At 42.9% G+C, this 71,656-nt stretch overlaps 2 protein-coding genes across 3 annotated transcripts; both read left to right on the top strand.

The window, feature by feature from the left end:
* The first annotated feature begins 23,350 nt into the window (after positions 1-23,350).
* Positions 23,351-33,607, top strand: Tmem225b (transmembrane protein 225B). The gene is made up of 4 exons (XM_046453623.2): positions 23,351-23,709; positions 25,007-25,153; positions 26,183-26,320; positions 33,289-33,607. The coding sequence occupies exons 1-4, from the start codon at positions 23,391-23,393 to the stop codon at positions 33,459-33,461; spliced, it is 777 nt and encodes a 258-aa protein (XP_046309579.2). The 5' UTR covers positions 23,351-23,390; the 3' UTR covers positions 33,462-33,607.
* Positions 33,608-42,569: 8,962 nt separating this feature from the next.
* Zscan25 (zinc finger and SCAN domain containing 25) lies at positions 42,570-60,214 on the top strand. Of its 2 annotated transcripts, none has more exons than XM_046453748.2 (6): positions 42,570-42,713; positions 45,100-45,508; positions 46,566-46,767; positions 47,347-47,438; positions 48,589-48,712; positions 53,453-60,214. In XM_046453748.2, exons 2-6 carry the CDS (start codon positions 45,122-45,124, stop codon positions 54,280-54,282), a joined length of 1,635 nt encoding a protein of 544 aa, XP_046309704.1. In that variant the 5' UTR covers positions 42,570-42,713; positions 45,100-45,121; the 3' UTR covers positions 54,283-60,214. The 2 variants fall into 2 exon arrangements, with proteins under 2 accessions (XP_046309704.1, XP_046309703.1); XM_046453747.2 differs by lacking the exon at positions 42,570-42,713 and adding an exon at positions 42,720-43,070.
* Positions 60,215-71,656: the final 11,442 nt, after the last annotated feature.

The following is a 71,656-nucleotide window of genomic DNA, read 5'->3' as shown; positions in this document are numbered from 1 at the left end:
ACAGACATTTAGCAATGTAAGACCAGCATTGTCTGAGGAGGGATACCTTGGATTTGGATAACTGGAGAAAGGATTGGGCATTTTGGGTTTCATAGGAACTGCCTCCTGTCACTCCCTCCCTGCTGGAACTAGCAAACCGACACCTGTCCCTAACATTTGTAGTACAGTATCAAGTCAGAACTCCCTTACAATATGACTGTGTGAAGGAATCAATGTTTAATCCAAGACTAAATGATTTCAGATAATGCAATTTACATATCAGCAAGAAAATAAGTACTGTAATTTTTTATTTGCTGACATTTCTCATTCACTCTGCTTTTAGAAAAGTTTAGCCTATATATATTTTTAGCTTGTATTTGTATTTCATTCATGTTATAAAATTACACCTTGGATATAATTTCCAGCTTGTGTCTTTTTTTTTTTTTAAAGCCTCCAGTTTTGTTCCATTGTCCTTCATGGGGGTAGTTAGCGGCCCTGGCTCTGGTTGGAGTAGTTCAAACATGCTGTTTTTGGTGCTTATTCTATGTAGCTGCTGGCATGGCAAAAATAGGGAAACAATACCTGCTTTCTAGGTTTGTGGGGATAATGACCTAACATCAGCCCAAGTGTACCATAACCGGTAGCTGCTGTTTCTGAGTTTAACAGAACTGTTTATCTCAATCTCAAATAGCTTCAATATGTCAAATAGGCCTCTGGCAAACCCGTACTTCTGGCAGGGTAGGCCGATTGGTGGCCTTTTCTCCAAGGCTTCCTATTCCGGCCTGCTGGTGGAGGCTGGTCGTCTTATTTATTTATATACTCCAGCAGCTGAGGTGAAAAGGGCTCGCTGGACGGCGACAGAGCTCTGTTACCGCAGGTTAGCCTGGCCTTGGCATGATAAAGGAGGTGGAGATGGCGAGGAGTCATCGACGGAGTGCACACGGGGCAGTGGCAAAGGAAGCCAACAACCAAACCAGACTGGGTCCGCTTGGCAAAGAAGGGGAGGTAAAGGGATCGGTCCCACCCCCAACCCCTCTTCTGGGACAGACGGAGGTCCTTCTCCATCCAGCTCTGGCCTGCCTTCCCCACTTGCTCCTCGAGAACTTGCATCGAGTTACACCTCCGAGCCGCCTAGAGGGGACCCGGAAGTGCAGGCGGAGGACGCTGAGACCCCTTTGGGGATGAGCGAATGAGTTTCGGGGCTCCGCGGCGATGCGCGGCAGAGACCCCGGGCCCAGAGGCTGCTGTTGTGGCTGCGGGACCCCATTTGGGGTCCGGGTCTGGGTCCAGGCGGTGGGGGGTACCTTCTGTTTCTGCAGGGCTGGCTGCACCCCGCCCAGGAATAGTTGCTTTCGCTCATCCTGCTTGGACAAAGAATGGGGCTCTGACATCTCCTCCTGCGTTGGGAGCCCCCCCCTCGGGAAAAACGTCACCGTTTCCCGAAATGACTGTGTATCCCTAGTATTCTTTTTTTTTTTTGAGTGGGGGGAGAGAGAAAATTTTTTTTTAAATATTTATTTTTTAGTTTTCGGCGGACACAACATCTTTGTTTGTATGTGGTGCTGAGGATCGAACCCGGGCCTCACGCATGCCAGGCAAGCGCGCCACCGCTCGAGCCACATCCCCAGCCCCAAGCATCCCTTGTATTCTATTCTGAAGAATTTTTCAGAGAAGATCTTGTCCTTGGGCAACATCAGACGTTGGACCCAGCCGGTGGAAAGGCCACGTTCTTAGTCTGTGAAAGCACTGTTGGGAGGATCTGCCCTTCCAGCATCAGTTTAACTTGCACCAGTTAACTTGCTTGGCGCTTGGAGAGAAGCTCAATAAATGTGTGAATAAATAAATGCGTGAACTCGGGCTGGGGTTGTGGCTCAGTGGTAGAGTGCTCGCCTAGCATGCATGAGGCACTTGGTTCGATACCACCACATAAATGTAAAAATAAAGATATTGTGTCCACCTAAAACTTAAGAATAAACATTAAAAAAATAATTGCATTAACTCATATCAACTTCCTGGAAAAGATTGGATACCTGACACTCCTGCCCCCTTTACCTGAGGTATAAACTCCAAGGGGGTGCCTCATCCATGGAGTACAATAGGTCAGCCCACCTGCTACTGAAAATGAGGTTGAACTACTATTTTTTAAAATTTTTTTTTTAGTTGTAGATGGACACAATACCTTTATTTTTATGTGGTACTGAGGTTCTAACCCAGTGCCTCACAGCACAAGTTTTGTGCTCTACCACTGAGCCACAACCCCAGCCCCAAGGTTGAACTACTTTTATCAGTATTTCTATTTCAATCTGCCAGTTAATCTGGTGCATGGCCATTAAAAAAAAATGGAGTTGATTATTTAATTGGGGCACAAAGGTTTAGATAATCCACATCATGGCTTATGTTTGGGAATTTTTCTTGCACAAATTTAGTCTTCTAATTATATTCAGTTTAACTTAATTTAAACTTTCATGGATAATTACTACCAGGTGCTGGTGTTACCCATGTTAATTGTAGGCAAGAGGCCTGACATGGGTGGGTGGGGGGTTTTTAAACAAACCAGGTTGGGCCACTTGCCCCCAAAACCAAACAGTAAAGATAATGGTGAAAAATTGGAAAATAACTTTAGTCAGTATGTCCATATTGGGAAGACAAAGTGAGATCGGGCATCTCAGTCCTGTCTTCAGGGTCCTGAGAGGATCTTTAGGTTTAAGGACCTTAGATGAGCACTCCTCTGGTGATTAACATGCCCGTGTGCAGGGCTAAGCGGGGTCAAGGAGACAGATACAGAATGAAGGTAGAGATGCCAAGCTTTATTCTGCTTTTTGTTACCTACAGGACATCTGCAGGCCTAAATGAAAAGCCACTACTTTTAGAAAAAGCAGCATCTCTAAGTCCCTGTTATGTGGGGACTAAGAGAAAAACCTAATCCCTGTTTATCCATGAATGTGGAGTTGAGGTGGGAATAGTCAGTGATGAAGGTCTGTGGGACAACAAGCAATGATGAAGTTCTCAAAAGGAGCTCAGGGCCAACTGGACATTGGATCAGGAAGCATTAAGAAACTCAAGGGCTTGGCTGTGAAAGAATGTATAGTAAAAAAAGAGTCAGATTTTAATTGAGGGGGGATAAGACTTGAGGAGCCAAGTGTCCTTGTTAGCCTGCTTAAAGGACTCAGTTATTCCTGATAGTTCACAGGACTTATGCATTCAGTACATGCTCCATAACCTGATTCTGGATACTCTGCCATGTGGCCTCAACCCAACTTCAAGGTCTTACTTCACTGTTCTCCAGACAGACCCAGGAAGATTGTTGTGTCTGCGCAAGGAAATGCACTACCCGCACTGTGCCTTTGTGTCCTTTTTCTCACGAAACTTGCTGTCCCTATACTACCCTAGCCCTACACATCCCATGACTCAGAGCAGGGCAGTCTTCTCTATGAAGCTTCTGAAGCTAAGTAGACAAACAGATGCAAGACATTTACAGGGAAACCTTGAACCTGGTGGCTGATTAAGCAGTAGGGGAAGTTGATACACTTGCCAGTGTTCCCAGTTGTACTGCTCAAACAAACAAAAACAAAACAAAACCTTCAAAACTTTGCTGTTCCCCCCCGACCCCTAGAGAATTCACATTATAGAATAACTGGTGTGACACAACCTGGAATTTCTGAATTCCAGATAAATAAATTTCATTTTTTGAATATTTGATCTATTATTTTTTTTAGCACCAGCAAACTTGGTAACAGCCTGATGCTAACCTGACAGTGGATTGACAACTTTCCCCCACAGGCACTTCAGTCTGCTTAATAACGAGTTTTTGGCTGCTTTTATCATTCTCCCAGGGGATAACCCCCTTTCTGTACAATCTGGAGTACAAACCACCAACTGACAGCAAGAGTAGTGTCACTGAAGTGGTCCACACACAGCAAGAGTCTAGGCAATTCCTTGGCTTCTCCACACGTGGATCCCAACACAGCTCCATAAAGTGATGCACCTGTGCAGTGAACTGTGCCTTCTGCTCTTGGTGGCCACCAGACACCTCAGCCCCCCTCAATCTGCCTCATCCAGTTCTGCTCTTGTCAGATCGCAATATTCTTAATCCTTATTCATTTTTCAAAGCAGGGCACAGCTTCTGCTCCTTTAGAACTGTGTTGGGGATGTAGCTCAATGGCAAAACACTTGTCTAGTATGCATGGATTTCATTTCCAGTACCTACAGAAACAAAGCAAGATTTTTTTTTTTTCCAAGTTACCAGTGGCTTAACACACAGATCAGGGCCTTGTGCATGGTAGACAAGCACACTAACACTGAGCCCCACCCCCAGCCACACCCCAATACTGGGCACATTTTTCAACCCTTAGTATTTTCTGTTGATGTGATTACTCTTTGTTACTCTTGTTCCTTGGTTTTAGAAGTGAGGGTTTCTCCTGGTCTACCTCCTGCCTTCTCAGGGCCTCTACTGACTCCTGTTTACAGGTGTGTGTGTGTGTGTGTGTGTGTGTTCTTTCTCCAAATGGTACTGGAAATAGAACCCAAGAACACTCTACCATTGAGCTACATCCCCAGATTTTTATTTATTTATTTATATTTTATTTTTAAAATTTTTTCTTTTCTCCTTTTCCTCCTCTTCCTCTTCCTCCTCCTCTTTTTCTTCTTCATCAGGGACTGAACCCAGGGGCGCTTTACCTGGGTAAAGCCGCATCTACAGCTCCCCCCGCCTTTTTAAAAAAATGTTTATTTTTTAGTTTTAGGTGGACACAATATTTTTATTTTATTTTTATGTGGTGCTGAGGATCAAACCAGTGCCTCACACATTGCCAGGCCAGCGCGCTACCACTTGAGCCACATCCTGAGCCCCCCCATCCCCTTTTTAAAAATATTTTTTTAGTTGTAGTTGGAAACAATACCTTTATTTTATTTATTTATTTTTATGTGGTGCTGAGGATCGAACCCAGCGCCTCACAAATGCTAAGTGAGTGCTCTACTGCTGAGCCACAACCCCAGACTTATCCAGCCCTTTTTAATGTTTTATTTAGAGACAGGGGCTTGTTGAGTTGCTTAGGGCCTCACTAAGTTGCTGAGGCTGGTTTTGAACTTGTAATCCTCCTGCCTCAGCCTCCTGAGCCACTGGGATTATAGGCATGCGCCACGACGCCTGGCCTCATGCCTTTTTTTTTTAAAAAAATTGAGATAGGGTCTGGTTAAGTTGGCAATGGCTGGCCCTGAACTTGCGGTCCTCGTGCCCCGGCCTCCTGAATTGCTGGTGTATGCCACACACTTGGCTCTAGCTGTTTCTTAAATATCGATTTCCACCAGTAGCATCCCCAGCCCTTTCACTTGTCACTTCTGTGGTTGAGCTACCTTCTTCCATGACTTTGGCTGCTCTTTTAGCTGACTCATGAACATATGTGATGTTGACTGGCATTCACAGGTGCATTTCTGAATTCATTCTTTCCCATCACCTCTCTACCTCCCAAGGTTAATTTTAGTAACTGTTTTTCCCAGATTCACAGAGCCGTGGAGTTATTCTCCTTCCCTGCATATCCAATCAATCACCAAACCTTCAAAGATTTTTCAGGAATATTTTATTCTGTTTTTGCCTGTCACTGCCAATTCCTATTTTTTAGATGATGTTATAGTTTTCCTGCATTGTTAACTTATCCTGTGCTTTCTGACACTATGGCGAATACCTGAGCTAATCAACTTGGAAAGAAAAGGTTTATATTGGCTCATAGTCTTGGAGGCTTCAGTCTGTGATTGGTTGGCCCTGTTGCTTTTGTGCCTGTGACAAAGCAACGCATCACGATGGAAGCTTGTGGCAAAGCAAAATCACTCATCTCATGGCTGGAAGATGAAAATGAGGAAGAGGGTTGGGGTTCCACTATCCCTTTCAAGGGCACATACTCAGTGACCAGAAGACATCCCACTAGGTCTTACCCCTAAGGGGTAAGTTTCCATCATCTTCCACTAGTGCCTCCCTGGGGACTAATCTTTAACCCAGGGGCCTGTGAGGGACATTCTTGATCCAAACAATAGCATATCCCTCTCCCACCCAGACTGTCCCCCACACTGCTGTCAGAATGAACTTCCCTGGACATTAATTTTGATAATATTATTCTCTACCTGTAGGATAAAGTCTAAAATTCTGAGTGTGGCTTGTAAGTTTTTTTTTTCCTGATACCAGGGATTGAATCCAAGGGTGCTTAACCACTCAGCCACATCCCCAGCCTATTTTTATATTTTATTTAGAGACAGGGTCTCACTAAGTTGCTTAGGGCCTCTCAAAGTTGCTGAGGCTGGCTTTGAACTCTCAATCCTCCTGCATTAGCCTCCCAAGTCGCTGGGGTTACGGGCACCACGGTGCCAGGTGTAAGTCTCTTCTTTATCTGTTTTTTCCTTATTTTTCTGCCATAACTCTTGCTTCCTTACCACATGGAGCATACATTTTAGTCACATTGAATTTTTTCCTCACTACTCCTTAAACTTAGTATTTCATTTCATGTTTTGGAGGCTTAACATATGCTATTATTTTTGTTAACCTTCTTGAGCATAGTTCAGCTTCCAGCTTACTGTCATTCTTGCTGCCACCCCCAACTCACCTAGGTGGAGGTGGTTATTCCTAATTTTGTGTCTTGAAACACCTGGGTCATATGTGTCCATTATAATCCATCTACCTGTATCTGTGTTATAGTAGTTGGTTCATAGATCTTTATGGATTGAACGAACAGGAAGTGTCTAGGATTGCTGTCACAAATTACCACAACTGCATGGCTTCAAAGAAATGTATGCTCACAATTCTGGAGGTTAGAAGTTAAAAATTTAAGGTGTGGCCAGGCCCATGCTCCAAAGCTCTAGGGAAGGACCCTTCTTTGCCTCTTCCTGTCTGGGGTTCCCAGAAGTCCTTGGGGGCTCCTTGGCTTATAGCTGCAGAACCCCAGTCTCTGCCTCCCATTTCACAGAACTGTCTTCCCTCTGTGTCTATGTATTTGAATCTCCATGTTTTATCTTATAAAGATGCCAACCACTGAATTCAGGACCTCCTAATGTATTTTGATCTCATCTTAACTAATTACCTCTGCAAAAGACCCTCATGTCCAGGTAGACCTGAGTTTTGGTGGGGCTGAGAGGTCCATGTGCCCTAGTACAAGAAGCATTGCTCTTTTTTTTTCTGTTGTGTGCTTGGATCACATAGCTCTGTAGTTAAACTACTGAAAGAACTTATAGGTTCCTCCTTCCTTTGGCAGATCAGTCAAAGCCACGTGCGGTGGGTGGTGCATGCCTGTAATTCCAGTGGCTTGGGAGGCTGAGGCAGGAGGATCTCAAGTTCAAAGCCAGCCTCAGCAAAAGCGAGGTACTAAGCAACTCAGTGAGACTCTGTCTCTAAATAAAATACAAAATAGAGCTGGGGATGTGGCTCAGTGGTTGAGTGCCCCTGAGTTCAATCTCTAATACCCGCCCCCACCCAAAGAAAAGATCAGTCAAAATACTTTTAAAATCACCTTCACCCATAAGGACATACTTGATTTGCCTCTTATTTCAGAGGGCAGCTCCTTTTTTTCTGTGCTTCTCTAGCTCTGTCCCACATTGGCTAGGTATTCTAGGGTTCCAGCCATCTACCAGAATTTGAATCCAAGTTTTTGACATTTTTTTTCACAAGTAGTTCAGACCCCTGAGGAGATGTATCTCTCTGAATTTAGAGTCTCTGTCCTAAAGATTTTTTAAAGAGATATGTTTTTAGTTGTTGATGGAACTTTATTTATTTATTAATTTATATATGGTGCTGAATCAAACCCAGTGAGTCACACATGCTAGGCAAGCGCTCTACCACTGAGTCACAACCCCAGCCCAGTCCTAAATATTTTTTGAAAATAAATGGTATATTTGGAACCCTCAGTGATTTATACATTTGATTATTTTATTTTTTTCTCTTTCTTTCTTTTATGGTTCAAGATATTGAACCCAGGAGCACTTTACCACTGAGCCACATCCCCAGCACATTTTTTTTTTAAATTTTGAATTAAATTGCTTAGGGCCTCACCAATTTGCTGAGACTAGCCTCGAACTTGTGATCTTCCTGCCTCAGCCTCCTGAGTTGCTGGAATTTTAGGTATGTGCCACCATGCCCACTTGGCATAGATTCTTTTCTTGTGGAGTCAAATTTCCTTTTTTAAAAAATATTTTTTTAGTGTTGATGGACCTTTATTTTATTCATTTATTTATATATGGTGCTGAGAATTGAACCCAGAGCCTCACACATATGAGGCAAGCATTTTACCACTGAGCCAAATGGGTTGTTGGGAAATCATTGGGAGCACTTTAAAGTATCTAATGTGTGTAGAGGTCTTTACCCTATACTGGGATTGGAGAAAAAGAAACAGAGGAGAGATGGAAGCATCTAGAGGTAGATGACAGTAAGGGAGTAAGTTGCTTGACACTGAGATTATGGGCTGTGATTTTTGGTCAATACTATGATCATAGAGTGAGGGGTTGAAGTAAAGAGGAGGAATTGAGGCTGAGAGGCCAGGATATGAGAAATATCATTTATACAGATAATGGAAATATTACTAAGAGTTGTGAGAAAGGTGTTGGCAAGGCTAATGAGGTAGGAGATAAATCTGCAAGGAATTGAGAAAGATAACTGAGAGGTCTCTAGATGTCTACAACAGGACAAGCTCTAGCTGCTGGATGGCCAGGAAACAACTGAATTCAGTTTGTTACCATTGAAAACTTGATATCATTACACCAATTTAAACAACCTTTTTAGTGCTGGGCATACAGACTAAAGTTTTGAGCATGCTAACCAAGCATTTTACCATTGAACTACACCCCAAGCCCTTTTATTTATTTTAAAATTTTGGAGACTAGGTCTTGCCAAGTTGCCCAGGCTGGCCTCAAACTTGTGACTCTCCTGCCACAGCCTCCTGAATAGCTGGGTGTGCCATTCCACTCAGCAGGATTTACATTCTTTGACTATGTCAGATTGGCTGTTAGGTCTTTGGCAATGGACCAACTAAAAGGCAGTTCCTCTAGAACATGTGATCCTTAGCATGCTGTGGGAGAGAATGACTGAGTGTTTCATAGTGGAAGAGTCTTTATGTGGGGAAGAACAGAATGAGTCTGGAAAGACAGGGAGAGGCTTGGTGTGGAGATGGAGAAGAAATCCTGTTTTCTGAGCTGGGCCTGGTGGTACAGGCCTGGAATCCCAGAGGCACGGGAAGCCCTTTCTTTCTTTCTTTCTATGGTGATGAAGTTCCTGTTTTCTTTGGCATTTCATTTTTAAAATGAATCCAGTTTTGCAGGATTTCTAAGTTTTGGTGATCTGGTCCTGTAGGATAGATTTGGCAGATTTAGAATGCAACAGAATTTTACTGTCCAGTAGGGTGGCTACTAGCCACAAGTGGCCATCTAAATTTAATTAAATTTAAATTTTAATTAAAAATTTAAAAATCAGCTGCCCAGTCATCACTAGCCACATTTCGGTATGGCTCTTGGTTATCTGTTGAGAGCCACAGCCAAAGGGGCCCCAGCAAACTTCCAGCTGCCAGCAAACTTCCAGCTGCTGGCTGATGATTGGCTCACAGCGGCCCCAGCAACATCTAGCTGATTGGCTCCTCGGCCCCAGCAACATCTAGCTGATTGGCTCCTCTGCGGTGATGCTCATTGGACTGTTTCCCTGCCCTTTCAGACCACGGAGCTGCTCATTGGGGGACTTTTTTGGCTCCGCCCACGTGACCCAGCCAATCGGCCTCAAGAGCAGGAGGATTGTGGGAGGTGGAGAGAAGCTTGAGGGGGAGAGAGAGGCTTGGAAAAAGCCGGCGGTGGCAGTTGAGGCTCTGAGGGTTTTTCCTGAGAGACTATTTTGTTTGTCGTGTGTGGTTCTAAAAATAAAGTTAGTTTCTTTTGACAAGTGGCTCCTGATTGTGCCCAGCCAGACTGCGGCATTTGGTGGCTCGCACGGGGAGCGACTGAGGGTAAGTGAACTGCTCGCCCCTGAGGGCAGGGCGAGAGGATGGGTAGCCATTTTAAGATTCTTCTTTTGTTATTTTGTTTCACTTTTGTTTTAAGTTGCCTGTCCCTGGAGATGTGTAAGATGGAAGAAAAACCGCTCACATCTGAGGAACAGATAGGGAGAAAGGACGGATGGCCATGTCAGGAGGATAGAAAGGCTATAATGACTTTTTGTTGTTCCCATTTTGTTTCATTCTAGTCTCGTTTTGTTAGGCGTCATCTTGTTGGGTTGTATTATAGTAGAAATACGGGATCAGAAATTAGTAAAAAACAAACTGAAAGAGTGTTAAGTAAATTGTTAGAGGAAGGAGGCATCTCAGTAAAATCAAGAACAATCAGGGCATACGTTGATACAATACAAAAATGTAGCCCATGGCTTTTTAAGGAGGAGTTGTTAAATATATCACAATGGAACCATCATGGTGAAGATTTAAAAAGAATAGAAAAGAAAAGCCCAGGGACTCTGCCAGTTGGCACATTGCCATTGTGGACATTCGTATCTTGTTTGCTTAGTCCAAAGCCTTCAGTTCAGACAATGGTAGAGGAAGGAGAAGACATAATGATTCAAGTAAAAGAGAAGGTCTCTCAAGTTAGTCAGACAGAGGAAAAGATTCAAGTAAAAGAGAAGGCCTCTCAAGCTAGTCAGACAGAGAAAGAAAGTGTAAAACAGAAAAAGCCATCAGGGGGAAAGTTACAACAGGAGACTGCTACTAACACCTTTCTATCACCAGAGGGTGTAAGTGTCCAACCAACAGCACCACCTCTACAGGAGACTGCTACTAACACCTTTCTATCACCAGAGGGCGTAAGTGTCCAACTAACAGCGCCACCTCCATATGCTGGGAGGCCCCCAACCCCCGCAGTTGATAGTTGGGATCCTGAGACAAGGTCTCAAATATTAACATGCCCTGTATTTGAGGCAGGAGGGCAGCGATTTTACCAAGTTTTAAATTTCAAAACAGTGAAGCAGCTAAAAGAGGCTGTAACAACCTATGGTCCTCAAGCACCCTTCACTGTAAGCTTGGTCGAATCCATTAACAACTTGAACATGACGCCAGCAGATTGGGCTAATATGTGTAAAGCTGTGCTAAATGGAGGACAATACCTGTTATGGAAGGTTGCCAATGAGGAATTTTGCAAGGAGACGGCTAGGCGAAATGCAGCAGCTGGTTATCCTCAGAGAAATCTAGATATGTTGTTAGGAAAGGGACCTTATGAGGATCAGCAGCAACAAATTGCATATGATCCTGGCGTATACGCACAAATTGCTGCAGATGCAATTAAGGCATGGAAGACTTTACAAGGACATGGAGGTTTACAAGGTCAATTATCTAAGGTAATACAAGGAGCTAATGAACCTTATGCTGAATTTGTAGATAGGCTTATTCAAACAGCTACCAGAGTTTTTGGGAATACAGAACAAGCAATGCCATTACTAAAACACCTGGCTTATGAGCAAGCGAATCGTTGGTGCAGAGATATCATTAGACCATGGAAACATGAAGATTTAAACACATATATTAAATTATGTAGAGACATTAATGAACAAGAGCAAGTCGTGGCAGCTGCAGTAAAACAGGCTTTAGATGCCAGAGACATTAATGAACAAGGGCAAATTGTGGCAGCTGCAGTAAAACAGGCTTTAGATGCCAGGCCAAGAACATGCTACAATTGTGAACAAACAGGACATTTTAAAAGGAATTGCCCCATTGGAGGAGGGTTTAACAAAACTAGGTATCAAAGGAGTAGAATACCAGGTATTTGCCCACGATGCCGTAGAGGGAGACATTGGGCTAATGAATGCCGTTCTCAAACCACCATAGAGGGTACTCCATTATCAAAAAACGAACAAGGACCAGGTGTTTATCCACGATATCGTGGAGAAAGGCATCGGGCTCCATTGCCAAAAAACGGACAGGGGGGCCCAATGCTCCGGGGCCCAAAACCACAAATATACGGAGCACTGGAGGAACCCAGCAACCCCATCAGGGTAGTGCCCAGGACACATTGTCCATCAGATCCCTCATCAGACAAACCAGAGGGAGCGCAGGGTTGGACATCTGCGCCTCCGCCAGAGCAGTACTAACTCCAGAGATGGGAGTTCAAATCATTCCCACAGGGGTGAAAGGACCTCTTCCCAAAGGAACAGTAGGCTTATTATTGGGACGCAGCTCTTCTACTCTAAAAGGACTTATGATAAGTCCTGGGGTAATTGATCCCGATTATGAAGGTGAAATAAAAATTATAGCCAGTTCTCCAAAGGGTATATCAGTAATTTCACCAGGAGATAGAATAGCACAGTTACTAATAATACCCAGCCTACATGATAAATTTTCCAGTCGTACTGTAGAAAGAGGTTCCAAGGGATTAGGCTCCACAGGTGTAGATTGGGCTATGCTTTCTTTAAATTTAGATTCTCGCCCCATGCTAAAACTAAATATTCAAGGACATGAATTTAATGGGCTACTGGATACAGGTGCAGACCTTAGCATCATCTCTCGTCAAGAATGGCCAAAACATTGGCCATTACAACAAGCCACTCAAACGCTTCGAGGCCTAGGAGTGGCGACTAATCCCCATAGAAGTGCAATGGTATTAGATTGGAAGGATCCTGAAGGATGTGAAGGAACTATACAGCCATATGTATTGGATCATCTTCCCGTAAATTTATGGGGACGAGATGTCCTAGATCAATTAGGTTTGACATTAACAAATAACATCAACCAAAATGCACCCACTATTATGACTAGACAAGGTTTTAGGAAAGGAAAAAGATTAGAAAAACAAGAACAAGGTATAGCAGCACCAATACAAATAGATCAAGGAACAGACAGACATGGGTTGGATTTTCAGAAAGGGCCACTGAGACAATAAAAATTACTTGGAAATCAGAAAGACCAGTATGGGTTCCTCAGTGGCCCCTGACTAAAGAAAAGATACAAGCAGCCCATGACCTGGTCAAACAACAATTAGCAGAAGGACATATACAACCTTCTGTATCTCCCCATAATACTCCCATTTTTGTCATCAAAAAGAAATCTGGTAAATGGAGATTATTGCAAGATTTAAGAGCCATTAATAATGAGATGGTTATTATGGGACCTGCTCAATCAGGGATTCCTCAGTTGTCTGCTTTGCCAAAAACCTGGTATGTTTTAGTTATAGATATTAAAGATTGTTTTTTTTCAATTCCAATTCATCCTGAGGATAGTCCACGTTTTGCATTTACTATCCCTGCACTGAATCATGAAGGTCCTGATCAGAGATATGAATGGAAAGTACTCCCTCAAGGGATGGCTAACAGCCCAACTATGTGTCAAATTTATGTTAACAAAGTAATCCAGCCACTTAGAAATCAAAATCCTGAACTACAAATATTTCACTATATGGATGATGTATTATTAGCACACAAAGATAAAAACACATTGCTAGAATGTTATGCCACACTAACAAACTTATTAAAAAATTATAATCTAGAGATAGCAATAGATAAAGTACAATTAAATTTTCCAATTAATTATTTAGGAGTTCTATTATCCTCAACCATGGTCCGTCCACCAAAAATTCAAATACGAGTAGATCAACTCAAATCACTTAATGACTTTCAAAAGTTATTAGGAGACATAAATTGGATAAGGCCTTATTTAGGTATACCAACAGGAGAGTTGGGACCTTTATTTGATATCCTAAAAGGTCCATCAGATCCAAATTCACCCCGAATGTTAACGCCTGAAGCAAGAAAGGCATTAAAAATCATTGAAACATATATGGAAAATATGCATTTGGATAGAATTGATATAAGTTTGCCTTTATTATTTATTGTACTACCAACAAAAAATATTCCTACAGGAGTATTTTGGCAAGAAGGTCCATTATTATGGATACATTTATCTTATTCTCCTAACACTATTCTTACTAGGTATCCTGAGGCTGTAGGACAATTAATACTCAAAGGAATAAAAGCAGCAAAGGGAGTGTTTGGAATTTCTCCCAATAAAATTATTACTCCATATACTATGAATCAAATTGATGAGTTAGCTAATGAGTTAAATACTTGGGCAATAATCATGTGTAAATCTAATGTTTCATTTGATAACCACTTACCATCTAATCCTTTATTGTCTTTTTGGTCATTGCATCCTGTAATTTTTCCAAAAATGACAAGAAAAACACCTATCATAAATGCTCCAAATATATTCACTGATGGGTCAAATAATGGTACAGCAGCAGTAGTTACCCCTGATCAAACTTTTACATTTTTAGTACCCAAACAATCAGCTCAAAAGGTAGAGCTTAATGCAGTTTTACAAGCTTTTGTGATGTTTAAAGATTCTGTATTTAATTTATTTTCTGATAGTCAGTATGTAGTTAATGCTATAGTATCTCTTGAAGATGCTGGTAGGATTTCCCCTTCTTCTACTGTTTTCTCTTTGCTTTCCACTATACAAAGTCTAATCTGGGACAGAAAAGATCCATTCTTTATAGGACATATCAGGGCACATACAGGATTGCCTGGAGCCCTTAGTTTGGGCAATGATTTAGCAGATAAAACTACACATGACATACATATTTTCTCTACACTAGAAGAAGCTATAAATTTTCATAAAAAGTTCCATGTCAATGCTAATACTTTACAAAAGCATTTTAAAATAACTAAGGAACAAGCTAGACAAATAATAAAACAATGTCAAAATTGTGTGACCTTTTTACCACAAGTTAATCTTGGAGTCAATCCTAGAGGATTGATACCTAACCATATTTGGCAGATGGACGTCACACACTTGCCAGAATTTGGAAAATTAAAATATTTGCATGTTACAGTTGATACTTCTTCTGGATTTTTGATGGGCTCCCTTCATGCCGGAGAAAAAACTAAAGATGTTATAGCTCATTGCTTACAAAATTTTGCCACTGTGGGTGTTCCAAAACAGTTAAAAACAGATAATGCCCCTGGTTATACTTCTACCTCTTTTAAACAATTTTGCTCAACATTTGGCATTACTCATATAACAGGAATCCCATACAATCCACAGGGACAAGGCATAGTTGAAAGAGCTCATCAAACTATTAAAATGTACTTATTAAAGCAAAAAGAAGGAATTGGGAAGGGGTATATATTCCCCAAAGATAAACTTAAAATAACCCTTTTTACTCTAAACTTTTTAAATTTGGATTCATCAGGACTTAGTGCTGCGGAAAGGCATATGTGTCCAAAAAATGTACATAAGCCCAAGGTACTTTGGAAGGATATTCTAACAGGACAATGGAAAGGTCCTGACCCAGTAATTGTCTGGAGTCGGGGGTCTGTTTGTGTGTTTCCACAGGGAGAACAGCAGCCAATTTGGATTCCAGAGAGATTAACTAAGGTCCTGACCCAGTGATTGTCTGGAGTCGGGGGTCTGTTTATGTGTTTCCACAGGGAGAACAGCAGCCGATTTGGATTCCAGAAAGATTAACTAAATCGATTTCTACAGACCAAAAAGAAGATTATTTGGCTCAAATCCATAACAACTGATATCCAAAACTCCAGTTTGGCTATTCTTACATCTGCAACAGAACCAGGATGCTTTTTTCAATATCTATTTTATTATTGCCCTTTGCCATATCATGAAGTTCTATTTTGTTTTTTGAGCTCATACAGACCTAGGTTAATGTTTTGCTGATCAGTTCTATTTTTTGACTATAGAGTTTTTAAACATTGCAATGGAGATTTCACCTGTAAAAAGTTATAAGGCCTTTACTATAATGTTATGTGTTGTATGTATTATATTATGTGTGCACACTTGTGTTTTGTGTTATATGTTTGAATGTACGTATGTCCATATATCATATATGATGAGCGCTCATGATAAAATGGATCCAAATATTTTTTTTTCACGTGATTTATATGGTTTAATTTAAATTGGGTAAACAACTGTTGAGGATTGTTTTAATATGTAAACAAAAAAGAAAGTTAACAGATCTGTTTGTTTACTTTTACCTTTCCTTTTCATTATATTTAATAATTCTCTTAAAGATAATGTAAATTGTTAAGAAAATTGTTTTCTTTTAGTGCCTTCTGTAATGTTACATAATTTTTTCTTTAGCCATTATTGCCAGAATTCCTATCTTCATCCCAGTGCCGGTGAAGACAATGTAAATTGTTAAGAAAATTGTTTTCTTTTAGTGCCTTCTGTAATGTTACATAATTTTTTCTTTAGCCATTATTGCCAGAATTCCTATCTTCATCCCAGTGCCGGTGAAGACAATGTAAATTGTTAAGAAAATTGTTTTCTTTTAGTGCCTTCTGTAATGTTACATAATTTTTTCTTTAGCCATTATTGCCAGAATTCCTATCTTCATCCCAGTGCTGGTGAAGTGAAAGATAAAACCAATCTACAGCTTCTACAATAGCCATCACTGAACTGCTTGCAGAACTTGCCTGGACACATTGTGAGCTCACCTGTATGCATTGTGAACTATCTGTTGGTACAGCGAATTGTGGTAGTGCTGGAGTATTTTTGCTGATGGTGTCACCGGTGGTACAATTTAGGAGCCCTCAATTGGCTTAATGTCATGGCATTTTGCATCCTCCTCTACTAGTGATGGTCTAAAATTTGGGGGCCAACAGAGGTGAGGCAAAGAACCTCACCCCCCCACAGGTGCAAAGGCCTATCCACAAGTATGGCTGTATGCTGGACCGGTAGTCAGTGACGGGTATGATCCAATTGCAGTGGTACCAACCTAAGACAGGAGGCTGACGCCTAGAGGTCAGTTCATCCGATGACGGGTAAGGACCATATGTTGAATTGGACTGCCTAACAGGCACGGTCCCTAAGCCACATGCTTGTTGTTTAAACAGAGAGGGGGAGATGTTGAGAGCCACAGCCAAAGGGGCCCCAGCAAACTTCCAGCTGCCAGCAAACTTCCAGCTGCTGGCTGATGATTGGCTCACAGCGGCCCCAGCAACATCTAGCTGATTGGCTCCTCGGCCCCAGCAACATCTAGCTGATTGGCTCCTCTGCGGTGATGCTCATTGGACTGTTTCCCTGCCCTTTCAGACCACGGAGCTGCTCATTGGGGGACTTTTTTGGCTCCGCCCACGTGACCCAGCCAATCGGCCTCAAGAGCAGGAGGATTGTGGGAGGTGGAGAGAAGCTTGAGGGGGAGAGAGAGGCTTGGAAAAAGCCGGTGGTGGCAGTTGAGGCTCTGAGGGTTTTTCCTGAGAGACTATTTTGTTTGTCGTGTGTGGTTCTAAAAATAAAGTTAGTTTCTTTTGACAAGTGCTCCCTGATTGTGCCCAGCCAGACTGCGGCAGTTATCATATTAGAAAATGCATGTATAGAACATTTTCATAACTGTGGAAAGTTCTGGTAGACTGAGCCTTTCTAGGCATTAGTGAATTATTTGAGTTTATTATGGTGTCTTGCTAAAAAGAATTGGCCTTTATAGCTAGTGTTTAGAACCTTGATGCCCTTATTCATATTCTTAAGAGCCTTTTCCCTACCAAGGATGACTCATGCTTGTAATCCCAGTGATATGGGAGGCTGAGGCAGATGGATTGAAAGTTCAAAGCCAGCCATGGTTCCACCATGCGGCCTGCGCATTGGTTTCATTAATGAGGTTCTTGGCATAAAAGTTAGCTAGCAGAGATCGAAATAAACACACAGACTCAGTTACCTTTTCCTATGACCAGGTCCGAGATGGCTCCCCTCTCTGGCTCCAACCTCGAACCACCCGTAGGGCAGCAAGGATTACTCAGGGCTAGCAGGAGAGAGAGCGAGCATGCCAGGGAGTAGCCTTTTATTGGGGAACAAGAAATTCAGGGGAGAATTCCATCCAATGAAGGTTGAGGGGGGGCCACACTCCAAGGTCAGGGTCAGTGATTGGGCCCCCGGGATCAGTGGTCAGTCACACCCCCACACGGACGGGTTCTCTCATCAGGAGAGGGCCGGGAAAATTCCGACACAGCCAGAAGCCTCAGGCCCAAACCGGGAGTCACCCAGTCACGCGTGAGAATGGCTCTCCACACATGGTGACTTGGCAAAATCCTGTCAAAACAAAAACAATAACAAAACAAAATATCTTATCCCTGCATTTCAGGGCTTGCCATCTGTTTGGCACACAAGGTGAATACATGTGCAAGGAATATAAAAATGTTAGACCCAGCATCCAAACTGAACATGCAGAAGAGAAGGATGGATCTGGAGTTAGGGAAATGAGTGTGCATATTGTTCCATGATACAGTATCACAGCTAATTTTGAAATAATTTGAAGGCCATGACCATTATCTAATAAAATCGGGGTTGTCCATGTTTTAGGCTTTCAATGATGATGGAAATACTGCATTGAGTATTCCTCAGCACCCATTTTTCTGGAAAGATCCCTCTAAGCAGAGGACCAACTCTCTATTATTATTATAAAACAACTTCTCTAGCTTCAGTAAGCATTTTTTTTTTTTTTTTTTTTTTTACCAGAGATTGAACCCAGGGGCACTTAACCACTGAGCCATATCACCAGCCCTTTTATTTTTCATTTTGAGACAGGGTCTCACTAAGTTACTTAGGGCCTCACTAAGTTACTTAGGGCCTTGAGAAGTTGCTGAGGCTGGCCTCAAACCTGCAATCATCCTACCTCAGCATCTGAATCACTGGGATTATAGGCATGTGCCACTGGGCCTAGTTAGAAAGCCTTTTTTTTAAAAAGTATTTTTTAGTTATAGATGGACATAATACCTTTATTTTATTTATTTTTATATGGTGCTGAGGATTGAACCCAGTGCCTCACATGTGCTAGGCAAGCGCTCTACCACTGAGCTACAACCCAAGCCCGTAGTAAGCCATGTTTAACAATTAAAATTTGAGAGGAGGATTTTTTTCCCCTCAGGACACAGGACAGGACTCAGGGCCTTGCATATTCTAGGCAAGTGCTTTGCTATGGAGTTAAATCCCCAACCCCAGGAGAAATTTTAAAAAGTAAGTTGAAAATGTTTTTCTTTTATCTCCCTTAGATACAGCAAAAAGTACATTTTTTTTTTTTTTAAGATGCCAAGTCTCACTATGTTGCTCAGGCTGGCCCTGAAATCCTGGGCTCAAGTGAATCTCCTTCCTCAGTCTCAGCTGGGACTATAGGAGTGTGCCATCACACCCTGTGGAATTTGTTTTAGTATATATATATATATATATATACACACACACACACACACACACACACATACACACATATTTAATCTTTAATTTTTATTTTTTTAAATATTTATTTTTTAGTTGTAGTTGGACACATACCTTTATTTCATTTATTAATTTTTACGTGGTGCTGAGGATGGAACCCAGGACCTCACACATGCTAGGCGAGTGCTCTACCACTGAGCTACAACCCCAGCCCTAGAATATATATTCTTTTAGAATAAATATATTTTAGAATTCTTTTAGAATATATATTAATTTTTTTTTTTTTTTGCTACTGGAGATGGAACCCAGGGTGCTTTACCGCTGAGCTATATCCTCAGTCCTTTTTTTTTTTTTTAATATTTATTTATTTTAGTTCTCGGCGGACACAACATCTTTGTTTGTATGTGGTGCTGAGGATCGAACCCGGGCCGCACACATGCCAAGCGAGCGCGCTACCGCTTGAGCCACATCCCCAGCCCCCTCAGTCCTTTTTATTACATTTTGATACATGGTTTCGTTAAAAGTTGCTGAGGCTGGCCTCCAGTTTGTGATACTCCTGCCTCAACCTCCCAAGTCTCTGAGTCAGTGTGAGCTCTTGCCACAAGATCCCCGCCCCTGTCTCTGGCCTGGAAGCTCTCGCCTCCAGCCACCTTTTTTGAAGAGTCTTCCGCAGGTTAAAACCAGCGGTGAGAGGGGCAGATGGCCTTCTGCGAAGGCAGAGAGGAAGATGACTACGAGAGGCTGCAGGGGACCCAGGGATGAAAGTAGGAGTCAGGTGAGAGCACGGGTCGCGTGGAGTCAGAGACTCCCGGCTTCCTTCCCGCTCTAGATAATAGCTGTTGCTTATTGGGCGCTGTTTGCTGGCGTCTTTTCCAGGGTCATCCTTGGACCCTTCCAGCCATCCAACAGGAGGAGTTACTATTGCCATTCTACTTTGAGAAAACTGAGACCTAAAGTCTGCCTGCCAGTGATGGTAGAGCTGGAATTAGAATTCAGATCTGGCTGCTCTCGATGACTCCGATCCCCACCCATCTGTGAGCGAGGCCAGTACCGGGAACAAATGTGAGGCCGGGACCCACCGAGGGAGGTGAGCAGACCGCGGGGAGGGCGGGCCGACGCCCTAGTTTCTGCAGCGCAGGGGGCTGGACCGCGAGGCTCGGCGCCAGGGGGCCTGCTGAGCGGTCTCTGCCAAGAGGGGGCGCGCGGGACGCCCCAACGGAAGCTCCGGGACGCGATCGCTGTCCAGGACTGAAAGGGTTGACCACTGGCCAAGGGACCCGCCTGGAGGGAGACCCTGCCCGGAGGGAGACCCTGCTCAGGACAGGAGGAGACCTCTCAAGTGCCCCAGGTAGGGGCGGAGGTGGGCCTCTCAGGGTGGGAGAGTGGGAGGGTGGAGGGCGTGGAGACATCCCCCTGCCCAAACCCGGATCCCCAGACTCAGCACCACCTGACCCACCCTGGTGCAGGGCAGGGTCCGTAGCCGGGTAGCTAGGTTAGGGTCCATCTTGGGTTCTGTAAAACATCCCTGTGGCTTTTGGGCCCTGGAAGGGTCGAGTTCTGGCATTGAGGGACTATAGGGTTGTCAAGGAAGGAACTTCTGAGACCCCCTAGTCAGTGGGAACCAGGCCTCAACCCCAGGCCTACCTGGGAGGCGCTTTAAATCTCCCCTTTTCAACGTCCAGAGTATTTGGAAATCACTCAATCCAACTGAGGCCAATGGTGGTTGGTGAGGTGAGTGGGCAGCCATGCAGAATTCTGGTTCCCACTCTGATACTGACTGTGACTCCTCTATCCGTCATTCCCTCTCTCTGGCTCTCTTTTTCTTTTTCAATTAAAATTCCTAGGATCCTAGAGTATGGCCTATATCCATGCATATCTTAGATTGCATGTCCTTGGGGCACAGTTATCCAGTACTTGTACTAAGGGCAGTTTTCTGCAGGGTCCTGGACTAGGGCCTGGGGAGGAGGACAAGGGCTTCATCACTGGACAGCTGCCTGGCTAGGGAGGGAGCACAGTGTAGGTAGTGCCTTGGGTAGCTCCAGGCTGGGGAGCAAAGCACTGTGCCATGTGACATGTTGATGTGTCTCTCCCCCAGTAGCTTCCAAGAGCCACTGAGTCCTGTGTGTTTTCATCCCTGAGCCCCACCATTGGCCCAAGCTGGACAAGGAGCAACCAGTAAGTGCATAGTTGGTTTTTGTTAATGGAACAGAGGATGGCTGTTGCCTGGGAGGGCTGCGTGGAGTGGACCAAGTGGCACTCTTCAGGGGAAGTGGAATCTGAAGGGCTCCGGAGAGCAGAGAGGGCACCCTGGGAAGGAACCCAGGCAAGGAGGCTGCGGTGCTCCCGAATGACTGGTGTTCCCCATCAGGGTGGGGACAGGAAGGATGGGTGCTCAGAAATTTTATGAAAGGAACATAGTGTGTGAGGCAGGGTGATAAGATGGAAGCATCGTGGGCTGGGGATGTGGCTCAAGCGGTAGCGTGCTCACCTGGCGTGCGTGCGGCCCGGGTTTGATCCTCAGCACCACATACAAACAAAGATGTTGTGTCCGTTGAAAACTAAAAAATAAATATTAAAATTCTCTCTCTCTCTCTCTCTAAAAAAAAAAAAAGATGGAAGCATCGTGGGGGGAGGAGAAAGCAGTATAACCTCAAGGCTGGAGCTGGGATGAGGGAGGGAATGTTGGAAATAAAGAAAGACAGAGGTCACTTCTAGACAGGTTGAGGTTGGAGGGTGGATAGCTGTCAATGAGATACCCAGTGTACACCGTCCCATGCAGTGGCTGTGACTCCTTCCTGTTGAGTTTTAGAGCTAGAAGGGCTTGGCCCTGAAATTGACATGACTCATCAGTGTGGCCTGGAGAGTGGAAGATCAAAAGGGGAGACTTAGAGAGAGGGGAGAGTACAATTCTTCAGGTGAAAAGAGGAACTGGTGATTGACAGAAAGAAGGAGAAAGTACATTCAAACATTTCCAGGTCACCTTGACAGCACTGAGGAGGAATACCTGTTTATGCATTAGTATTGGTCAGCATGTTTGGGTGTGGGGATGCAGGAGGGACCCACACCTCTACCCTCTATCATCAGGCTTGTTGGGCTACAGTGATCAGCAGCTCTCAAAGACACCCGTCCCCTTGGCTGAAGCAAAAGAGTCTGCATCTGGACTGTGAAGGGGTCTCAGGGCTGGCACTGGGCATGAGCCTGCACACCCTGCACAGGGTACAGGGACCCAGGGAGGTTTGAATTTTAGATGTCTGCCCTCCACCCTGCCCTTGCCCCTGAGCACATCTTTAACTGAGCACTTGAGCACAAAGCACTGAGTTTGGCACTTTGCTATGTATTGCTTCATTTGGTCCTCCCACTGGTCTCGTTGGGCCCGTGATATATATATATATATATATATATATATATATATATATATATATATATAATGTCTATATACACATTATGCATACATCTATGTAGTATACACACACACACACACACACACCACACACACACACACACACACATTTTTGCTTTTTCCCCAAATGAGGAAGCCAGGGCATAGGGAGTTTGAGTTTGAGCAAGTTCCCAGGATGACACAGTTAGGGACAGGGGAGGCTGTGGCAACAGTCAAGGGCTCCTGATCAAGACTTGCCCAGTATGGCCTAGCTGCTCTTTTAGAAGAAAATGTACTGACTGATGATAGCAAAAGAGAAATTATTTTGGGATGAGAGACTCCATGGAAGAGGGCTCCTTGGATGAGGGCCTTGACTTCCAGGATTAGAGGGAACCTGGGACTTCAGGAGGCTCTCTGTGAACACTGAAATTATGAGTAAATCTTTTTTTAGTAAATCTGCTCATTTTTCAGCAGAGGCCTCCTCCTGGCCCAATGGACCCCATCCCCAGTTTCCTGTGGTCAGAAGGCTTGTCATTGAGCAAGGGCACTTGGGGTTCTGGCCTCACGGCCTCCCCCAGGCCCTCATTCTGCAATCTAAAGAAAAACAGCTGACACAAAAGAGGCTGATGGAGGTGTGTTTTGTTGGCAGTGGCATGGGGGTTAACAGAATTGAAAAATTGAAACTGTAGAGGTGAATGACCTTGGGAAGGGCTGGGCTGATCTCCTCATTATGCCTGAGGAGGAAATTGGGGCTCCCACCATGCCCAAGGCCACCCAGTGAATTAGTGCAGACAACATTTCCTGCATGTTTTAGGTCAACCTCAGAGGCCTGGAGGCTGTAAAGTTAAGCAAGACAAAGAAATCCCCATGGACAAGCCTCACCTATGTGCCATGCGCAGTGCCTGCATTTCCACGGTCATCATTTCCTTCACCCTGAGCCACGGGAGGATGTGGAGAAGTCCCACCTCTGCCATCACTTTTCCCTTGCACAGGTGATGCTGACTTTAGAGGACAAGAACATGAAGGGACTCACCTGGGCCATAGTCCTGGTCTTGACCTCCCTGGGCTACCTGCTCATACTGCTGGTCTCCATCTTTCCCTTCTGGGTGCGGCTCATGGACGAGGAGACCCAGGATGTGTTTTTCAGTGGCCTGTTTGAGAACTGCTTCCATATCAAATGCTGGAAGCCTCGACCCTTATCCAGTAAGGAGGGTTGGGGGTAAGGATGAAGAAAGGGGAGATGGGACCAGTTTGATGGCTGGGTGGAGATAGATAGGGCAGGTTGGGGGCAGAGGACCAAATTTAATAAGGCCATAAGGGCATTTTCTCTGAATCTTCACTCTTTTGGGGTGAGAGGAATGTAGGGCACTGTGAAAGGGTGATCATGTCATGTTGACCACTGAAGTAGGGGCATATGTGTTAGGAACCAAGTTTATTTCCAAGCCATGATTCTACTTTCCTAGCCCCTTTAAGGAAAAATCTGAAGGCCCCAAGGATGTCTGTCTTGGAAAAGACGTGACCCAGGGAAACCCAGGGACTACTTTCTTGGGAATAGGAGAGGCCTCCTTAGGGGAAGATGACCTGACTATGTGAGCTCTTTGACCCAACGTTCCTCAATCTTGGTGCTACTGATATTTTGGGATGGGTAATCTTTGAATGGGGGCTCTCCTGTTTCTTGCAGGATGGGAAATAGAACCCCTGCCCTCTTCTACCCATGAGATGCCTGTAGTACCACTCCCCACTTAGTTTGACAACCCAAATTGTCTCCAGGTATTGTCAAATACTTAAGGGACAAGTAAAGGAGGACCATCACTGATTTAACCCAAGGGTAGATTCTGGAATGTCTGGGTGTTCAGAAACACCTTTGCCTTTTGTCCTCCTCCAAGATGTCCATCTCTGTTTGCTCAGAAGGGCATTCAAACTAAATTTCGCATGGTGGAAATCATCAGCGGGAGAGCAAATCACCCCGTATCCAGACTCTATTATTTTTGGTCTATTTCACTTCTCCTATTAAGAGGAAAATTAAATAAGGCTTAGGGGATTCACTGTGAAGTTGAACATTTCGACCTCATGGAGTTCTGATTTTCCACTGGTAGTTATTTTAGCATAACCAACATAGATGTGAGTTTTCACGATTGCACACACAACCAATTCTTATCAGGAGAGTTTGCTTTTATGTGTTTTATGAAAACCATTGTTTTTCCCAAATGGAAGATGATTTCCTCATACATCATCATATATGTTAAGAACTGATGAATGACTTTTGTGTCTGACATTGTCAATCTAATTTTCTCCCCATATGCTTCCATGTTTTTGGGAAAAAAAAATGGTGAGGCTGGAGCATTCTTGGGGGGCAAAGTGGCAGGGTCACAGCTTTGGTCCCAGGTTGTGATCTGAGGGTGGTGGAGGCTCTGGGGCCCCCTGTGCCAGTCTCTGAGGGTCTCTTGCCTTTTGGAGGGCAGGGTCTCCAGCTCCAGCCCTGGCTCTTCCTCTCCTGCAGTCTACATCCTCCTGGGCCGGTTCTTCCTGATCTCTGCAGTTATCTTGGCTTTCCTCACCATCTTCCTCACGGTGTCCTCTGCGTCTGAACTCTTCCCAAGGACTTGGAAGCACAATGTTGTGTCAGCCACTGTCAGCTTCCTCACAGGTGTGCAACAGCCAGGCAGTCCCTGACCTCTGAGGGCCCTTGAAGGGATGCAAAGGGAGTGGGTGGGTGGTTTCTGTGATATGAAGAGACATGTGATTTTTAAGGTTCCTCCTCTATGAATTAATTGACCCCCACACCTGACCTATTAGAATTTATGATGCCTCTTCCTTGGGGCTTCTTAACACTCTACATTTTCCTGTATGACCCTGTTGCGGGGTCATATGTCTGGTAGGTCACCTGGATAGCCAGGGACTGTCATAGAATCTGGCAAAGAATTGTAATTGAGCTGGGTGCAGTGGCACTTGCCTGTAATCCCAGCATGTCAGGAGGCTGAGGCAGGAGGATCGTGAGTTCAAAGCCAGCCTCAGCAACTTGGTGAGGCACTAAGCTACTCAGTGAGACCTTGTCTCTAAATAGAATACAAAATAAGGCTGGGGATGTGGCTCAATGGTTGAGTGCCCCTGAGTTAAATTCCTGGTACACACACACACACACAAAAAAAAAAAAAAAAAAAAAAAGAAAGAAAGAAAGAAAGAAAAATAATTGTAATTGAAATATATAAGTGAACTATCAATGTTTCTTGAATGAATGAATGGAAGAGACCTTCTTTGCCCTTTTGAACCTTTTGACATTTGAAAAGAGTGACCAGGCCCCACGCTGGGAAGCTCCCAGGACTATGGAGAAGTAGAATACATGCAGGGGGTGGGGAATCTGGTTGAGTTTCATCCAAAGTGTTTTACCTAGAGGGCCCAGCCTGAACTGAACCAAGGGCATATACACCAGGGGTCCCCAGAAAGGGGTTTCTGTTGGCGGGGCCCCTGGGTGGTGAGGCACATGTCTTTGAGATGAGCTGGGAATGATTGATAGTGTGCTGAGCGGGTGGTTGTTGGCTCAGAGTGGGCAAGGGGGTAGATAGGAAGGAGCCACTAAGCAGGAGCCACATGGGCTCTGTCTGATTGAGTGTGAGGAAGGTTGGGTGAAGACAGGTAGCCCAGGAAGAGAGCAATCATGCCTCCCATGATCCTACAGGGATCTGTGCCTTCCTGGCCATGTTGCTGCATGCCCTGGAGATCCGGGATCTGAGGATGAAGCCCAGTCCACCACAGTTCTCCATGCAGTGGCCTTACTACATCCTGGGCTTTGACATCCTTCTGTTCCTGGTGGCTGGTGAGTGTCCTGTGGCTGTTACCCACTCCTTGCCCTCTTGTCTGCAGTTAGGAGCTTCTCTGGAGGAGCTGCACTGTTCCAAACTATAGCCACTAGCTTCAAATAGCTATTTAACTTTAATTAAAATAAAATACAGTTAAAAATTCACTTCCTCAGCCATACTAGCCCCATTTCAGATTTTCAACAACCACACATATCTGGTGGCTACCACATTGGACAGTGTAGTGTGATTTCCATCTCTGCAGAAAGTTCTGCTGGACAGCACGACCTCAAACCTATCCCCAAACTTGGCCTTCTGGTTCTTACCCTTCTTGGTACTAGAAAGAAAACTTCCACATGTCTGTGCTGTCCCTTACACCATCCTGATTTCTAAGGCTCTCTATTCCTGTCCATCTTTATCTTGAAATCTATCAATCTTGTTCCTCACTTTAACCTATTATCTTGAAACATTATCATCACCTTCTAGATTCTTAATCCTGTCTGATTTTGTCCCTACTCCTAATCCTTCCTCTGCTATGTTAACCTGACCCACGATCATGTTCTATTTCAAATTTAAAATATACCAAAAATATATAAAGGAATATTATTTATAGCCAGCCATGGTGGTATACACCTATAATCCCAGCAACTTGGGAGCCTGGGCAGGAGGAATACAAGTACAGGACTGCAGCAAAATAAAAAAAATAAAAAGGGTGGGAGATGTAGTGGAGCATTCCTGTGTTCAATCCCGTGTATAACACACACACACACACACACACACACACATTTATGAGATATCCGTAAGATACAAGTAATTAAAAATAGAGACACCCAGTTCCCACCATAGATAAGAACTAGCCATATTTCAGTGACTCTGTTGTTCATAAGTTAAACCATTATTTTATGTACCAATGAGAAAGAGAAACTGGTGTAATTCTGAGATTCTTTAACTTGTAAAACATTCTCATTTCAGAGATGTTAAAATAAGAAAAAAATGAATTTGGAATTGGCTTCTCAAAATTAATGAAATGCGGTGGAACAGTCAGTATCTTTGAAGGTCTCTCCCCCTAGCTCTTCTTGACATCATCATCTTCTCTCCATTCCAGAACCAGTGATTCTGAGATTTATGCTAATCACATTTCCTACTCACTTGTATCCTTAACGAGCATATTGTTTAGTTTTCCATGTTTTAAAACGTTATATAAATACATTTTACTGTGTTTATTTTTCTGGAACTTATTATGTTTGATCAATATTATACCCCTTAGAATCCTCTATGTTAATTAAGAGTAACTGAGATTCATTAATTTTTATTACCTTAAATATTGTATAAATATTCTACAATTTGCCCATTTTCTTTCAATGGACATTGAGGGTTTCCAGTTTTGTTTCCTACTGTCACTGACTGACCTTTGAACTTTTTGTACTTATGCCCTATTGCATTTGTGCTGGATGCTCTTGAGGACATATGCCTAGGACTGAAATTCTTGTATTGAGATGATGCATATTTTCAGGTTTTCCAGATGATGCCAAATAGATTTCCCTAGAGATGATAACAATTTGCATTCTTACAGGCAGGACAAGAGAATTCCTGTTGCCCCATCTCCTTGTCAATATTTGAAATTATCAGGTTTTTTTAAACCTTTGCCAGTTTAATTGGTGTAAACTATTATGTTATTAATGTGTGTTTCCTTGATTATTAATCACGTTGAACATCTTTGAATAGCTTTATTGACCATTTTTCCTTTTCAAATTGATTTGTCAGAGGTGTTTATATATTTTATTTATTTATTTTTAATTTTTTTTTGTAGTTGTAGACAGACAGCATGTCTTTATTTTATTTGTTTATTTTTATGTGGTGCTGAGGATCGAACTCAGTGCCTCACATGTGCTAGGCAAGTGCTCTATCATGAACTACATCCCCAGCCCCAGCCATTTTTATATTTTAAATATTAATCTATTATTATTGTTATTGGTACCAGAGATTGAACCCAGGGGAGCTTAACCACTGAGCCACACCCCAGCCCCTCTTTTAAAAAATATGTTTTATATATTTTATTTAGAGACAGGGTCTTGCTAACTTGCTTAGGGCCTCACTAAGTTGCTAAGGCTGGCTTTGAACTTTCGATCCTCCTTCCTCAGCCTCCAGAGCTGCTGAGATTACAGGCCTGTGCCACTACACCCAGCTGGTACTTTTGCCATCTTTATTTAAGTCTTCAATCCATCTTGAATTGACTTATGGTGTGAAGTCGGGCTGCTTTCATTTTTCAAATGAACAGTCGGTTGCCATAGTACTATGTGTCGACTACTCTGTCCTTTAGCTCTGACCTGCGGTGCCATTTTTGTTAGTAATCCAGTTCTCGTGTTCCACTCATCTATCTATCTTGGTGGACAAACCACGCTTTCACTGTTGCTCTAACTTTATACTATTCCTGACATTGTATATCTTGATATCTTGTCGGAAAAACCCTTGCACTTGTTTTCCAAATGTATTTGGTGTTTCTTGGCATTGTTTCCTTACATAGAAATTCAATAATCAGCTTGTGACATTTCACAAAAAATATGATATTTTCTTTGAATTATACTGAATGGTCAATTTAGGGAGCATTGATTTTTTTAACTCTTTTCAATAGTATTGAATCATCCTACCATAAACATGATATTTTCTTCCTATTTCCTTGGGTGTTCTTTAGTGAGTTTTGAAAAATCTCATAATTTTTCTTTTTGTTTGTATTTTACCCCTTAGATATTTGTGCTTCCAGTATGATGATAATAGAAGTGGCAATAATTAAGGGGATTTTTTTTGGGGGGGTAACAGGGATTGAACTTAGGGGTACTCAACCACTGAGCCACATCCCCAGCCCTATTTTGTATTTTATTTAGAGACAGGGTCTCACTGAGTTTCTCAGTGCCTCGCTGTTGCTGAGGCTGGCTTTGAACTCTGTCCTCCTGCCTCAGGCTCCAGGGCTGCTGGGATTACAGGTGTGTGCCACTGTGCCTGGCTAATATTTGCTCTTATTTTGAATTCTCCTCCCTCCTACTGTCATTGTGTCTATTCTGCTATTCTTTTTTCCAACTTATTTTTTTTCCCCTGGACTCAATTTACTCACAGCATCCAGGCATTGGTCAAAACTAATTTAATATATGCAAAGTCCTGAGAAGGGTGTGTTTTGTCAACTTTTTCACTACTACAATCTTTTTTCCCAACTTCTTAAAATCAGGTCTATGTTCATTGATTATTTCTTCTTTTTCTATTTAGGTAGCTAAGGCTTTAATTTCTCTCTAAAAATTACTTTTGTCTACATCTCCCATTCTGATGTGTAATATTTCAGTTATTGTTCTATTTGAAATATTTTCTAGTTCCCCCTTTTTTTGGAGGGGGGGCAGGGGTACCAAGGATTAAACTCAGGGGCATTTGACCACTGAGCCATTTCTCCAGCCCTATTTTGTATTTTATTTAGAGACAGGGTCTCACTGAGTTGTTTAGTGCTTTGCTGTTGCCGAGGCTAGTTTTGAACTCACAATCCAGAGCTGGGGATATAGCTCAGTTGGTAGAGTGCTTGCCTCCTGTACACAAAGCCCTGGGTTCAATCCCTAGCACTGCAAAAAAGAAAAAAAATTATATATATATATATATATATATATATATATATATATATATATATATATATTGACCTCGCTATCCTCCTGTCTCAACCTCCCTAGCCACTCTGATTACAGACCTGTGCCACCATGCTTAGCTATATTTTCTAGTTCCCTTTATGATATATTCTTTTTAAAAATATTTTTTTAGTTGTTGATAGATTTTTATTTTATTTATTAATATGTGGTGCTGAGAATAGAACCCAGTGCCTCACACATGCCAGGCAAGTGCGCTACTGCTGAGCCACAGCCTAGCCCATGATATATTCTTTGATTCATGATCATTTTATATTTTCTAAATATAAAAAATTTGCATCTTTGTGTTGGCTATTCTTTTTTTAAAATTAGAGCTTGAGGGCTGGGGATGTGGCTCAAGCCGTAGCACGCTCGCCTGGCATGCCTGCGGCCCGGGTTCGATCCTCAGCACCACATACAAACAAAGATGTTGTGTCTGCCGAAAACTAAAAAGTAAATGTTAAAAAAAATTAGAGCTTGATAGTTATGCATAGTAGTTGGGTTCATCCTGACAAAATTATACACGTGTGGAATTAGATTTCAGTTCAAGAGCCCCCCCTTTCTGTCACCCTCCCATCCCATCTCTTCCTCCACTCTGCTAGACTTTCTTTTGCTCGTCTATTTATTTATATTTGATTGGTTCTCCTTACTTATACACAAAGGTGAAATTCCCTGGGGTATATTTATATATGCACATGACATGATTTTTAAAGGATTCGTTCTGCATTGCTTTCCCATTCTCATCCCCCCCCACCGCTCTCCCTGTTGATCTCGAAGCTTCTTCTACACCACTGATCTGCCCTGTATGTTTATGGTATCCTTTCCTTCCCTCCAGTTTACTCTAGCTTCTGTATATGAGAGAAAATATTTGGCCTTTGAGTTTCCAAGTCTCACTTATTTCCCGTGGCGTTATGCTCTCCATTCCCACACATTTACCAGCAAATGCCACACTTTCATGTGTTGGTTATTCTTAATTCCAGTTTGGTGAAACAACATGAACTGTGTAATCCTGTACCTTTAAATTTTTGAAACTTGTTTTATAGCCTATTTTGAGGTCCCTTTCCACAAATGTTAAATGTAAGCTTTTGCTGGGCATGGTTGTGCATGCCTGTGATTTCAGCAACTTGGGAGGCTGAGGCAGGAGGGTCACAAATTGGAGGCCAGCCTCAGTAACTTAGTGAAGCCCTAACCAACTTAGTGATAGCAAGACCCTGTCTCAAAATGAAAAATAACAAGGGCAGGGGAGGTGGGTCAGAGATAAAGCACCTCTGGTTCAATTTTCCCATAAATCTTGTCATTTTATACCCTCTTTTTCCTTACGTATATAAATATGTTATAAACATGTTACATTTTGTAAATGTATTTTTATTAGAAATGTAAAACATACCTATTTTACATTCTGTGTCTCATAAATTTACTAACTGAATTCATTTGCAGGACTTTTCTACCATGTCTGCAGGCTCTTGTGGTGGTGTCTGGTTTCCAGGTGTCTGTGTCTGTGTGTATGTGAGTTTCTTCCCACTGTGAAGTCATTTCCCTTGGAATTTTACCAGTGGAGTCTTTGAGACCTGAATTTAAAGTGTTTCCTCCCCAAGGATCTATAGTTGCTTCTGCCTGGTGCAGAATGGAAACTCGGGGTCACCTAAGTTGAGTGTGTATCTCCAAGATGCAGCTGAATGTGTGCTAAACTATCTTTTACTTTGGTTTTGGCTTCTAAGAATACCTTACATTGGTGCCAGCTTGGTGGTTAATTTTAAAAAAATATTTTTTAATTGTAATTGGACACAATGCCTTTATTTATTTATTTTTATGCGATGCTGAGGGTCGAATCGAGGGCCTTGCATGTGCTAAGCGAGCGCTCTACCACCTAGCCACAACCCCAGCACTAAAAATAATTTTTTAAAGTAATAATTTATTCAGAATTTTTTGCTGTTTTAAATGGGAGCGTATCAGGTCTGCTTTAATGCTGAAAATAAAATGTCTGTTATCTTTGTCTTAATAATACATCATTCATTACTTGCTTAAGAGATCTCCATTCCTCCTCTTCCTCCACCCCCTTCTCCCGATCTTCTCCCCTCTCTTTTTCCTCCCCCTTCTTCCCTGCTCCGCCTTCTTCTCCCCTCCCCGCTCCCCATCCCCCAGCCAGGGCTTCATGCATGCTAGGGAAGCCCTCTTCCACCGAGCTAAACCCCAACCCCTCCATTTGTTCTTATGGACATGGATTGTCCTTTTTCTCTCTTACTTTCCTGAGGGTCTTGAGTTAGGCAACAAGAGCCTGGGTTTTCTGTTGGGTCTTCCTCCCTCTAAAGCTTCTTTGCTCACATTTTATTGGTAGACAATTGCTGTGATGCCGTTCAGTCCTGGCCATGGTCCTGTGATTTTTATCCACCATTTTTTTTTTTTTTTTTGGCGGTGGGTACCCAGGATTGAACTCAGGGGCACTTGGCCACTGAGCCCCATCCCTAGCCCTATTTTTGTATTTTATTTAGAGACAGAGTCTCACTGAGTTGCTAAGTACCTCGCTTTTTGCTGAGGCTGGCTTGAACTCACGATCTTCCTGCCTCGGCCTCCTGAGCTGCTGGGATTACAGGAGTGTGCCACCATGCCTGGCTGTGTTCCTTGTTGTACGACATGTTCTGTTTCCCCTTCTATCTCTGTAATGCTCTGTTGGAGAGAAGGACTATGGAGGGTAGATCCAGAACCAGAGTGGCTCACAATTAGAGGAGGGAGCCCCTGACTGCCGGGTTTCTGTTCTTTCGACTAAAAGGCTCAGGGGTGGGTCACTCCAGTTAAACTGGGCTAACTGGGCTGCACGAAATAACCACACAAGAGACACAAATACCTTTTTCTTTGGGGTTGCTGTGAGGGCTCCTCTGTCCGCAGAAAGAGAGAGAGAGAGAGAGAGAGAGAGAGAGAGAGAGCGCGCGACTGCGCTGACCCCTTTTATTGAGGAGAAGCTATTCAAATAAGGCAAGGGGTCAGGTTTCAGGGGCTGAGTCTATCTTCATGATGTCCACTGTCAGCAGGTTGACTGACACCTGGGTAGGCCACACCCAAGGGCACAGTAAGAGGAGGGGACACACACAAGGCACTTTCATGGAAGATTCTATCCTAAACAGGGCAAGGGGTTATATTACAAAGGAACAGGTGAGCGTAGCTTCACCCATGGGGCTGTAGCAAGACACACCCATTTCTGTGACCGAGCGCCTCAGCACCCAGCTGGGGAGTGTAACTCAGTCACCCATAAGGTTGGCCTCCCACACCTGACCTCTGATCTACAGCACAGAGCCTGACATACTCTCTCTGATCTCACGTTTTTTGCTGTTACCTAGGTGCCATTTGCCTTTCTCAAGGAAAAATCTGCCTTAGATGTCGCTTGTTGCCCATTTACCAGAGCACTGAAGATGTCCAGGGGACCCTACACTTGGAAAAGCTGGAAAGCTTGGGAGGAAAACTGAGCTGGGTACAAAAGGAGACCCAGCTGAGGGAAGCAACAGTTATCTAGCCCAGGACATTGTCTCTGCCCTTCCTGAAGCTGTGTGGCGACGCTTGCAGGTGTGTGCGGCAACTCCTTCTCTGCCAGTCTCTGCTGCCTTGAGGAGCTGTAGCATCAAGCCAACCTTCCACGCCCTGGCACGCACAGACAGTCCATCTTGCTGATGTTTAAAATTTGTTAAAAGTTATTTGAAAAAAAAAGTTCTTTGAACTCTTCTGAGATTCTTGAGAGATTATTATTACTTTTTTTGAAGGTATATTAAAGAAATAAAAGGGTAATTTTTATTGATCCATACCTCAAAAACCAAGCCTGGAGTCCAGGAGGGGAAGAATTTGACAAGATGAGCAAGTGAAGTAGGGTTTTAGAGAACAAAAATCTCACAGAATATAACCGCAATAGAAGGTGTTTGAGTTAATAATAAAAAAAAATGACATCTCGGGGCTGGGCCTGGGCTCAGTGGCAGAGTGCTTGCTTGCCTGGCATGTGTGAGGCACTGGATTCCATCCTCAGCACCACGTAAAAATAAACAAATACAATAAAGGCATTGTGTCCATCTGCAACATATATATATATATATATGTGTGTGTGTGTGTGTGTGTCTGTACACACATACACACACATACACACACACACACAAACTGACATCCCCAGATAAAACTGTGACAGTGCAGAAAACTTTTCTTGAGTATATGTTTATGGGAAGGGTTGAGTCTGGTTGAAGGTGAAATCTTCCCCAAGATTGAGCTCCTGAGACTGGATGCCGGAGCTCAGGAAAGTGAGCCCCCAGCATATGGACACTTACTTCCTCTCTCCTTCATCGAGCCAGATGGGGCCCTAACTATAGCCAGTCATCTTATCTCTCTCATATTGACATGAATTTGAGAGACATTCTTCAAGTATATCTCATTTGCTGAATAACGGGGCTTTTCTGAGTGCCAGTCTCTCTGATTCCAGTGTCTTTCATCATTTCTACATCTTGGGAAAATCCTGTTCATCTCGACAATCCCAGCTGAAATGTCACTCATTTTGCAACACCTGATAGAACTTTCCTGTCAAAACAGGATTAAATGCTTCTTTATTTCTCTTGCCAGATGATTTGGTATGCATTTCTTCCAAAGTGCTTTTATTATAGATAAAACACTAAAATTAGAAAGTTAAAAATAAACAGTCATGCTTCCTCCTCTAGGTATCATGGAATAATTTGGAATAGACTAATGCTGCTGTCTAATAATGAGAAAATAGGGCCTCACATGCCTGTAATTTCAGCAGCTCCAGAGCCTCAGCAAAAGCAAGGTGCTAAGCAACTCAGTGAGACCCTGTCTCTAAATAAAAAACACTAAATAGGGCTGGGGATGTGGCTCAGTGCCCCTGAGTTCAATACCCAGTATTAAAAAAAGGAAAGAGTATATTGATAAAATATAAATATTATTCTAAATTTAGGATACAAAAACATTAAGAAAAAAGCAAGTAATTGGGCTACATTAAGGACTTGATTATGGCTCATTAAAATTTAGAACTTTCTTTTCAGCAAAAGGCGACCTTAAGAGAGTGAAAAGGTAAGCCATAAAGTGGCAGAAGATATTAGCAATACATATATCTGACAATGGACCCTCTGTCAAATGACAAAAGGAAGGAATACCTCAGTAAGGAAAAGATACAACTGAATAAAAAAACGGACAAAAGAATGAATATAGAGAATAAACATATAAGAATGATTAATTCCATTGGTCATAGGGAAACCCAAATTAAAAACTACCACATCATAATACTACACACACATCAAAATCATTAATAATAAAAAAAAAAGACCCAGGCACGGTGTTGCTCACCTGTAATTCCAGCTGCTAAGGAGGCTGAGGCAGGAGGATCACAAATTGAAGGCCAGTCTCAGCAATTTAGCAAGACCCTCTCACAAAACAAAGAAAATAAAAGAGTTGGGGATGTAGCTCTGTGGTAGAGTCCCTCTGGGTTCAATCCCTAGTACCGTTAGAAAAAAAGAAAAAGAAGAATCATCTAAGAGAACAAAACACATATTGATATCGGCCCAAATGCGGAACAACAGTAATTTATATACATGGCAGGTGAAAATACAGCAGTACAATGTACATATATACCATACAGCTCAGCAACCCTCCTTGGTGATCACTCAGTAAAACTGTGAACATGTGCTCACCCAAACACATATTTATAGCGTCACCATTCCCCAAAGCCCCAGACTGGAAGTAACCCAAACTCAATAGTAGAATGGAGTAGTATATTTTGATATATAAGACATTGTACAGTAGTTAGAGTCAAAGGATAAGTTTGGATATTTGGCATCAACCACAGACTGAGAACAACAATGAACCACAAGTCATTTTCTTCTTTTAAATTTTTTTTGAGAGAGAGAGAGAGAGAGAGAGAGAGAGAGAATTTTTTTAATATTTATTTTTAGTTTTCGGCGGACACAACATCTTTCTTTGTATGTGGTGCCGAGGATCGAACCCGGGTGGCACGCATGCCAGGCGAGCGTGCTACCGCTTGAGCCACATCCCCAGCCCTTAATTTTTTTTTAATATTTAGTTTTTACTTATAGGTGGACACATATCTTTATTTTTATTATTTTTTTTTAATATGGTGCTGAGGATTGAACCCAGGGCCTCGCGCATGCTAGGCGAGAGCTCTACCTCTGAGCCACAATCCCAGCCCCTTCTTTTTTTTAAATAACTTTATTTTTTTATTTATTGATGTGGTGCTGAGGATTGAACCCAGGGCCTCACATGTGCTAGGCAAGTGTTCTACCACTGAGCCCCAGCCCCAGCCCCATCCCACAAGTGGTTTTCAAATGAAAGAATAACCAATAATCATGGAGGCCTAATTGAGTGACTCCATTGTATATGTAGCCAGAATTCCCAAAGAGAGTAGGCAAGAGGATAGGCGGAGTGCCAAGGAGACAGTGCCAAAGACACCTTGGCTGCAATAACAGGATTAAAAAGGAAGAGAAATCTCAAAAGAAAGTAGGGAGAAAATGCAGATTGCCTATAAAAGAACGATAATTTGAAAGTTTCTTATCAGTGATGATAGTTAAAATAGAGTAATAGCTTTAAGGTGCCGAGGAAAAATTACAGAAAGCATAGAAGTCTATATTGAGTTGAGGGCAAAAATACAGTTACAGAATAAAAGAAAGACAAAGATCAACAGAACTTATTAACCACAGACTCAATAAAATACTAAAGTATGTCTGTAAGAAGGGACATAATAAGGAAAGCAGAAGGAGAAATGGGGCTGTGAGACAGAAATATGAGCATAATAACTCTCCGGGATTCATAAATTATGACATAGTTATAAATTTGTGTTCAAAAAGGTAAAGCAAAACCTCGACAAATGAGATGGTTAGTTTAAGATATTAAATGAACCCTTTCCATTAGGACTTGTGTTTTGACTGAGAATCCCAATAACAGTGACTTAACCAAATGTAGCTTTGCTTCCTCACCTGAGAACTTTGGAATCTTCTTGCTCTTTCTGTGATGGTCAGGAGATAGTGTCAGCTCCAACCACTATGGTCATGTTCTAGCCAGGAGGATGGGGAAGAAAGGGAAAGTTGGAAAGATCACAGCTAGATGAATCAGCACTGTCTCACCCTCTCTCTCTCTCTCTCTTTTTTTTTTTTTTTTTTGTATTCCTGCTTAAAAACATTTAACAGCTGCATTGAGGTACAACTGACATATAATAAAATGCACAGTAAAGCACACAATTTGATGCATTTTGACTGACATCACTGCGGTGAAGAGAATAAACAGATCCATCATCTTAGGAGATTTCTTGAGTACATTTTTGTCAATGAAAATTCACTAAGAAAGAATTTAAGACCAAAAAAAAAAAAAGGAGAGACTTCATTTCTACAAGCAGTTTGTAATTGGCACAAGAGGGATGTAAGCGTGTGGCTAGAAGTGCCCAGTCCTGATTGGTCAATACTTAAATGTGTCTGTCAGCAGGTCACACCTCATTGGTCAGATCTGGATAGTGAAAGGGACTTTCTGGGGACTGGTGTACCTTGGCTGTTGAAAGAGGATCATGCCTGGGCAAGGGTTGCGAAGCTCAGTTTGTGGTTCTTCCAGGAACACAGAGTAATGTGTGACCCTAGTCACTAAAAGACTCCCAGTCTCCATTTTGAATTTAGGTCCAATTAATTACTTGATTCTTTTCTTGGAGATTCCGCTTTTCTTAAAGTCCACAATTTGTATCTCTGCCTTCCTTTTATGCTGCGTATCTCCATCCCATTTCTGATTTGCTTTCTGTTACCATACGATACATTTCTTAGAATTTTATATCAATAGAATTCAGCATAATTTTTCAGGCTCATCCATGATGTGGCATGAATTAATAGTTCATTTCTTTTTATTGCATGGATATATACCACTTAGTTTATCCACTCACCCATTGATGGACATGTGGAATTCACAAGGACAAACTGCAACCTACATCCATCTCTCTCCTCCAATATCAATGTCATGGGTAACTTGTTGAAGAAACTGGTGCTCTTTGCCACACCTGGCTGCACCTGGCCCAGGTTCAGTGAAGCTAAAGTATGATGAAAGCTTTAGGATCTTTGAGCCAGCTGTTGTCTACATGTGACTGGACTTCCTCATAGTTTCATTTCTGCCCTTGTTACCACCTTGGAAGTACTCTGGCAAAGGATACCAAGAGCCCTCATGGCTAAGGCCAAAGGGCAATGCTCAGTTTAAAAAAATTTGTTTTTTTTTTAGTTGTAGATGGACACCATACCACTATATATATATATATATATATATATATATATATTGTAGATGAACACAATACATTTATTTATTCTTATGTGGTGCTGAGGATCAAACCCAGTGCCTCACATGTGCCAAGCAAGCGCTCTACCACTGAGCCACAACCCCAGCCCCCAATGCTCAGTTTTGACCTGGAACTTGTTTAAAAAAAAACATCTGAGCTGTGTTAAATTTAACAAAGTCCTTTTGAGCAAGAAAAAGGTTCTAGAATCAGGCAGCTAGTTTCAAATGCCCTGTCCCACTACTCCAGGAGGTTATGTAAGTCAGAGAAAAGAAAGTTTCATACAGGAACATCTGATTGGCATAATTTGCCTTATATGGGCATAGTGCAATGAGACACTTGCCTTCTGTGGACACAGCCTGTCATTAGCTGAGACTCATTATCTGTTACAAGAATATACTCAATTTTGTTTGTAGCTTTTTACATACTGTGTTAGCCAGATTTGGGCCAAATTTTATCACCCAAGCAGAAACAGACTGATCAGTTTAACATCCTTCACACACTCCTCTCCCAAATTCTGAGCCATTTCAGGCCAGCCAACTCCATCTACTCTTCAAACACATATGCTCTGAGCAGAATGACCTTGGGTGACTCCTTCACTAACCTGATATTAGCTCCCACCTGTGCATTAATGACTTCCCCATCTGCCTCTCCAGCCCAAACTCTTCTCAGAGTTTCCCAGAAGGAGACCTTTGCGTAATAATCTGGAAGCACTTCAAACTCAACATATCCTAAATTGAACCTATTTATTATTTTAATCCTAAAGCTACACCTCCTCCAGTTTCTTCTAACCTAGAATATATCACCCTCTGCCCCCACCACCCCATCACCTCTCAGTCAATTAAACTAGAGCCCCAGGAATCAATTTAGAACTACATTTTATTTCAGCAGGTATTATATTCATATGGTACAAAACCCAAAACAATATAAATAGGCATAGAATAGGAAATCAATTTTGCTCCTGTCTGTATCTCTCTTCCCATTATTTTTAGTAACTACTTTTCTTAGTTTCCTAGTGTGTTAGTCAGCTTTCATTACTGTACCAAGTACCTGTGGTAGTCATGCTATAAGAAAAAAAAGTTTATTTTTGTTGGGAGTCGCCCTGGCTCCAAAGACTAACTTCCCCATCCCCCAGAGAAGAGCTGTCCAATAGTGAGCCCTGCTGGCTCACATGATCTTTACCTACCAATAAGACTAGCCCTGCTGGTTCACATGATCCTTACCCACCAATCAGAAAGCACCCCATGCCAACTTTCAAACCGTTTAACCATTAAACTGTCATAACTGTCAAACCACTCCCGCTCTACAAATATGCAGAGCTGTTCCTCAATAATCGGGCATTTTCTCCAACATTGAGCCTTGTTCATTCTTTCAATTTTGAGTCACAATTTTGGAGTGTGTGGTGTAGCAAGTTGTTCACCTCATGGCATTTGGGAAGTAAAGAGAAGAGGAAGTGGCTGGGGTCCCTTCAAGAGCACACCCCCAGACACTGAAAGACTTCTTACCTCTTTTTTGGGGTACTGGGGATTGAATCTGGGGCATTTAACCATGGAGCCACATTTCCAGCCCTGTTTTGTATTTTATTTAGAGAAAGGGTTTCACTGAATTGCTTAGGGGCTTGCTAAATTGCTGAGGCTGTCTTTGAACATGTGATCCTCCTGCCTCAGCCTCTTGAGTTGCTGGGATTACAGGCACGAGCCACTGCACCCTACAACCTCTCACCTCTTAAAAGTTCTACAACTTCTCAATAATGCCAAGCAGTGGGCATTATTAATATCTGAGCTTTTGGGGGACACTACGTATCAAAGAATAGTCCTAGGGTGACATAAATAGGATTACCTTATATATATTTGTCTAAGAAAAGAAAATATTTTTTTTTTCTTTTTTAGTACTGGGGATTGAACCCAGAAACCCTTTAATATTAAACTACATTCCTAGCTCTTTTTATTATTTTAATTTAGGGTCTTGCTAAATTATTGAGGTAGGCCTTGAATTTGTGATCCTCTCACTATAGCCTCTTGAGTCACTGGGATTACAGGCATGTTGAAAACATTGTTGTTTTAATCTTTTATTATTTCTACAGATGTTCATATTACAGTACTGATACATGTTTTATATGCATTTTTGGTCCCTTGCTTTTGTTTCTTTATATCTTACAGATCTTGGTGCTTCCTTTTTATAGCTATATATTGTGCTGCATTATGTGGATATATCCTAGTTGATTTATCCAGTCCCTTATTGATGGATACATTTGTTGCCACTGTTTCACACTATCAATGATACTGCAGTGAATAAACCTGTGCATAAATGTGTATGTGAATCTACAGAATAATTTCCCAGGATATCCTCAAAGAGTAAATACTTTTGTAATTATCTAAACAGGCCTTTCCTCCCACAGTTTTATCAAGAGACTGTGTTAAACTTTTTTTCTTTTTTTAAATTGGATAAGTAAGAAATTGTATCTTAGTAGTGTTTTAATTTGCACTGCTCATATCACCAGCAAAAGTGAGCTTATATTTCATATATTTTTCTTTTTTTAAAAATATTTATTTATTTATTTTTTAGTTCTTGGCGGACACAACATCTCTGTTTGCATGTGGTGCTGAGGATCGAACCCCGGCCGCACGCATGCCAGGCGAGCGCGCTACTGCTTGAGCCACATCCCCAGCCCCTCATATATTTTTCTTAAACATCTTTTTTTTTCAGTTGTTGATAGACCTTTATTTTATTTATTTATATGTGGTGCTGAAAAACGAACCCAGTGCCTCACACGTGCCAGGCAAGTGTTCTATCACTGAGCCCCAGCCCCAGCTATATTTCATATTTTTAGCAGCCATTTGCATTATTTTCTGTGAGCTCATTTCCCTCCATGGTTGGTGATCTTTTTATTTGTGAAATCTAGGCACTCTTCACCTATTCGTGAAATTAACTTATTTTCCCCCTGTAATGTATTTTCTTCATGATTTGTCTTTTGATTTTCTAGGCAAAAGTTTTTGACATCGATACAGTAAAATGTACCCATCTTCCATGTCTCCTGGATCATAATTTGAACTTTCTCCTTTCTTTTATTTTTTGACACTGTTATAAAAGATTTCATGTTTCATATTATAATCTTTGATTCATTTGGAATTTGCCTCCTGTCCCCTTCACACTTCCACATGTGGTTAAGGTATGGATGCAGTATTTTATCTTTCCTGATGACAAATTGGTTCCATTCTTACAAGATGTGGCCTATCATTCAATAAATAACTCCATTCTTTCTTCTTCTTCCTCCTCTTCCCCCTCCCTGGGGAGTTATAGTTTTTATTTTTGGAATAGAGTCCAGCTAAGTTCCTTAGGGCCTCGCTAAATTGCTGAGGCTTGTGATCCTCCTGCCTCAGCCTCCCTAGTTGCTGGAATTACCGCCGCGTGCCACCGCCTCGGCTAACTCCACCCTTTTGATCAACCTCCAATCTCCAATCAATCTTCCAATTTTACCTCCCAAATAGGTTTCACCTCTAAACCCTTCTGGCAATCTCTAGTCTCACGACTGCCCCAGTTTTGTCTCACCTTTTCACTCCTGGATTACATTACTCAAACTGTCTGGTCTGATCAGTCAGTTTATTTCCCCTATTCCTCTCTCTTATTCAGTTCTCCTGGAGGGTTTCTCTGCAGCCTCCTTCTAAAATCTGCCCTTTTCCGCCTTTAAGCTTTTCGGCAGCTTTCCATACGCTGAGTGATATGCCAGTGTGGTCGGTGATTCCCGCGGCTCTGGGGTGTGGAAATGCCATCAGTCCCTTTGCATGCACTCTCTGGGCTCGATATGCGTCCTCTTGTGGAAACCTTTTTTGATCCACCTTCCCAAACTGAGCGCAGGTGCCGGTTCCTCCAGGGAGCCTTCCCCGAGCAATCCTACCCCGCCCCCCACCTCCAGCACCGCAGGGTCCACGCAACTCTGTAAGAACCCAGGCTGTCCAGCACTCCCTCCCTCGGGCTTTGCCCTTACGCCTCGCACAAAGCCCTGGCGGCACAGAACGGACACGTGTCCATCGACCAACTCTAAAGCCCCTGGAGAGAGGCGCTGTGTCCAGTGGTGCGTCTGGCGATGCACCGAGTCCTCTTCCCAGGGAGAGGAAGCAGGTGCAATGGAACCTGTTCTTCGTCAGCCCGGGAGGAGCAGCCTCTGGCGGTCCCGCCACGCAACTATCGAGACGCACCTCCGAGACCTCCGGGAGTCCTAGAGGGGAAACGGAAGGGGCCCTTTCCGGGCGCACCTGTCTGACAGCGTTCTTCACTCACTTCCGGTCCGCCGAGGGCACAAGCGAACCTGGTGCTGGTGCCGGGCGGGTGAACTGGAACAGGGCCGGGCCGGGCCCGTGGCGGGCAGCGGGCGGCGGGAAAGGCTGTGGATGTGCGGCGGGGCCGGACTGCGGCGCAGAGGCCCCGCGGGTCGGGATCCGCATGTCCGCGCAGCGGCCGACTCAGGTAGGAGCCAGGCTGATCCCGCCGGGCCAGGCTTGGCCTAATGCAGGTGGTCCGGGAGCCCGAGGAGATCTCGAACCGAGGCCGAACTCTTGGAAAAGCGAAAGTAATTAGGATAGGACGTAGTACAGCCATCTAAAGAACAGCTACGGAGCGCGTTCTGTTTGTCCAGTGCAGAAATGAAAGATGAATGAGGCCCTCTCCATGCTTGCCTGCAGGGGATCAGGTAGACAGACGCTGGTAAACGGTTGCATCTGCAGAGCGGTAGATACCCTAATGGAGTGAACCCATGCAACAGCTAGAAAGTCATGAAAGAGAAATTCGATGCAGCAGAGGAAATACGTACTGTAGCCTGGAAAGGTAAAATCGGTTTAAAGGTGGTAGTTAAATGCACAACCCCCAACAGAATATTTACCAGAGGCTCCAGGGGCCGCCTGCTAGTTACTTATTCTCTGCTCCAGTTGGGGTGATCTGTCCTAGCAAACCCATATCCTTCCCTGCTTCTTTGGATTTGAGATCTGTCTCCTTAGCCTAAGGCCTCCCGACTTGCCTCCCACGGAGGTTAGTAGGACTCATTCTCCAGTCTACTACAAGCCTCTTTCTCAGTAGTACTTGGACTTACATTAATCTCTCCTTTTTTAACTCCCCATGTTTTTCATCTATACCAAGTATTTGGGGAGGCAGACCTTGGCATATATTTTTCTCTGTTTTCTTCTTTAGCCAAACACATCATCACATCCAAGCCACTAGCAAAGTTGTTAATTTTGCCTCAAAATGTTTTGATTTTTGTCTGCTTTGTTACCACCCTAACCTAAAGATCTGTCGTCTTTTGCTTGAACCATCTGAAATACTGCTTCCCTTTTTGTATCCTCTATTCTCTGTTGACACACAGTATGACTTTTTAAAAATACATAGTTCCCCACTACACTAAGAAATAAGCGTAAAGCCCATAATTCTTATGGTGGCGCAGGCCCTGGGTAATCTGATTTCTGTCTGGCTCTGGGAGCTTTTCTCATGCAGCTCTGCCCCTTACTCTGCTGAAGCCACACTGGACTTTGGCTTGCTCTTGAAAATGCAGAATAATTTCTAGCTGGGAATGCTCTTTGAATGACTGGCTCACTCTCTATCCTGTAGGTCTCAATTAAGTATCATGTCTTAAGAAAAACCGTCTTCCAGCAAGTTACATAACTGGAAGTAGTTTTTTTCTGCTGTTCCCTGCATTTTTCAAGAGTCAGTGTACTTAGAGTCTGTGCTTGTACAGCATTCTGACATTCTCAGCTGAACAGCGCTGGATGAGTATAAAATTTTATAACTAGTGGAATCCATGCAAACAACATTGTAATAAATGGTCTTGCTGCTGATACTGCAACAAACAAAACAAACAACAAAAAAACCTCTTCAACCTCTTCAAGTCCATTGTCGCCACTAACAGAGCACCTTATTTATTCCATTTCTAGAACTTGTCCTTACTTGTAATTTTATGTATTTTCTTCATTTATTATTTTTTGTCTGCTGTGTTAGTACGAGTTTCAAGAAGACAAGTTCCTTGTCTTTTTCTTGTTTCTGCATGCCTGGGAAAGTGTGTATACTCTCTCTCTCTCTCTCTCTCTCACACACACACACACACACACACACACACACGTAGTCATGCATTGCTTAATCATGGAGACACATCCTGATAAATGCATTGTTGTGTTGACAACATTGAATATGATGTCATAAACTTGGACATGACCTTGTGATACAATCAAGAGATGTGGGAAACACAAGATATATGAGATTGCTGTTGGTGCAATACAGCATACTGTTCTACAGTAAATTTTTGTATTTTAATAGTAGAAGGAGGGTACTCCGAACATAACAATGAAAAGTAAAGACTAGTAAATATGTGAGCTAATAACATAGTCATTTATTATTAGTAGAAGCAGGCTATGCTTTTTCACTAGTCAGTGAAAAAACTTCAGATCTATTATAATCTTAGGGGACCAATGTCATATAGACCACTGTTATGTGGTATGTGATTATGTGTGTGTGTTGAATGTATGTTTCCTTTAGTATTGAAAAAGTAGGCCCTCGTGACTAACATAATTATAGTCCAGTTTATATTATTCCCTGATTGTTTTATTTTGTCTCCAGTGAGGTCTTAAGCTACTTTGGGATGTAAGCTCTTATATATTTTCTATTTATTCTCTGTATCTAAGAGGTGCTTGGTAAATCATTTAGCTGACTTGACGTTCAAGGCATACTTTCAGCCTTTTGAAAATGCATCATTGCAGGTCATTACCATGTTCTTCTGCAGAATGTTCATTAATGTAGACACAAGTGGGATGGTCTGAGCTTTCATGTGTCTTGTGTTCTTAAAAAGGGTCTTTTATGCTGTCATTCTCAGTCTTCTGAGAGGGAATGTGAAGATGCTTAAAGAGCGTCCAGGGATGGCGGAAGATCCTCAGCAGCAAATGGGTGTTCCTGTGGTGAAACTGGAGAAAGAGTTGCCATGGGGCAGGGCAAGAGAAGACTCCAGTCCTGAGACTTTTCGCCTGAGGTTTCGGCAGTTCCGCTACCAGGAGGCAGCGGGTCCCCAAGAAGCCCTCAGGGAGCTCCAAGAGCTCTGTCGCGGGTGGCTGAGGCCTGAGCTGCACACCAAGGAGCAGATCCTGGAGCTTCTGGTGCTGGAGCAGTTCCTGACCATCCTGCCTCGGGAGTTCTATACCTGGATCCGGGATCATGGCCTGGAGAGTGGCAAGGCTTTGGTGACCATGGTGGAGGACTTGACAGAGAATGCGCTGGAGGCCAAGGCGGTGGGTGAGAAGAGGGTATCCGGGTCTTTTGCTGTTGCCATGGGAAGGGGTTCTAAAGAATTGGGAGGTTTGAGGAAGCAGTGGAGTGGATGAGGTGTAGAACCTCCCCTCTGCTCGCAGACTGCTGAGGAACTTTTTGGAGAGTGGTGGGTTTTTCAGCTGGAAGAGCTGTTCCCAGGGAAGATGCTGGTGCTCAGATGGGCCTGATGCTCCTCTTCAGGCCTCAGGGCAGAGGCCTGGCCCTGATTCCTTTGTGAGCCTCAGGCCTTAAGAAAGCAGTTGTGATTGTTTTTAGGTCCCCAGCCCTGCCTTGGGGGAGATGCCTGTGGGTACAGGGAATCCACTGGTTGCCGATATCTATACTATTTCCATGTTGGCCACATCAGCTCTTGAGGCTCCTATGTGATTTTGTGGTGCCGTTCTGATGATATCAGCTGACTGCACCATAAATGTTGCCTGGGACTCTGGCCATGCTGCTCTCACTGTGTGGTATAGTCACCTGATTGATGGCTGGGAAAAGAGGGCAAGGGGCAATCATTCTGTAACTCAGCTTTCCTCCCACACAGGAGCTTAAAAGAGGACCAGGAAGGTCTTTGTTTTTGTGAGTGCATCTCAGTGTGAGTCCTCCTGGTTGTCCTTGCTCTTTGTAGAACTGCTGTTTTCATTAGCTAATTTATTACAGTGTCTGGGCTTTGCAATTAAAAAATTTTTGCTTTTACAACTGGGAAGTTTATTTTCTAATAGTGAGTGTGTTGTGCTTAGGTTCTCAGCAGGACAGCATTTGGGCTCTTGGAGATAGAATTCATGGGAAATTTGATCAGTGTCAAGGCAGTTAACAAGTTAAGCTTGTCAAATAGCATGGGCAGAGACAAGTTGCTCAGGGCCTGATAAAGGGAGTGTCACTTCCTTTCCACCTCCTGTCTGATGTTGGAGGAGGAGCTCAGCTGGCTTTTCCTTTGTCTCTCTTGAAGCCACAGTGGTTCTCCTTTTAGGTTTTAATTCAACTCCCATCATATGACTAAGCCTCATTTTAATTGGTGTTGGGAATTTTTCTTAGGTTCCATGCCACATGCAGGGAGAACAGCAGAAGACAGCCCTTGGCAGAGGTGCTTGGGAGCCAGGCGTCCACCTGGAGCCAGTGGAGGTCAAGCCTGAGTGGGGGATTCCCCACAGGGAAGGAGTTCAAGTCCTAGACCAAAGAACGGAAGAACAGCTGAGTCAGGACCCTGGAGATGGGACGCAGGCCTTCCAAGAGCAGGGTAAGATGCAGATAGCGAAGATGGAAGGGCACAGGGAACTGCTCTGTACCAACTGTCACCACCCTGTCCTTCAAAAACCCAGCAGTAGTATGTGCAAGGTGTAATTCTGAATGTTCCCGGTTATTTCCTTGACCTCAGTAGGAAACTGAGATGAAATCGTGTTCTCTGCCTTGACCCTGGTTTCTGGAAGGCATGTCTAGAATCATGTTCTTTTATTGTTTCTACTTCCTCATATGCCTTCTAGAAACTACCAGGAACTGTGCAATGGATGTGGGAATATTTATTAAGTGGGAAGACAAACCGTACCCCTCAAAGTAATAAGTGACTTTTTTTGTTACTGAATCTCAAAGAATTTTTTCCTGAGGGTGGCCAGGGAGCATGACAGAGTTGGGACAGTCTTCACTGCTGAAGACAGGGCAGGGGACACTCAGATACCCTTGTGTGGGTCATTGTGGCACCAAAGCACTTTTCTCTGGAGTTTGCAGGTTTCTGAAGTTGTGTGTCTTGGATGGGGGACATCTTTGAATGGGATGATTGTCAACAATGTTGATCTTTCTCCTGCATTTTGTCTCTACTCAGCACTCCCTCTTCTTCAGATGGGTCCAAGCCTCCCTCCAATGAACACCAGAGACCAAGAGATGGCAGCTGGGTTTCTTTCAGCAGGAGCACAGGTGAGCCATGACTCTGCCCTTTTGGAGATCCTGATGCTGCTTTGACTAATGTACACTTTCCCCAAAGTTTCACTATGCAAAGTGCCATCCAGAGAGTGGAGTCGCTTGGCCTTTCTACCTCTGGTAATACAGCTGTGTCGTTTTCTCCGTTCTGCCACCATCCCCAGTTGTTAATTTGCACTGACTCTTATACCTGGACCTTAAGCCACTGATTGATGTGTTGGTATTTCTCTTACCATGAGGAGGAAGACATTGAGAGAATCCCTGTAGGTGTGTCTCTGCTGTAGTGGTTACCCCAGAAATAGATGTCCTTTGTGGGTGCTTCTGCTGCTGCTGCTCTGGAGATGTCCCAGGGATGGCATCTGGCTCAGGCTGGGGCTCCTGGAGCCCTGAGCAGTGTCTCTTGGTCTATACTTGCCATCCCAGGAGTGGAGGCCCTGTTAATACTTGCAAACCTGCTGCACATGAGGGTAATGAGATCACAGATGGGAGGCTCTCGCCCCAGTTGGAATCCCTTCCACAGGGTGCTAAGTGTGACCAGGGATGTGGGGTTTCCCATGGGACACTTTTCTTGAAGGGCATGAGTCTTAAGGACTTTCTTGAAGAAAATTTGACAGAACGAAAAAGAAGCAAGTCATATCTTACCTATGGTTAAAGCCATATTTGGGCATCCAGTCTGGGCTATTTCCCGTTCCTGATTTCCAGGGAGGTTTGCAGGGTCGAGGAGCGACAGTGTTTTTTCCAGTTGGTTAGACCCACCCCTTCTGCCATAGAGTTTCTTCCTGGTGTAGTGAATGAGAAAATGAGGACCCAATTCTTTCAATGTGGTGTCATTCTTAAGATGGGGCTTGAGAGAGTGTGGGGCAACTCCCAGGCTCTGTGATGCCTGATGAATGAGTGCAGGTGACCAAGTGGCATGGCAGCTGGAGTTGTGGGGACAAGCTGAGCTGCTGAAGCAGAGACTCAAGTCAATCACTCTTTCACTGAATTGTCAGGAGGTGGTTGGTTCATTTCCCAGGGCACCGAGAGGCTGGTTTCCTTCTGTTGTCTTGCTCTGCTCAGCCCTGTGCTGTTCCCTCTGATCACTGTGGCCATTAGATGATTCTTCTTTAGGGACTGTCTCTTTATTTATAGCAATCTGTTGTTTCAGGGATTGGGGACCTTTAAAGACATGGCCCTGCCTTTCCCTGAGGAGGAGTGGAGGCATGTGACCCCAGCCCAGATCGACTGCTTTGGGGAATATGTGGAACCACAGGACTGTGGGGTCTCTTCAGGTAAGGCTCTGTCTCCACCCCAAAGGTGAGAAGCTGAGGGGTTTTGAAAGCTCCAGGTCAGGAATCTTGCCCTAACCTGGTGCTGCTGACAAAGGAAGTGGATTTCATGGCAGGTGAGGAGGGAACATGGGCCAGCTGTAGGGAGCATTCCTGTGTCAAGAGGAGGCAGACAATGGAGCAGGAAAACATGAGGCAGCTATTCTGGCTCCAATGAGACAGGTCAGTCATTAGCATCCCTAGACATCTGTGTGTGTCCCTAGCTGCCTTCAGAGCAAGAGGGAAAACGGCCAAAAAGGAACACCTGGTCTTATTCATTCAGCAAGTGTTTATTGAGCACTCCCTGAGTGCAGGCCTCACACAGTAGCTTTGTGTTGGGGCAGGAAGTGGCCTGGACTAATATACAGGAAAGAGTTGGAGCATTCTGTGGGTGTGTGTGTGAGTGCACGCGTGCACACGTGCAGTAAGGATTTAGAAATGGGACAGGTAAGTGTGGGCTTGTGTCACAGAGGAAGCAGACTCTCAATGGGCCTGCCTCAGGTGGTGGCTGGGTTTGACCTGTGGTTGCACTGATAGGAGCCCATAGGGGAGGAGGAAGTAGGAGTGAGACCAGGGCTGGCAGTGCAGGGTGAGGGCCTGTGGGGAAGCCAGCAGAGTGTACTACAGGGCATGGGGACCAGGGACCAAGGAGCGTAGGAAGAATCTCTGTGGGTTGAATGAGAACAGTGAGGAGAAGAAGAAAACGTGGCTGGGAACAAGCCTCCCCTGCTCCCTGCTAACTCTTTTCTTTTTCCTTTCAAAACTTTATATGTTATGTGTTGACCCTTCATCTGTACAGATCCCATCTGACCTTTCTCACTTTGAAATACATTGAAGAATGAGCAAGAGGGTCATGTGCTTCCTTCAGGATGCAAGAGGCTCCATCCTGCCTCCCTCCCTTCCTAACCATGACCATCTCATTTGACCTCTTCAAGTCTCAGTTTCTTCAGTCATGAAATGACTCACATGACTCATGGCATTGTGAGGACAAAATGTGTGGCAAACATGGTGCTAGCACAAATATATATATATATTTTTTGTAGTGCTGGGGGTCGACCCAGGGCCTTGTGCATGAAAGGCAAGCACTCTACCAACTGAGCTATATCCTCAGCCCACATATTTTTATTAGTTGTGCAAATATTGTTTTTTGGGAGGGGGTTTTGCCCAACTTTGATTTTTTTTTTTTCCACAATTTTTATTCATGCATTATAGTTGTACATAACGATGGGTTTGTTGTTCCGTGTTTGTACATGCACACATAGAACAATGTAGTTTGGCCAGGATCACTCCCTGGCACTTCCCTCCCTCCCCACCTTCCACCCCTGGGTCCCTTTCCTCCACTGATCTCCCTTGGATTTTCATGAAAGATCCCCCGCCTTTTCTTTTCATTTTTTCTCTCTAGCTTCCAAATAGGAGAGAAAACATTTGACTCTAGACCTGAATTTGACTTATTTTGCCTAACATAATGGTCTCTAGTTCCATCCATTTTCCTGCAAATGACATAATTTCATTTTTCTTTATGGCTGAATAAAAATCCCTGTGCATGTATACTACATTTTCTTTATCCATTCATCTGTTGATGGACATCTGGTTCCATAGTTTGGCTGTTGTGAATTGTGCTGTTATAAACATGGGTATGCCTTATCACTATAGTGTGATCACTTTAATTCTTTAGGGTAAATACTGAGGAGTGGTACAGCTGGGTCACATACTGTTTCCATTACTAGTCTTTTGAGGAACCTTCATATTGATTTTAATAGTGGTTGTGTTATAATCCCACCAACAGTGTAAAAGTTGTTTTTCTTTTTCTCCACATTCTCTCCAGCATTTATTTTTATATTCTTGATGACTGCCATTCTGATTGGTGTGAGATGAAATCTCAGTGCACATTTGATTTACATTTCCCTAATTACAAATGATGTTGAACATTTTTGCAAATATTTGTTGGTCGTACTTGTACAAATATTATTAACTGATTCTTTCATAAGTCAGTTAGCATTCATTCATTTATTTACCCACAGAGATTTATTTGTCACTTACTATATGGCCAGTGCTTTACCATTCACTATGAAGAGTTAAAATGCTTTCCCTCTAGGGTCTTACAGTTCTGGTGAAGAGGCCAGGTGCATGTGATAATGGTCATTTTGAAATAGGGTGGAGCACCAGGTAGGGAGAATTGGGGACCTGTGTCCAGGGCAAGGTGATGTGGGTGGCAAAAGATGCTGGTGTGTTTTACATAGAAGTTCGTAATTGCCACAGGGTAAAAGATGTGCAAACTTTGGAGATAAATGCACAAGGCAGGGGCTTCTGTGATGTGCCCTGGATAGAAGTCCCAGCTTCCCAGAGCCCTAATCCCCATTAGCTGTGTGCCTCTGCAGTGATGCCTTCCCATCCTCAAGAGTGCTTACCCCCTCCTGGCTGTTTCTGACTTTTAGAGACCCTGGTGCGTGTTTGTCCTCTCACCAGCCCCGTGTCTCCAAACAGCCTGGATACATATCCCTAAGTGTTTCTGCTAGGTGGCATGGTGTGCCTCTGTTTGGGTACATCACAGGAGCCCCTGCTTTGTGCAGTTATCTCTGTTTTCCAAGTGTACCATCTGCTATGAATGCCAGCCTTCAGGTCTACCTGGGATTCAATCCCATGTCATCCCAGAACTTGCAAAGATAGCAGTGTGGGACAGGACCAAGCTGCTTAATTTATAAGAAGGAGATGAGTTTGGGGAGACCGCTGGGCCAGGCGGGTTCTCAGCTCCCTTTCAGGCCTTGGTCTGTTGTCATTAGAGAGTGACTAACTGCCAGCCTTATGGTCTGGATCATAAATGCAGTTATGGGAACAAACAGATGGAGATTGGGCTGGTACAGGAATTTGGAAGCTGATTTGGAATAATGGATGCAGAGAGTAGCATGTACACACACTGACTCCAGGAGACTTGTTTGCAAGATGGTTAAGATCCTGGGGTGAAAGATGAGTGTTCAGAAGAGAAAGAAAGAGGAGTTGGGTAAGTAGGGTGAGACTATCTGAGGGCTGTGGGCTCTGGTAGAAGTTTGCAGTGTTGAGTAATGTGATGAAAGTGTTATTGCAATTGACCTCTAGGGTGAAGGAGATACAGGTATAGGGCCAGAGCAGGAACCAGACTTGGCAGTGGTGAAGAAGGTGGTTTATCAAGGCGTGTTTCCAAGGATTGGTCACCGATTAGCTAGAGAAGAGGAGAGAGTAGAGTCAAGGAGGAGGCTGAGATCCTGGCTATTGGACTGGGAAACTGGTGCTACTGTGAGAAAGGAAGGGAAGTGCTTTCCTAAGGGGGAGAAGAATGGAGTGTTCCATCTTGAGTTTGAGATCCAGGGGGAGATTCTCTGGAAGTAGCTGGAAATCAGTGCCTGGTCTAAGGGCTAAAATCATACCACCTACCATTGCGTATCTGCTGTGTATACAGGGACCTTTATCAGTGTACTATCCATTTTGAAGATGAAGAAAGTAAGGCTCAGAGAGATTAATTGATTTTTCCATAATCCCATAGCTATTAAGTAGCCAGTGCCACATTCAAAACCAGTTCTCTGACTCCATTCTCTTTGTACTAATGCGTCTTTGTCTTAGTGTTTTCATTTCTGCCTAGATATTTTATTTATTTCCCTCCAGCTTTATATTTAAACATTTGCTGTAAAAACTTTCAAACCTACAAAAAAAGCCCACAAAAATCATTGAGACTAGTGTACCGTTATAGTGAACACACTTATACCTTTGTCTTTTTCAATAATTGTTAACATTTGCCATATTTATCCATAAAATGTATTTTCAGAATAATTTTGAAAATGGAGCCATCTTGATCTTTCACTCCTAAATACTTCAACATGCGCCTCCTAACAAGGACATGTGACCTTCATGACCTCATGGTGTGGAGCTGTAATTAGTTTGTTTTTTCATGGAGAGGATCCACACAGGAGAAAAGGTTCATTTGGGTAGTTTCCAGTTTTGAAGTGTTAAGAGTAGGAAAACTGAAACTAAGTACCAGGTATGAACTTTAACTAGCTCCTGGGGAAATCTGCACATGAACTCGATACTATGTACATGGAACTTATATTTATTTTCTTAGGTGGAGTTATGATCCTAAGTATATGTAGTCCTGGTAGCTGTACCAGCACAGAGTTGGTTTGTAGCTGGAGCTTCAGTTACAGATTGGGCTCCTTCCTTCAGCCAGCATCTCCCTGCTCAGCTCCCTGCCAGGTTCCTAGGGGGCCCAGATTAATGATATTTGGTTAGGTAGAGGGAGCAGGGTATGTAGGGCCAGGTTATTGGAGTGGGTTTGTAATTATTTGGGGAAGGCAGAACACGTAGGCGAATGTAAATTAGCATTTGCAGCAAGATCACATGTAAATAAGTGCTAATTGAGGACATCAGTGCAGAAGAGGCTGGGGGACGAGAACAACCAGGGTGTATTTCTCAGAATCACTGAGATAGATTTTGAAGAAAAGTCTGAAAATGAGAGGGGATTAAAATTTGGCATATATTCTGTATGAGGGTAGGGAGTGGGAAGAAGTAAAGGAAGTTCTGAGTTTAGGATCCACAGAAGTGAAAGGTGTTGAAGTTGTTAGTCACAGGGAAAAGAGAAACTGCTCTCAGTGGGCCATCCTTGGAAGCAAAGCTCTAACACATAAATTGCCTTTGGTAGCTACCATGGAATCAGTCTTGGTCTCTTTTCTCCTGTAGGCATTGGGAGCAAGGAAAAGGAGTCAAAACCCCAGCAGGAAGACCTTAAAGGGGCATTTGCTGGGCTGTCATCTGAGAGGTTTGGGGAAGCTGCTGTCCCTGGACCTGGGCTGGGAGGAGCCTGTGAGCAGGAGCCTGGGGAATCCGGGAGTGGCCTGCCAGGACTTCCTGCTCCGCAGCACAGTGCCTCCTTGCCTGAGGATCTCAAAACCCAGAGCTCCTTCTGGAAGCCTTTCCAGTGCCCCGAGTGTGGGAAAGGCTTCAGTCGGAGCTCCAATCTCGTCAGACACCAGCGAACCCATGAAGAGGAGAAGTCCTATGGCTGCGTGGAGTGTGGGAAGGGCTTCACCTTGAGGGAGTACCTTATGAAACACCAGAGGACCCATCTGGGAAAGAGGCCCTATGTGTGCAATGAGTGCTGGAAGACCTTCAGCCAGAGACACCACCTGGAGGTCCACCAGCGGAGCCACACAGGGGAGAAGCCCTACAAGTGTGGGGACTGTTGGAAGAGCTTCAGCCGGAGGCAGCACCTGCAGGTGCACCGGAGGACGCACACTGGTGAGAAGCCCTACACCTGCGAGTGCGGCAAGAGTTTCAGCAGGAATGCCAACCTGGCTGTGCACCGGCGAGCCCACACTGGGGAGAAGCCCTATGGGTGCCAGGTGTGCGGGAAGCGGTTCAGCAAAGGGGAGCGGCTGGTCCGACACCAGAGGATCCACACGGGAGAGAAGCCCTACCACTGCCCCGCCTGCGGTCGGAGCTTCAACCAGAGGTCCATCCTCAACCGGCACCAGAAGACCCAGCATCGCCTGGAGCCCCCGGTGCAGTGAGGGCACCACCTGAGGAATCCCTGCCCCAGGGTATCCTTCATCTTTTTGATGGGCTTGGAGGACAAGCAGTGATGGCATGCAGGAAGGCTCTCGGGCCATTTCCTTTCCACTGACTCAAACCCAGGCGGAGGACAAGTCTGGCTTATTGAGAGCTCCCAGAGGGCACAGCCGCCTATGCATCCTATCTAAGTGGTGCCTATGGTTTTTCTGGTAACCTTTAAGGGAAACAGTATTCTGAACTTTAGTTCAGGCTGTGATTTTTCCCATCAGTTGGGTGTTTGGACACACCTCCAAGTCCAGTAGTAGGGGCAGAATTTTGTCAGTGGTTGGCAGCTTGAAGCTCATTATCCTGGGTCTCTATCCTGCCTGTGAGATCTAGCTCAGACTCACCCCACACTTTTCCATTTACAAATATTTATTAAACACCTACTATGCTCCTGGAACTGAGAATACCGTGGTGAATGACAGACACAGACGAGACCTTGTTATCACAGAGGATTCCAAAGTGTGTTGTGTTGCAAGGGCCATGTGAGGGCCTCCTGTCACGTTCTGCAAGCCTGCTCCCTGCTGGACCTCACCTCGGCCTCCACCCCGCTGGGAATTTCTCTTAGGCAGCCTCCTTTGTTTTGCTTCATTTGTAGCCTTTTTCTCTGACTGTAATATTCTTCCCTCATCTGTAAAATTTTCCCATCCCAGCATATTCCTTGCACTATAACAACAGCTATTAGGAAATTAATATTTTGCTATTGATCATGAATAAACATAAACTGTATTTTTAAAAAATGTCGCATTCTGCCAAAAGACTAGATTAAATGAACTAGTATTAATGCCCTATATCAATGGCACTTTATCTGACATATAAAAATGCTTTTCTATATGTTCTTTTTAAATTTTTTTTTATTGTTTTAGTTTTAGGTGGACACAGTATCTTTATTTAATTTTTATGTGGTGCTGAGGATTGAACCCAGTGCCTCATGCATGCTAGGTGAGCGCTCTACCACTGAGCCACAACCCCAGCCCTTTCTATATGTTCTTATCTGATTCATTTCATAAGTAATTAGGCCCTGCAATGTGCCTAGAACTCTTCTGGTACTCGAGATACATCAGTGAATGTGATAGGGGAAAATTTCTGACTCTGCAGATGGCGTGTTTTAGTGATGCACTTGATCTTCAGAATCTGTGGATACTCCCATGAGCCCTCTGGGCCTGGCAGGTGTTCTTGGTCCTGTTGGCATACTTCCCTGAGTTGCAGTCACCACCTACCTCTTAATAGTCTCTGTCCTTTTCATCTGAACCCTTATTTCCCGAGATACTTGGGGTCCTGGATACCAATTAGAGATATAAAGTGGTAGTGACCTATTTTTCATGAGTGCTGATTCAGGAAAACTGATGTTTGTAGGCATTTAGAACATTTCTTTAAGAATTAGAAGCTGCAGTATTTGCAACTGTGTTTACATTTTCTTATATTATTTTGCCATCAGAAAGGGTTTTCTTGCTGTGTAAGATTCTGGGCCCGGCATAATGAGGATGGATTGCACTGCAGCGACATTGTTACGCTGTGCCTTGAACACTGGCTGCTAAGTTTTTCTTTTGTCCACTGTGTGTCATTATAATTGCAAGATGTCATTTGTTTGATGGTGCCTTGTAATGTCATATTCTTTGAGATTTCTTTCTCCCATTCTGCACTGTAAATGAGATAAGTGGTAGTGATGAGCATTTGTATTACACAGTCCACTTGGAAACATGTGCTTTTATCACCTATTTCCTGGCAGGGAGCCACAAGTTTACTTTTGACTTAGCAAATAACCCTTTTGGTCCTCCTGGCTTATCTGTGGGGACTGTGAAGTTGTGCTAAACTAGGGTGAAGTGTTATTGAGTCATCCACACAGGGCTGCTGCAGAGGTCCATATGAAAAACCAGTCTCCCAGCCCCCCAATTCTTAGACAAGTTAGGCAAGACAGCCAGCGCCCCGCCAGCCAAACCCAGTTGGAGGCTTCCTGTCCTCAGGACTTGGGATAGACTCGCTTGAGTGTATCTTTTCCAAGAAATCTGTCTCTCAAAGCCAGGCAGGGACCATGGAGGCTGCTGCATTAGTGTCTGTATTTACTTGAATTAAGTTATTGATTGATTTTGATCATGCACTTAGCCGAACAGGCCTCTGGGTTTTCAGCCAGTTGGAATCTCTTGAGAGAAACTTCAGTAGGAGCTGAGCCTTGCCGTCCTGCCCATTTGTCCTCTTCCATGTCTGCTCTGAGGCCAAAGCATATGGACAATGTTTTCGAAAAGCTTCCATTAAAAGGGAGTTTTCCCCATGGAATTGTAGTAGCCTTGTTTTTTATACCCATTGAAATGTCAAGTATTTTGCTATTTTCTGTACATTTCTATTCTTTTGGAATTTTATTTCATACCTCTCTGTGTTTATTATTTACCTATCTGTAAATTTTCTGAAGTCTAGGACATGTAAAAGAAAGCTCAGGAGAAATCTTTCATTAGGAAGTTAATGATCTTGTATCTTGGGGCACAGTTGGGGTTCACCACTAATACAAAAAAGTGATATCTAAAATTTTGAACTGTTTAATATAAAAATCTGTAGCAGAATTGCCAACCCTCAGAATTTCCTTGATGGCTACCTTCTCTCTTTTCATGGGAACCATTTTATAATAGAAAATTTCAAACATGTGTAAATGAATCCTTGTGTAGTCATCATTTGACTTTTATTTTAAACTCATAGCCAATCTTGTTTTCTCTCTACCCACTGCTTCCTCCTTGTCTTCTTCCCTCACTGAAGTGTTTTTAAGCACATTCCAGATGTTTATAAATATTTTGGTGTGTGCCTCTGAAAAGTAAGAGCTCTTTAAAAAGATGAATAATTCTTTAATGTCAAAATACCCAATGATTTTTTAAAACACTAAAATTTTGAAATTACAATTTGTTGCTTTGTCTTCTAAATCTCATAACCATCTGTCCTTCATTTCCTTGAAATTTATCATTGAGAAAACTGTATTATTTATACTATAGACTTTTTTTTAACATTCTGAATTTTGTTATTTGCATATCCCTGACATTATTTAACTATTTCTCTGCCCTCTGTATTAACTGAGAACTCAGAAGTCTAGAGGTATAGCCAGATTTGTCTTTCCCATTTTGGCAAGAACACATTACAATGGTGGCACATATGGCTGTTTCTCTTTATATGATGTTAGGAGTCTAGATCATATATTTCATTAGTAATAATGATAAACAATTATAAAGTACTTAAAATTTATAAATAAATTATCATTTAATAGCTGGAATACTTCTGTAAGAAATTTCTGCTCATTTACCTGTTTTCACGTTAATGAACTGATAGATTTGCTTCATGTAAAGGTGATCCTTTTTTGTTGTTTTTGCAGAGCTGGGGATGGAAACCAGGGCCTCATTCCTAGGCAAGCACTCCACCACTAGTGTTGGTGAGGAGGTGGAGAGTTGGCACGCTCCCATTTGCTAAAATGGTACAGGCGATGTAGAAAACAAATTTGGTGCTACCTCAAAAAGTTAGACATAAGTAACCATATGACCTAGCAATTCCACTCCTAGTTATATACCTGCGAGAATTGAAAATCAAACAGATTCATGTACCCACATATTCATAGCAGTGCAATTCATAATAGCCAAAAGATGGAAGCAACCCAAATGTCCATCAGCAGATGAATGTACAGACAGATTGTGGCTTGTGGCACATGATGGAACATGATTCAGTCAAAGATTGAAATGAAGAACTGATACCTGCCACAACCTGGATGAACCTTAAAAATATGCTAAGTTAAAAAGCCAGTCATGTCCTGGGAATATAGACTACAGTGCAGTTGGTAGAGTGCTTGCCTTGCATGCACAAGACCCTAGGTTCAATTCCCAGCATCGCCTCCCCCCCCCCCCCCCAAAAGCCAGTCATGAAAAAAATCCACATAAGGAAGTGTCTAGAATGGATAAACCCATAGAGGGAGACACTTAATGGTTGTTATCAGTGCATGGAAGAGGGGAGAGTGAGGAGGAACAGCTTAATGGGTATAAGATTTTATGTTGGGGTGATGGGTATGTTTTGGAACCAGGCAGAAGGGGTGGTTGTATAACACTCTTTGAGTATAATACATGCCACTGACTTATTCATATTAAAATGATTCATTTTATATTATATGAATTTTACCTATGTACATTAAAAAAATCTCAGAAATATTAACATTATAAGACATGTTGCTATGGTGCTTATCCAAACCAGTGATGTATGCAGCCTCCAGCCTCCTACTTACTGATTTGAGGTCAAGTCTTAATCCCAGACACACAAAATCTATAGCCTGATTTGTAACCTAATTGCTTCCTTATTAGTTGTAATTAAAATTCAGGCCCTGCACCTTGCAACCAAGAATTGGTGCACATGCTCAATAATTCTTATGGTTTGATTGTGTTTTCCAAAGTTCATATGTTGGACTCCTAATCCCCAAAGCAGCAGAGTGAAAACATGGAACCTTTAAGAAGAATTTAGGCCATGAATGAATTAATGTATTATGGCAGGAATGGACCAGTTATTATGGGATTAGTTCCTGATGAATGGATGAGTTTGGATACCTTCCCTTCTTATGCATGTTTTCTTGTTCTTGTACTTTCTTCATGGAGTAGCAAGAGGACCCAACCCAGATTTGGGTCTCTAGACCTTGGACTTCCCAGGCAGTAAAAATAAATTTGTGTTCTTTTTATTTCCAGTCACAAGTATTCCAAGATAGCAGCACAAAATGAAGACAAGAGTGATTGCTTAGGTATCCAATCGGAAAATGGCACGGGAGGTCAGGGTTGGGCTGATCTTGGCTGGGCAGAGCCACAGGAAAAAAATTGCTCAGGTTGGCAGGCACCATGGTGATATATCTTCTTGGGGACTCTGTAAACTGCATGCAAAAGTGGCAGGTTGCTTTTTTTCTGGAGTGATGGTAATTATGAAAGAAGCCCTTGTCCCCAGATCTAGCTAACAGTCTGAATTACAGCTTATGAACTGAGTCACTCCTGAGTGAACGAACCTAAGGGCACTCTCTTCCTTCAGCCCGTGCTACCTTTGACATCAGGTTTGTTTAGGCAGTCCCAGGAAGTAGAAAAAAAAATATATATATTTTTTTCTAGAAATTTTCAAACTTTGCCCACCTTGGGCTTCGCAACCTGGATTTGAGGAATGGTGTTTGTGTCATGTAAAACAAAAAGCAAGGTAATTTAATTGATGATGTTTTGCTTTTAGAAAGGTTATATGTGCAGGATAAAACATTCAAATGGTGTAAGAGGATAATGCTTTATACTATTAAAAATTATGTTTTTCTGGAGGTGGTGGCACATGTCTGTAATCCCAGGAGCTCAGAAGCTGAGACAGGAGGATCACAAGTTCAAGGCCAGGGGCTGGGGATGTGGCTCAAGCGGTAGCACGCTCGCCTGGCATGCATGCGGCCCGGGTTCAATCCTCAGCACCACATACAAACAAAGATGTTGTGTCGGCCGAAAACTAAAAAAAAAATATTAAAATTTTCTCTCTCTCTCTCTCTAAAAAAAAAAAAAAAAAAAAAGTTCAAGGCCAGCCTCAGCAACTTAGGGAGGCCCTAAACAGTTCAGAGTGAAACTGTCTCAAATTAAAAAAATAAAAAGGATTGGGGATGTGGTCAGTGGTCAGGTGCCCCTGGTTCAATCTCCAGTATAAAAAAAAAAAAATAAAAGAATTAAGTTTTTGATAGATAATGTTTATTAGATTGTGGAATTCTATCCTATTGGTTTGAGTTTGTATACTATAAATAGTTGTGGAATATTATCAAGTTTTATTTCCCCTGAAACTATTGGGAATGTATTGACTGTTAATTTTTAACTGATGTCTATGTTTTTAATTGGTTAACTGCCTTTGAGTCAATAAACCCAACTTTGGCCAGAGTCCTTTATGGGGCACAAATGCATTCTAAATGGAGGAACATGCATGGGTGAAGATCTTCAGATGTACCTTGTTTGAATGGATTTCATTATTTCAGAATAAGGATCGCTATGGAGACAAGAATAGGTAGAGGAAATTTAAGGCCAGTGACTTAGTGAGTTCCTGAAAAGAATAAATGGCCTTTGGACTTAGTGATGATGTTGATTGAGTTGTTTATTTCCCACAGATGATGCACACAAAGGAGGTCCAAGTAGGAGTGTTCACAATTCTTTGCCACATTTTTAGGTGAAGAGGGCACCTGATTTTTCCAATTCCAGGTGATGCACAGGCAGCCCTTCTACTGGCTGCGGTCCTGGTCACACTTTCTTTCCAGCATATAAACACATGAGGTTGGTCACACTGAATCATAGCTTGGCCCAGGATGGAAGGCACAGTCCCACTAAGGGCAGCACATGCTCAGCTGAAGGAAAAACTCAGGAGAGAACCACTGAAGGTGTTGCTGAAAGCTTGGTCCTTTTCTGATGTTGAAGACAAGGTTTTGAGAAAAAGTTTTATTGCTTTGCTAGCAAAGGAGAAACACAGGGGACTCCTGTCCCAGAGTCTGATTCTCCCCATCAGGGGAAACAGAGGGTTTTTAAAGAGATGATTCAAAGGCTATATTCCAGGTATGCCCTGGGAGGTTGTAATTCACCTGTTAATTTTGAGCTAGCTATTTCTTAGATCTTCTGGCCTATCCCTGGAGACTGAATTACTTCATTTTTTTGTGGTGTGTGTTTACTTAAGGACAGATAGCCTAGGACGGGAAGAAGGGTAGTCTTGTTTCCCCTAAGATTAGGGATGGGGAGAGGGAGAAGAGAAAAAAAAATGTTTGTTTTTAAAAAAGTAACAGTGGCAGAGCAGCAAGGCCTATATTTAAAGCATGAAGTGGACCACTGTTAAAAAGGAAAGCACCACAGACCTGATTCAGAACTTGACCCCAGAAACCTGGGTACTCTTGGCTATCAGCCCAGTGCTTCTCTGGGAGTAACTCTCTAGGATCCTCCTCTGTAACCTTGGAGTGGGGTGTTAATTAGGCTCCTCCCCCCTTCATCAGTTTTGAAGGTCAAAAGAGAATTGAGGGAAAGTTGCTACAAACACAGAAGTTCCTATTGATCTCATGCAGATTCCTTGAGCTTCTCCCAACCGTCTCCCTACTCCTGTGACTAAGAGGGTTACTGACAAGATTTGTTCTTAGGGATGATCTGATTGGCTCTCAGATACACCTGGAGTAATGTAACAGAATTCAGCAGAAGCATATTATAAATTACTGATCACCCTGTGTAACAGGAACCTCATCCCCTCCCCAAACTTTGGGAATTCTGGTGGCAGCTGGGTTATTTGGGTTTTTGTCTTATTATCTTTATCTTCTCCATCTTCCTGGAAGAGATGTGTGGAAGGCTTGACCTTGGAGCCTGTGAGTGTTTCCTTTTCTCCCCCTCCCACCTTCCAGCTCGGTTTACAAAAGGCTCCATCCACTGTGTGTCCTAGACTTCATGTGGCGGGGGGGGGGGGGCAGACTCTCTCTACTCTTACCTTTTTTTCTGCAACTGTTTTTGGGAACTTACATGCATCCTAAAATTCAGTTTCTCCACTCTGCAAAAACGCAGAATTGTGCACCTCCAGATGATGACATTTTAGAGCACAGGGCACTTGGCAGACGTCCTGGGCAGGGATCCTAGACCCTGCTGGGTCTAGCTGAGGTGTCCCTGGGGATCCTTCAAACATATGACCTTTTGTGCAATTTTTTTTTCTTTTGACTTTATGACATTTTACAAGAATTAGTGGATTTGTATAGAATATTTAAACTATGCTACCTCAACAGCTTGCCTCTAGAGAAGAGGAAACAAGGTATTAATTTAACTCTCTGGAATGTTTTGTGGTTTCTTATTTGATGTTTGCATAATTTATCTATTTATTATCAACAGGAAAGTGGCTGACTGTTGGAAGGCCCGTTCTCTTTTAGCTAAAAGCACTCCTTGGGCATGTTGCACCATTTATATATATTGTACATTTCAGTGGTATCTTCCTCCCTTGCTGCAAAGGGAAACCCTGTGGGAGTAGCAGTCTACTGCATGTCAGTCACGTTGGAGTGGACAGGTTTGCAGGATCCAGGACCCACAGCTCTGGGGCTCAGAACAGGATGCATCAAAGATGAGTTGCAGGCAGGCCTGCCCTAGGGAGCACCAGCCCTAATGGGTTTTCATACAGAGGTAGTTGATGGACAGAGGCAGCAAATGAATGGCTTTGTGACTGACTCTCTTGATAAGTGTGAGCATGGCTGCCACTATGCTTACAGGCGAGCATCATCAGCTGGAGATCCAGATTCCCTGAGAAGAGGAATGGCCTCAACATTGGTTCCATCATTTATTCCTATGCATAGCATCACTCAAGGAACATATGGGAAATCAGCCTTCCCTAAAGTTCGAGTCATCCAAATTGTCTGACAACAGAGACTTGGATGTCTCTGAAGGTATTAAAACTTCTTTTAACCCAATGGAAGTCTTGAACCCAATTGTCATTCTATACAAATAAGAACACTGTGAGCATTTCTGGGAAGGCAGATTAAAGAAGGACCAGGCCGGGCGTGGTAGTGCACGCCTGTAATCCCAGTGGCTTGGGAGGCTGAGACAAGAGAATTGTGAGTTCAAAGCCAGCCTCAGCAACTGTGAAGCGCTAAGCAACTCAGTGAGACCCTGTCTCTAAATAAAATACAAAATAAGGCTGGGGATGTGGCTCAGTGATCAAGTACCTCTGAGTCAATCCCCACTACCAAAAAAAAAAGAAGTACCATATCTTAACACAGGTGTCTTAAAGGAAATGAAATACATAAAAGCCTCCTGACAAACTTATGTAAGATCAGTGTTACCACAGGTACTCCATGATCTGCATTGTTGAAAGTTGCAATTAAGCAAAATCTTATCATTGGAGCAGAAGAAAAACATTTCCCCTCTCCGACCTAGAGTGAGGATCTCTACTTCATGGAAGAGGTAATTTCTTAAACCAATGCCTGAATCTCCAAGGAATATTTACATTTGGGGACTCTTATCAAATATTTACTCTAGGATTGGGAGCACAAAAATGTTAGCTATTTTTAGCCAATTGTGAGTTTTGGAGATCTCAGTGAAGGTGGAGGAGGAGATGGTGAGGGAATGTGATTATTGCTTTTGGGGTTTTGTTGGTACTGCTTGCCTACATGTCATGGACTCTTCTGGTCTCTGAGTTTGTGACTGGTGAGTCCCAGATATATACGCTCACAATCTCTGTGACCTGGCTTTGTCTTTCACTTTCTAGGTTTGGTACTATGGACTTTAGAAGCCGGGAATTCCTGGGCCCAAACCACTGCTTCTTCTAGGAACTATTCTCTGTCTTACTGCAAGGTGGATGTTACTTGAGTGCCCTCCTTTGCTTCTCATGGTTGCAAAGATGGAGAAAATTCAAGAATGATGTTAAATTGTCCATTTAAAAGTCTCCTGTATTTTCTCTCCTTTCCTCTCTGACATCCCTGAATACGAGCTACCCTGTAACCACCACAGTGAGGGACAACACGGTTTCATTAGATTCCAGTCCATTTGTTCCTTCAGAGATGCATCCAGTACATTTGGAACAATCATGGATTTTTATTTTTTTTCCTGTTTCCAGAGTGTGTGAAAATTTGATGTAGGGTGCTAAAAAAATATGGACAAATGTGGGGACAAATATTCTGGAAACTTCCCTTGGGTCAACTTGTTATGGTGAGGCAACCTTCTACATGAGGTCAATGTCAGCCTAGAGTGTTAGGTCATAGCTCTCTGGAGTAAAGCCTCTGGAGTCTGATCCTACCAGTGGTCCCACATGTCACTAGCTGTTGAGGTCCACAGTCTGAATCGGTTTGAGAATATTACAGGAAATGACTTTTCTCCAGGCTTTGATGGCCCAAGGACTCCCAAGATCACCTTCTGTCCAGGATCTGGCTATTCCCCTGTTCTCTGTTTTACTTTCCTTAGGTTTCCCCTTAATTACATGATATACATGATTCAGGTCCTTCAATATATGCTTATAAATGCATGCTAGCATCTCCTTCCTACATTGATAAACTTTTAGTGAAACTTTTTTATGTCAATTTTGACTTTAATATATATATTTTAAAGATGGACTGGGAGATATAGGGAAGCAGACTGGGAAGTAATTTATGCTCAGCTTTTTCATAAATTTGTCTTTTCACTTCCTCTGCAAGTGTAGAGTTTTTTGTTTTGTTTATTGTTTATTTCAAACCAAGACTTTGTTTTTGTACCAGCGATTGAACCCAAGGATGTTTAACCCCTGAGCCACATCTCCAGCCCCTTTTAAAATATTTTATTTAGAGTCTTGCTGAGTTGCTTAGGGTCTCAGTAAGTTGCTGTGGCTGGCTTTAAACTTGCAATCCTCCTACCTCAGTCTCCTGAGCTGCTGGGATTACAGGTATGTGCCACCTGCACCTGGATCAAGCCAAGATTTTTAAATTGAAGTGATATGGCTATTTCCTTGTCCAACTCATTCTACCGACTTTGAAGAAGTGATGTGGGATCTTTTTAATCCACTGTGTTTCCCTGTGGGCTATGCACTTAATGTCTTTGTAGGGTAGTCTGAGCCATTGCAGCAGCTGTTTCCTTTGAGAACAGCTGGAGGTTTGCTAAGAGCAGTGCAAGAGGTAGAATTATGCTTTTATGGCAAAAGCAAGCAAGAGCAGTCTTTGCCTCTTCATACCCCTTCTGTGATCAGTGCAGAAACTTCAGGGCTGGTCACAAGGTTTATTGGGTTGGCATGGCATGTAACAGGGCCAAGAGGTGATGGCAAGAGCTCACTGCTGGATCTCCTGTGGCCCAACCCCAAGTGCCCCTTGCCATATACTCATGAGCACTGATGTTGATTTTGAAATAATTTAATTTTAATTTTTTTGCAGCTCTTGGATTTAACCCAGGGCCTTGTACTTGCTATGCAAGTGCTCTACCACTGAGCTATACCCCCAGCTCTGATACTGAAATATTTTCACATATAAACTATTGGAGTACCCATGTATGTACCACCTAGACTTTATAAAAGTTGCAATATCATTTCTAATTGTGATCTCTTTGAAGATCTACTTTGCCTTTAAGTGTTTATTCCCCAATTGACCCATGTTACCCTTCATTTTATGAAGGCATCAGTGGCTTCCAAGGTCAGAATCCCTAGCTTGAACTAGGAGTTAATGTTGTACAGCTGAGCATTTGGAGTGTGTCCATAGTCAGAGATCCAGGCTTTGGGAATGGCATATGGAAAGAGCTGGAGCAGGAAGTGAGGGCACCATCAACAGCTGGCAGGCAGCGGGGAAATGCTGAGCTTACAAAGGCCCTTGTTGCCATCGGATTGGATTGTCACACACTCCTAAGCTCTCTTGCCAGGCATGGTGCTTGGTGGTGGAGAAATAAAATAGTTTTCCTTCTACCAATATTTCCAACTCCTTATCAATGCATCTCATTCTCCTGAGAGGTTATATGCTCCAATCAAAATGGACCAAAGTGATGTAGATGCTTCTGTTCCACATCTGTTCGAGTAAGCACTTTCAGTTCCACACATAATCCTGAAGATGGTTTCCATGTTGGGGCATCTCCCATAACTCTGTCACTGAGGGAATTCTCTCTAGGGCATATGTTTGGTTGAGGGACAGGTGGAACGTGCCAGGGGATTCATGCCCAAATGAGCAACACTTCTCTATGAAAAAGGCAATAATTGGTGGCAGAAATTCTAGGTTCCTGCTCCTTTACCCTTTGTTGGAAGGTCCCAGTTGTCAGCAGCAGTGATCTGCTCATTGTCATGCACTGTCTTTGTTTCCCAATTTCCTTGAGTCACATCTCCATTCTTTCAAAATTCTTCCTGGTATTACCTCTCCAATAAACTATTTACATCAAAATCTTTATTTCATGGTCTGTATATGGGGGAAACCAAGACAGAGAGCCCTATTATATACTAGTTTTTTTTTTTAGTTGTAGATGGGTAGCATGCCTTTATTTTATTTGTTTATTTTTATGTGGTGCTAAGGATTGAACCCAGTACCTCATGTGTGCTAGGCAAGCCACTGAGCTACAGCCCCAGCCCCTATGCTAGGGGTTTTATATTCATTTTGTCAGTTAAATTTCACATGAGCCAAGAAGTAGGCATCAGTTTCTTTTCAGAGATAAGCATGCTGAAGTTAGGAGAGGTTCAATAGGATTTGAGACCATGTATGTGCAGCTCCCAAGCAGGCCTGTCTTCCATTCCAGGCTGTATCAGGTAAGACCCTTGTATGGGGCTCAGCAGATGTACTCTCTGGATCAAATCTTCCTTTGAATCAGTGTGTGATCTTGGATAGACACGTTGGCTGTTCTTGGTCTAACTCGCATTGCTTTTCTCCAGGATGATCTTCCTTCAGAATATGTCTGTGTCAGTGGTCCCTGAGACCATGCTGAGATTCAGATCTTCTCTACAAGGACTCAAAGAAATCAGCAAACAGTTGCACTATCAGTTATAGTTTATTAAAGCAAAAAAATCTTGTTCCTCTCTCTCTCTCTCTCTCTCTCTCTCATCTATCTATCTAATTTTCTTTTCTTTTTTCTTCCCACTGAGGATGGCTGTGTAGGCATGGAGCACCCATGTGACTGATTTTGGTTCTTTGGTCTGCAGCTTTAATAAAAGTCAAAGCAATACAGCATGGTCCAAGACCTGCATCCTAAATTACAATAGTAGCAAAATTTCTCTGGCACAGTGAAATCCCTCCAGATATTCTAATATTCTCTTACCAGGAATGATTTTCTAAGAGCTAAAAGGTTATCTCCCCGTAGGTGGCCAAGAGCCAGTCATTTTTTTGAACACGCAGGGTTTGGGCAACCTAGGCCTGCTGTGTTAACCCATCACTGCCTGCTCTCATGGCTTTTTTTTTTGTCATCAAAACTCAGCACAAACATGAGCTCCTCAGAAAGACCTTTGACAACCAAGTAATCTGGATTACTATCTATTGCTTTCTATCACTTTCCATTGGTTTATTTTCCTCTTTACTCTTCTGACCATTGTATATTTTCTAGCCTGTTTATCATCTACCTCCTCTGTGTAGAATGTAAGCTTCCAGAGAGTAGAGTCTTTGTTTCTTGTGGGGACAAGTGCATGGAGTACTGCATACATGGCATACATTAAGGGCGTCTGAGTGGCAAACCACTCCCCTTGTGCTAGGCACGTGAGTGGCAGGCCGCTTACCCTGTAGGCATAGCCTTGGGTGTGAGGCCACATGTTGCAGTTCCTGTGCTTGCTCCATAGCCCACTCCTCGCCTTGACTGGTTGCTGCAAGGACAGTTAACAGAAATTGCATTGGTGGCTGCCTGTAATCTGCTTAGCTACTGCCTGAGTATATATACATGGTAACTGTGAAATAAAATCAGACCTGCTTCCTGGTTGGTCTCTGGAAGTCTTGATTAGTGACTCCACAGCCACACTCTCCTCTACCCTGTTCTGTGGACCTCCTCGCTGGATGAGAGAGAGCTCACGTAGTTTCTCACTCCTTGTATCTCAAATATCAAAAAGATAGAATGTCAATAAACAGGCATTTAGTAAACACTCATTAATGAATGAAGGAGTCTGGAGAACACCACTGATATGGTTTAAATAGGAGGTGTCCCCCCCAAACTCATGTGTTAGACAATGCAAGAATTTTCAGAAATGATTGGGTTATGAGAATCTTAACCAGTGGATTAATTCACTGATATGGATCAACCGGAGGGTAACTGTTGGCAGGTAGGGTGTGGCTGGAGGAGATAGGTCAATGGGGGGCATGCTCTTGGGTTTCTGTTTTGTCCTTGGTGATTGAAGCTGTCTCTGTTCCCTGGTTCCATGTCCTGAGCTGCCTTCCTCCACACATTTCCACTGTGATGTTCTGCTTCACTCTGTGCCTAAAACAATGGAGTCGGCTGTGTATGGACTGAGACCTCTGAAACTGTGAACCCCAAATAAATGTTTTTCCTTTAAATTTGTTCTTGTCAAGTCTTTTGGTCACAGTAGTGAAAAAGCTAACTATAACATACAGGTTTATTTATTTTATTTATTTTTTGTGGCCTAATATACGATCTCCTATGATGAAAGTTCCACTTGTGCTTGAGAAAAATCTATCTTCTCTGGTTGTTGGGTGAAGTCTTAATTATATATTTTTTATTGGGTCCAATTAATCTGTATTGTTGTTCAAATCTTCTTTTTCCTTATTTAATGCTCTGTGTCAATGGTTGAATGAGGAGTATTGACATGGTGCACTGTTACTATAGTATTGTATTCATTTCTTCATTCCATTCTGTCAAATTTGCTTCATATATTTAGGAGCTCTGATATTTGGTGTGTATAGGTTTATATTGACTTAAATTGTGGTGAATCCACCTTTTTATTATAAAATGTCCATCTTTGTTTCTTTAATTTTTAAAAAATTTTTAGTTGTGGATGGACACAATACCTTGATTTTATTTATTTATTTTATGTGGTGCTTGCCACAGTCTGGCTGGGCACAAATAATCGAGAGGTCACGAGCCACTTGTAGGTTCAAACAGGAACTACTTTATTGCCTGAACCCAACGGGAACTCTCCAGAACTCCACCGAAACTCCGCGAGAACCAACGGGAACTCAACTGGAACTCTGCGAGAACTCAAAAGTAGCAGGCACCCGAGGCACCAGAAGCCGCCCCTTCTGGCAAAATGCCAGGCACCATGTTGACCTGACCGTGGCTCTCAACATCTCCCGCCTTTTGTTTAATTAAACAACAAGTATGTGGCTTAGGGACCGTGCCTGTCTTAGGTTGTCCAATACTACATATGGTCCTTACCCATCATCGGATGAGCTGACCTCAAGGCGTCAGCCTCCATTGCAATTGGATTTTACCCATCATTGACTACTGGCCCAGCATTATTTAGCCATACTTGTGGATAGTGGTTTTTACACAAACACCATAAACAACCTGCCACAAGCAGAAAGGGGAGAATACAAAACGTCACAATATCAAGCCATTGACTGCTCCTTTTGGAAAAATTGTACCATTGATGACACCATCAGCAAAGATACCCCAGCACTACCACAATTTGCTGCACCAACAGATAGTTCACAATGCATACAAGTGATACATAGTCCAGGCAAGTTCTGCAACCAGTTCAAAGCAGAGGAATCTATTAATATGTCCATTTCCTCCCAAAGTAAATCGACTTCTTGATTGAGCATCACTTGTTGAGTTACATTATACATTGATGCATCAGTTTATATAGTTTGTTGTGATAGCTATCGCATAAGCTGTAGTTTGGTTTTATCTTTGTCTTCACTGGCACTGGGATGAAGATAGGAATTCTGGCAATGATGGCTAAAAAAAAAATTATGTAACATTCCAGCAGGCACTAAAAGAAAGCAATTTTCTAAGCAATTTAGTATCCTGAATAGAATTAGATATAATGAAAAGGAAAGGTGAAAGTAAACAAACAGATTTGTTAACCTTTTTTGTTCACATATTAAAATAATCCTCAACAGCGGTTTACACAATTTAAATTAAACCATTTAAATCACGTGAATAAAAAAAATATTTGGATCAATTTTTTTCATGAGCGCTCCTCATATATGATATATGGACATACGCACATACAGACATACAACACAAAACACAAGTGTGCACACATAACATACAACACATAAGACAATAGTAAAGGCCTTGTAGCTTTTCACAGGTGAAATCTCCATTGCAATGTTTAAAAACTCCACAGTCAAAAAATAGAACTGATCAGAAAAACATTAACCTAGGTCTGTATGAGCTCAAAAAATAAAATAGAATTTCATGATGTGGGAGAGGGCAATAATAAAATAGATATTGAAAAAAGCATCCTGGTTACCACCTGGGTTTGACTCTTCTTTTGATATCTCATCCTTCTTCCTGTAACTTGCATATGGGTCTGAAGGTATTCCCACAAGCAAGCCTCAAGGTTTTTTTTTACATTTGAAATAGGCCTTAATGGTGTTCATTATTCATCAGCCTCCAGGTGTGGGAGAACCACTGTTGCAGATGTAAGGATAGTTAAACTGAAGTTCTGGATATCAGCTGTTATGGATTTGAGCCAAGTCATCTTCTTTTTGTTCTGTAGAAATCACTTTAATTAGTCTCTCTGGAATCCATATTGGCTGCTGTTCTCCCTGTGGAAACACACAAACAGACCCCCGACTCCAGACAATCACTGGGTCAGGACTTTCCATTGTCCTGTTAGAATATCCTTCCAAAGTACCTTGGGCTTATGTACATATTTTGGACATATGTGCCTTTCCACAGCACTAAGCCCTGATGAATCCAAATTTAAAAAGTTTAGAGTAAAAAGGGTTATTTTAAGTTTATCTTTGGGGGATATATACCCCTTCCCAATTACCTCTTTTTGCTTTAATAAGTACATTTTAATAGTTTGATGAGCTCTTTCAACTATGCCTTGTCCCTGTGGATTGTATGGGATTCCTGTTATATGAGTAATGCCAAATGATGAGCAAAATTGCTTAAAAGGGGTAGAAGTATAGCCAGGGCCAACTGTTTGGAACACCCACAGTGGCAAAATTTGGTAAGCAATGAGCTATAATATCTTTAGTTTTTTCTCCAGCATGAAGGGAGCCCATCAAAAATCTGGAAGAAATATCAACTGTAACATGCAAATATTTTAATTTTCCAAATTCTGGCAAGTGTATGATGTCCATTTGCCAAATATGGTTAGGTATCAGTCCTTTAGGATTGATTCCAAGATTAACTTGTGGTAAAAAGGTCACACAATTTTGACATTGTTTTATTATTTGTCTAGCTTGTTCCTTAGTTATTTTCTAAAATGCTTTTTAAAAGTATTTTCATTGACATGGAAAGATTTATGAAAATTTGTAGCTTCTTCTAGCATAGAAAAAATATGTATGTCATGTGTAGTTTTATCTGCAAAATCATTGCCCAAACTAAGGGCTCCAGGCAATCCTGTATGTGCCCTAATATGTCCTATAAAGAATGGATCTTTTCTGTCCCAGATTAGACTTTGTATAGTGGAAAACAAAGAGAAAACAGTAGAGGAAGGGGAAATACTACCCGCATCTTCAAGGGATACTATAGCATTAACTATATACTGACTATCAGAAAATAAATTAAATATAGAATCTTTCAGCATCACAAAAGCTTGTAATACTGCATTAAGCTCTACCTTTTGAGCTGATTGTTTGGGTACTAAAAATGTAAAAGTTTGATCAGGGGTAACTACTGCTGCTGTACCATTATTTGACCCATCAGTGAATATATTTGGAGCATTCATGATAGGTGTTTTTCTTGTCATTTTTGGAAAAATTACAGGATGCGAAGACCAAAAAGACAACAAAGGATTAGACGGTAAGTGGTTATCAAATGAAACATTAGATTT

The sequence above is a fragment of the Marmota monax genome, unplaced genomic scaffold (assembly GCF_021218885.2).
Source record: "Marmota monax isolate L192 unplaced genomic scaffold, Marmota_monax_Labrador192_F-V1.1 WCK01_AAM20220418_F8-fsc00148, whole genome shotgun sequence".
NCBI lineage: Eukaryota > Metazoa > Chordata > Mammalia > Rodentia > Sciuridae > Marmota > Marmota monax.
The sequence above is the reverse complement of the archived record's forward strand: the minus strand, read 5'-3'. Positions and strand labels throughout refer to the sequence as shown.

Excerpts from the sequence above, each read along its gene's own strand:
- Tmem225b (XM_046453623.2), top strand. The coding sequence starts at position 23,391 with ATGTGCCATGCGCAGTGCCTGCATTTCCACGGTCATCATTTCCTTCAC. Across the intron at positions 23,710-25,006 it reads GAAGCCTCGACCCTTATCCA|TCTACATCCTCCTGGGCCGG; the intron begins GTAAGGAGGGTT and ends CCTCTCCTGCAG. Across the intron at positions 25,154-26,182 it reads CACTGTCAGCTTCCTCACAG|GGATCTGTGCCTTCCTGGCC; the intron begins GTGTGCAACAGC and ends ATGATCCTACAG.
- Zscan25 (XM_046453747.2), top strand. The coding sequence starts at position 43,000 with ATGCAACAGCTAGAAAGTCATGAAAGAGAAATTCGATGCAGCAGAGGA. Across the intron at positions 46,768-47,346 it reads GCAGGCCTTCCAAGAGCAGG|CACTCCCTCTTCTTCAGATG; the intron begins GTAAGATGCAGA and ends GTCTCTACTCAG. Across the intron at positions 48,713-53,452 it reads GGACTGTGGGGTCTCTTCAG|GCATTGGGAGCAAGGAAAAG; the intron begins GTAAGGCTCTGT and ends TTTCTCCTGTAG.